At 35.8% G+C, this 72089-nt stretch overlaps 1 long non-coding RNA gene across 2 annotated transcripts; it reads left to right on the forward strand.

Annotated features, from left to right (window-relative positions):
• The first annotated feature begins 30919 nt into the window (after positions 1–30919).
• LOC131037167 (uncharacterized) lies at positions 30920–42391 on the forward strand. Of its 2 annotated transcripts, XR_009104177.2 has the most exons (5): positions 30920–31363; positions 32115–32407; positions 32492–32674; positions 41956–42013; positions 42118–42391. It is a non-coding gene; the product is annotated as an uncharacterized LOC131037167 (long non-coding RNA). The 2 variants fall into 2 exon arrangements; XR_009104176.2 differs by having other exon boundaries at positions 30922–31363; positions 41956–42391.
• The last annotated feature ends 29698 nt before the right edge of the window (positions 42392–72089 follow it).

Here is a 72089-nt window from a genome sequence, read left to right on the forward strand (position 1 = left end):
AAGCACAATCCTAGAGACTATAAAATTTAGTGTTGCGGTGGTAGAGAAAGAGGCACAAGAAAAGGCTAATCTCCAATTGAAGTTGGAGACTATTTTAAAAGCTTACAATGATGCTAAAGAAGGAATAGCCAACAGAGACAGCATAATTCCTAGACTCCAGAGTCAACTGGTAGGTCAATATCATCCCGGTGAATCTTCTACACTCATGATAGCCTCCTCTCCAGCAAGACCCCCTCCTACTAGTCCCATCATTGAATATGCCCCTTCTCCTATGCCTTCTAGTTCCCAATTACCTGAAAATGTCCAACATGAGTTGGAAAAATTGAAACAAGCTCAGACATTGTATGCAAACAAATATGAGGAGAAGGTGAAAGCCACCATCTTGAAGTTTACTGACTCAGTCAAAACCTCCAATGTATACATAAATATGAAGAGGATTCTTGAGATTTTGATCAAATTGAGAGAAGAAGAAGCCACTTTGGAACCAATCCTAAATAAGTGGGTGCCTAGAGGTAAAGAGTTAGAGCTCATGTGTTCTTCCCATGCAGATGCAGAAGAGAATGACAATCTAAGGTCCACATGTGAGTTTATAAAATAGATGAATATTCTTTTAGTGGAAGGAGCAGGTATAAAAAGAAAAGCCCAAATTTATAGGAAAGAATATTCAAATAATAAATTTGAAATGTTTCCAGGAGGTTTCATTAGTCCTGTCCAGCTAAAGGAAGAGAAGACTTGGTTAAAGGAGGTGGACCATAATTTGTCCCTAAGAACCAAACAGATTATTAGTACTGATGACACATCCTTGTTTGTCCAAACAATTGAGGAAATTGAAAAAGTGAAATCTCATTATGGTTTTATAGAAACAAAGATTGGGCATGTACAAGTCACTTGGAAGCGGCTAGAAGATATGAAATAGAAGATTGCTAGTTTTACTTGGCCTAGTGATGATGTGTATTAGGAGTGGAAAGATAAGTATATGGGACAGAAAGAAGATGCTCGGGAGCAGTTACAGGAGGTTGCAATAGAACAACAAGCAGAGCAAGCCGCAGATGCTGAAAAGGACTTATAACCGCTTCTTGAAAACGACGGGTTGTTTGTAACAAACTTTCTTTTGAAGGGTCCAAAGCTTGTATGCATCCATACTATTATAAATGGATACCAGGACTCCTAAAAAAACAATCGCAAGTAATCGTAAGAAAACGCTGCAAAAATTTATCTGAGCTTTTTTCTAGTCTTATGGAGAATACTCTGAGTTTTGTAATATTTTCTCAAAATTAATATCAATATACAGACTAGAAATAGTGTATATACATAAATGTGCATAGCAGTCATAGGGAAACTCATGTCAAATGTGCAACTCAATACAATAAATATTCTTAGTTTGTAGCCCTATAGCATCATAATGCAGTCCTTGACCAAGTATGCATACAAGAAACATCTAGTTCTATTAAGGCACAAGCATCAAAGTCAGAGGTTATGACAACTAGTGAAAAACATCAAGAACAAAAAGTTTAGTCTCAAGAATTAGGAGTTGTAATAAAAAAACTTACAAGGATGAGGCATATTCATAACTTTTGCAGTCCCACCTTGGATATCAACACTAGAAGCAACTCATATTGTTCGTGTAAAGACAAGACGATATGGGAGTTCATTATACCCAGCAACTTGTGTTGTTGTTGTTCGCATTGGCTCTGTTGGACCTTGCAATTAAGATTCAATATACATTATTCAATAAGATTAACTGTGCAACATAATGAAATATTGAAAAGTGTGTTACCTTGTTGAGCTTCGCTTGGTTTCGAGAATAGTTTAATATTCTCTACTTAACAGGGCCAGCCACGTGAAGGTGGAAGCTCATTTGGCCCCTCCCCCCCCCCCCCCCCAACATCACTCTAAATTCCCCGTTAACATCTTATAACATTCATTCATTAATTCTTTCTACCATTAATAAAATATAGCATTCATTCATTAATATCACATAACGTTCATTAACACATAACATTGATTAACATTAATTAACATGCAACATTCATCAATATTAATTAACACATATCATCCATAACCATTAATTAGCACATAATTACATTCACTAACACATAAAAAATAGTCAATATCAAATAAGTTAGATTACAATCATTTCTTTCTTTGTTTTTTCTTTGAAGCTACGAAAAGACTAAGTGGAACATCAGTGTCTTCATCATTTCCCCCCTCTACAGATGTTCCGCCAACAGCTCATGATCTCAATGTATGCCTAGTCCTATACTGAGGACGAGGACACTGAAGCGAAGGGGGGTCCTCTGCAATAACAAAGAAATGGGCTAAATTAAAAAAAAAAAAAATTATTGTTACAAGTATTTCATTAATTTAGAGAACATAATTGTTGTGCTCTTTACCTGATGGGGCCACATCATTTTGTGTAGCCTCAACCTCAACATGCTGAACACCACAGTCCTCTTCACCTAAGTGGGGAACACCACGTTCTTGAGGTTGTGTACCCAGATCATGCTCCACTTGCTCACCACCGACTACATGCTCTAAAATATTAACAAGAAAGGTTACATTAATTACTACTCTAATTACAAATTAAGATGTTTAATTGTATTAATAGCTAAATAAATAAATTTGAATAGAAAATGAATACCTCCACTACTGGGATGCACATCCGGACCTTCATGTGCAGGTGATGTTTCACAATTAGCGGGCTACATTCCAATGACATGCACATTGTTATCATTGCTTGCTTATTTAAAACAAATATAGTCACTTTATGTTGGAACTCAACATCAATTAGATTATTGGTAAAGTATTCATTTTGAAACAACTTCCATTTACCATATTTACCTATGTGACGGATGCACTCGAATGTTGTGTATGCCCACTCAATTCTCGTAGCCGATCAGCCATGACTGAATAGCCTTGCTGGTAGGCAATTCTCTTGTCATCTTCTATGGGCACTCTATTGAATTTAGAGGCCTGCATTTTTGCTTGGTATCGTGAATTTTGCTTGCATTGTTTGATAAAAAAAAAATGTTTGCAATTTATTTATATTTTGAGACAATATGGGAGTTTACATGAGATACTTACAATTCATGCAACAAGTTTCATGTAACCACCAGAGCCGAGTTTGTGTTGCCCGTGCTTTTCTTGCCTTGCCTTGGTTGCCTTTGACGTGTCACTCAATCTATAAAAAAGTTTGAAATATGTTAGATTATATAAATATAAAGAGTAATTAATTAGTACATAATTACATTCTTAATAGTATCCCGTACCTTCTTCTGGCGTCTACTAGTGTATTTCCTTTTTTCCTTTCAATTCTCTCCTTGGCATCCAAAATCAGGTCCTTCCACTCCCTCTCTGGAATCATGGGGGGACACTCATACTTTAGGTTCCTCTCCAAATGGGTCCTGTATTGGTCCCTCACATACTTTAGATATGTGCCAGCTTTTTCAAGGAGCTTGGTTTTGTCAAAGGTGTCATTTCCAAACCACTCAACCATTTGGTTTGTCAATTCATCTTTTAACCTTTTTTCTTGGTCATTCCACCTTTTAAAGCAAAAACAAACCTGTTAGATTCAGAAATGAACTGAAGCTACATTTATTACACTTCAAGAAATGGATCAAAGGAAAAGTAGTCTAGCAATGATATGAAATCAAAAGTGGATAAGGGTTAGTTCACATATGATGTACCACCTTTTACATGTGGTGGGGCCAAATATCTGCAATGCAATGTCACTAAGATGTTTATAGAAAATATCATTGCCTACAAAAAATTCATGGGATCAATATTAGTCCAAAATGAGTGATCATAAAGTAAATTACAATTAGAGTATATATAATAATAATTTTAAAGTACCTGGAACCTTTTGTATATTTAAGGGAAGCATTTCTTCGTCGCTCACCACGAATGTGGCCTACAATGTTCCCGTACTAGCAATACAAGAAGATCTAGGAAATGATGCTATGTTATCAACAGTAGTCACCTGTGGCACATCCTCATGTGCATCTCCTCCTACAAAAAATGAATCCACTATGAAATGGCATTAGAATTCAAGAAAGAATGCTTGAAGGGAAATAAACACATGACAGAAGATAGAGAAAAAGAGGGATCTACCAACAGTGGGTGGGCCAATATGACGTGCACTAGAGGATGTATGCATGCTACGTGTTGTCGACATTGCAATCGGAAATACAGGTGAGGGTGACCTCTGATCAGGTGGCGTTGATATTTGCACAATAACATTCACAACACCTAAAGAATAATACATTAAATATATCAAACATTAAATATATGAAAAGTGCAAGAATTGTAAACAAGGATGAACCTTTATTTTGAAAATTGACAGTATCAAGTATGATGTGTTTTGGGTACTCAGAGTGATAAGTCAAGCAAGTGATAATACAAGAAAATCGTCATCACCTGATCCTACAACACCCTGATCGTAGGAATGACTTTCATGAGGGCGGATAAATTGCTGTAAAAACAATACGTACATATTTTAGTTAATGACATAAAAAGAGAATAAAATATAAACCATTATTGAACTTTTGTTATAATTAAAGCTTTCATTACTACTTACTTGCAAGTTTTATGTTGTCTTATACAATAATTCCACCCTCTGTCGTATCTCACTAGTTGTAGGATGCATGGCTGCCAAAGCAACAATCTCTTTTCTAATTTTTATAAGAGGCATTTTAAAGAATTTCACAAGGTCTGTGGGATCTTCAGGGTCATCATTGCTTGACCCTAATGATTCCACATCCATAGAAAGGTGCTTAGGTATTGCAACTCCCTTTCCCTTTCCTTGAACATCCGTATGTGTCAAGAATATCATTAACAATTACAAAATTATTATAAATCACTAAAAAAAAGAACATAATAATGTAACAGTTTGCTTCTACCTAATTTGTACAATTACAATGAGGTTTACCTGCTCGGTAGAAGTGTTGCAAGGTACATCTCTATCTACAATATGTGATGGATCCATGTCGGCCTATGACAAAGAAAAAATGTAAAAAACGTTAGCGAAATTACATCATACACAACATGAACAACATGAACTTTGTAGACAAAAAGAGTATTAAATAATAAAAAGATGTTGTCATCAAAATCATTGTAAATTTTGTAATTCCTTACCTTTACTTTATGTAGACTATGTAGGATTCTCAACTAAATGGTCACATAAATAGTCACATAGCTAATAAACAATCCAATTTCCATAAATAAACATAGTTTAAAAATTGTCACATAAATAGTCACACCCCCTATCTCCATCTCCATATTAAAAGGTGCATCATGAATTAATTATGTAATGGCATTAGAATTCAAAATAGAATGAATTAATTATGTAAAAAAAATTCTATCAAGAAGTCAATATTCAATAGATAATATACTAATCGTATTCCTCATACATTTCATTCCTCATCATCATGAACATCAAGGTCATCATCGCCATCATCATCATCATCATCATCATCATCATCATCATCATCAACGTCTTCGCCATCATCATCACCATCATCACCATCACCATCATCATCATCATCATCATCATCATCATCATCTTCTTCTTCTTCTTCTTCTTCTTGTTCTTCTTCATCGTCATTGTGAAACTATCGATCGTGATCATCATCCACTTCTTCTACTTTTTTGGTATCTTCTTCTTCCATCACATTATACTTTATCGGCCTTCCTCTTGGATCGTGTCTAACAACAAATGACCAACCCAGTTTATGTGGAACCTATGAGTAAAATAATTGCTCAGATTGGCTTGGAAGAACATAGGGCTCATCCCTAACTGGTTCAAATGACCTTGTATTTAGCATTATAAAACCATTATCATGTTCAATAACAGTTCTATCAGGATCAATTTTATTCAATCGTAGCGAACAAAACTAATTTGAAGGAATTAAAGTCACACTCAAGTATATCATCCAAAATGCCATAGTATCGATTTTGAGATTGTTGAGGATGAATGTCATTTCTCGATGAAATATTTGTCACCTCAAAGACTGCAGTGATGCCAGAATCACAAGTTTTCTTCATCTCATCCAACTTTTTTATGCAAAATTTATGACCATTGCAGCACATAGCGTTGTGGTGTTTGACCTACGATATGTCAAACATGTAAAATTTATTGCATTGTGAGTTGATAAACATATGGGTGATTAATAAATTTATACGTAACTGTTTATCTCTTAAACCTTATGCTAAATCAATTTCCCTTTGCGTAACATTGGAATCTCCATTAAGATGTGCTTCTTTAACCAATGAAGCCACACCTTCCCATGTTAACGTGCGTCCAGAATGTTGACAATGTTCAATCCATACCATCATCCAATCAAGATTGTTTGCAATATACAAATGTAGTGCATCCCACTCTTGACCAACTATAAAAAAAATAAATAGACGTCTTACAATCGATTTATTTTGAAGATTAAGAATTAATTAACTACAATAACATCTTATAATTACCTCTCACTTTCCTCAATCTACCTTTCCCCGTCAAGTACTCCCCTTCAAATTTGTTAATGGTGTTGGGCTCCCAAATGCGATCCACGTGGATCTTTGCTGCAAACTTAGGAAGATATTCAGAAATGTACACCATAGTTTGGTATACCATATATCCCTCCACCATAGAACCCTCAGGATGTGCTCTTTGTCAAACCAAAGCCTTCAAAACTTTCAAGTGCCTCTCAACCATCCACATTGACCTAGTGTATACAGGTCCACACAATTCAATCTCCTCAACTTGGTGTATGAGGTAGTGTTCTTGTGCATTGAAAAAAGCTAGAGGTAGACACTTTTGCATTTCACACATTAAATGAGGAATTTTTCTCTTCCAATATTTTATATCATCTTTATGGATTTCTTTACATGACAACCACCTACAAGGTATTCAAGATGCAAAAAAATATATTACATAAGAAGTAAAACAAATCGCAAATATAATATCTATACAATGAACTAAACAAATATCACTACTTACCTTATGTATTTTCCAAGATCATATATGAATTGCTTGACATTATTGTCGAAGTCGTCTAGGAGAGATAGAGGTAGAACATACTACAACAATTATAAAATTATCTTTTCAATTTTTTGTAACATAATGAAAAGTACACGTACGCTCAGTACTTAAATACATACTAAAAACACAAGAACATGAATTACCTTAATGAAGGTATGCCAATCATGCGTTTTTATCCCTGGCCCAAATTCACTTTTCTTTGATATGAGATTGTTTATGTTCGCAGCAAATCCTATGGGAAATCAAATTTTTCGTATGACTTTTTTTATAGCATTGCTTTGCTGGTCCGTTAATAACCAAGGAAGCTCACTTATATTAATCTGGTCTCCATGGCTATTTGATTGAATGACATTTATCATTGCATGATTGGAATCCTGAATGTCACTACATATTTTGACAATTTTTTCTTTGTCACGCCTTCCATCCAATATTTTCCATAATGTCTCTGTTATATTCTTTCCAATATGCATACTATCAAACGAATGAACAATTTGTAACTGCTCGTAGTAGGGCAACCTACTAAATTGTTGAGGATAACTTTTTATTCCCTTAGGAAGGTGGTCATTTATGCCTTCACGACCTTCATGATCATCAATCACATCATCAGTAAACAAAACAAAATAGAAAAGATGTTTTATGACAAACCAATAGATGGAATGGCATTACCTTGATGATTAATTCTATTATATTCCAACTTCCATAGGTGAGGTGTCATTCTTCATGGCTTTGATGTATTCTCTTCTTTCCCATTGAAAAGATGTTTTTCAGTATTTCGATACTTATGATTTTTGTGGAGAAAGTGCCTATACTCATCAAACACCTACTTTCCTAAACTTTTTGAATGACGAGATTTCATCTTTGGACCACAAACAGGACATGCAAATTTTCCCTTTGTTTGAAGACCTACAAGATAATGTATAATTGGATTAAATATGATAATTTTTTGAATTATAATGTTCATGCACAACTTAAACACTATAACATACCAAAAAAATGTGTTAGCCCCGGGGCATCGTGTATTGTCCATAGAAGCATCGCATGGAATTGAAATTGTCTTTGTCCTATTAGTCTAGAGACGTCATACATAGTGACACCATTCCATAACTCTAGCAACTTGTCAATAAGAGGCTCGATATATACATTCATATATTTAACTTGATACTTACCTAATCGAATGAACAAAAACATTACATAATTATTATGACCATTTTACTACAATATTTATAATTAAATTTAGATGATTATATTTAAATGATAAAATACCTGGAACAATCATTGCCAACATTATGTGCTCCCTCTTTATTGACATCCATGGAGGAATGTTATTGTTGATAACAAAAACAGGCCACATTGAGTAAACAGATCTCATCTCTCCAAATGGATTGACACTGTCCGCTGCCAATGAAAGCCTGAGATTACGAGGCTCTTCTTTAAAGTGTGGCCACTTTTCCTCTATGTCCATAAATGCTGAACCATTCGTAGGCATTCAAATAATATCATCTTGACTTCTATTGCGTGCATGGTAATCCATAAATTGTGCCAAGGTAGTGCACTTGAATAATCGTTGCATACGTGGAATAATGGGAATATAGCGAAGAACCTTGCGAGGAACCCTTTTTGTTATTTGATCTGTTTGATATCTACTGATATGACATTTAGGGCATTCAGTTTGAAATTCATGTTGTTTGTGATATATAATATGATCATTGGGACAAGCATCTATTGCTTGATACTCCATTCCAATATCTTTCATAACGGCAGATAATTCTCGGTATGAGCGAGGTAGAATATTTGATGGTGGTAACAAAAACTCACCTATCAATCTACAAAAACAAAATATAATTTGTTATAATAAAGAATATTAATGGTACAACATGATTCATAGTTTATTATGACATATATGACATGCCTTAACATACATGACATTGTTATGTTGGATAAACCATTCATAACCTTCAAGTTCACCAACAACAATACAACGGAGAGAAGAGTTGCCTGCGAGCCTTCATAAAGGGCCTCAAATGCCTTCTCAAGTAGAGGGACATCATGAACAACATCAAGGTCATCTTCATAATCATGATCAGCTGCGCGAGTACTAAATGAGTCATGGATCAATGTATTTGTACCATCATCTTCAATTGTGTTTTTTGGCTCATGATCGTCATCTTCCATGGGATCATTATCTTCAGCTTCGATATTAACACCTCCATGTTCGTCCACTTCGAAAACCATATTCTCAGGGTTGTGTTGATCTATACCATGTGCTCTGGGGTGCTCGACCTATATAAAATTGATATACATAAATAAACTGTGATCATGATCTCATCATCACGTGATTTAATATGTATATAAATTGTCAAAACGATATAATGAAAAACTTACCAATGGATGATAATCATGTCCACCTTCAATGTGACCATGTAGCCTACAATGTTTCTTCTTTGTTTTGATTAGAAGTCTTCTAGTCTTTAACCCCTTACAAATTTTGCACTAACAATAACATTTTCCATCACCTTTTCTTTTCTTGTTAGACCACAATCTAGCAATTGTCTCCTTATTTTGTTGTTTGTTGATATTGTCTGACATGGTCTTTCTTCACAGGCAAGAAAATAGAAATTATTGTCTGACATGGTCTTTCCCTCAAGAGCTGGCAGATCCTGCTTCCATACTTTAATTCTATTTTCTCAAAGGACAATCCTAAAAATCCATGCATTGAAAACAACTTTTTACACCTTTGTTGGTTGTGGTGGCATCACAGAGAGTTTACATCAATAAATGAAGAACATGCCAATGCTTTTAATGTAGCAGTAGAAGTCTATCCCTTATTCAATATCTCTAGTGAAACCCCCATGATCTTTTGTTGGAGTAGAATTTGTTATATTCTAGAAAGGGTCTTGTCCTTTGTTGATGGGATATTCATCTACCTCAAGAAATAACTGTTCTTATCTCCAACAAGAAGTGGAACTAAATGAAGATCTAGCACCATAAAATTAATCCTCAAAAGGATTACTATAGTTAGTTTTGGTAGATAATGATTTGGGTAAAATACTAATGTGGCTTTACGAAACATTATGTACTAGCTTAGCATATTCTAACAACTTTGGTGCGACATGCTACATCCAATTAAGTCTCCATCGGTATCTCTATTGTGTTTATGGATTGGGATTCAATGTACTCTTTTTATACACAGATTTTACTTTCAACTGAGGAGGTTTGTATGTACTTACTTGTCTTTCGATTGTATCCCTATTTCAAGAATTTCTTCTATCAACAAATCATTTGTTGTAAGTTGTACAAGTAGAAGCTTGAACATGCCTTCCATGCTAGCCTTGCTGATACGTTCAACACCATCTTATGCAACAAATCTTTAGAACTCCATTTTTCCGAATTGAAGAGTGAGTAGTAGGGACAATCTAGGACACTTACAGAGGTTTTGCAAGAGGGATAAATGGACCTAAATATTATGGCTTAATAATGATCAATAGGTAAACAGATAAGAAACTCTCAATATCAAAATGACTTTCTCAATTGTCTTTACTAGAAATGGATAGATCTGCTAATAATGGCTTTATGACTGTATGCCAACTTTAGACTCAATCCAAGAAGAGCTATAACTAATATGCGATATCTAGATTTATGATCTCTATAATATAACAATCCAATAATTATGTTTCCACGCATCTATACCACAACACAAACATCATGCTAGTGTTTAGCCATAGCAATTGATATCCTAATTATAGAATGTGAAATATGCACATAACTATGAATAAAGATTAAGAAAAACAAAGAAAGATGCTTATTGCAAACATAAATGACTAATGGACAAGAATTGAATTCATTGTAGATAGTTTTGAATATCAAATTCACTTATTTGTGTGCATTTAGTAACTCATGTACTTGTGGCCAACCATTTATCTCTTTCATAAATTAAACACTTATTAATAACATTAAATGGCTGAGTAATTATGTTTTAGTTGAAAATGAAAATAAAATATTTTATTTCAAGACAACTCACACTATTCCCTATCATATTTTAGACTCTCGGTTTTGTTAGTAGTGGTTTGATGTCTTTGGAGCTAATCATTGCATTTCTTTAGTTATGTTTGCTAGCCTACTCCCAGCCTGTGCCAAAATGGGAGCTTTGGAACAAGGTATGGACATCCATCAAAGCATAAAAGATAGAGGAATTTTGTCAGATGTAGTTGCAACTGCACAAAATGGATTTGTTGAGAAGGCTTTATAAACTTTCAAGCAAATGCAATCGGCAGGTGTAAAGCCAAATTCCATGACCATTGCTACTATCCTCCCTGCCTGTGCCAAAATGGGAGATTTGGAACAGGGTATGGGCATTCATCGAAGCATAAAGGATAGAGAAATTTTGTCAGATGTTGTAGTTGTAACTGCCTTGGTAGACATGTATGCAAAAAGTGGAAGCATAGACAAGGCACGTGAACTATTTGATAGAATGCCTGAAAGAAATGTTTTCTCGTGGACTGTAATGATTGCTGGATATGCACAAAATGGATTTGTCGAAAAGGCTTTAGACACTTTCAAGCAAATGAAATTGGAAGGCATAAAGCCAAATTCCACAACCTTTTCCAGCATCCTCCCTGCCTGTGCAAAAATGGGAGCTTTGGAATAGGGTATGGACATCCATCAAAGCATAACAGATAGAGGAATTTTGTTAGGTGTTGTACTTGCAAATTCCCTGCTTGACATGAATGCAAAATGTGGAAACATGGACAAGGCTCGTGAATTATTTGATACGATGCCGCAAAGAGATGTGATCTCATGTGAACAATCAACACGTGCGTATATGGGAGGAAGAGATTGCTAATACAAAATTGAACGCTCAATCCTCAATCATAGTTCTATGGTTTTATGAGATTAAACTAGGACAATTAACCACCACATGTATATTTTTTGCAACATGAAATTAAAAACTAGGGCAATTTGAATCTACCTCCTGCGTGGGATTGCCTTCAACGCGGGTTTGATGTTCTTGGGTGTTGAAGTCACCATGGACGCCTACGTGGGATTGCAATTCACAAATTAATTCCCCGCCTCTTTTTTTATTTTGTAATGGCCGTCATTATCGGAATTGCAATGAACTCGAGCACTTTTTTGAAAAAAAAGAAAATTCTCATTGCTAATGCCTTCTTCGTTGAAACTGAATGGGTAATTTCCGTCGGAATTACGACGAATGCGGGCATTGTTTCAAAAAAAAATCAAATTTGGCCACAATATACCTTCTCTGTCTAAAACCTCAGTCGAAAATCTAGTCCAAATGTATTAGTGTACCCTAGGTACCAAATTCATTTTTTAACCTTTACGAACTGTCAACCAAATTACTCTTCCTAAAATCCCTAATCTTCCCATGATCATACTCTTCTAAAGCAACATGAATATACTTACAAACATCTTCCTTATGAATAACTCGACCATCCACACTAGAAAAAGCTCTAACAAGTTCTATTTCTGACGGAATGAAGGGTTTCAACTCATACACAGGCCTAGGTTTATTATTGATACTTACATTTTTTATCATTTCGCTAAGTCACTACTCTGCAAACCCTTTTCTCACACTTTTGCTTGAATTCACTCCTTCTCTCTCCTTCGCTTTTCAAATCACAGGTGCACAAATGATCATAATCGCTGAAATAAATACTCATGAATTAGGTCTTCAAAAAGATGATACATTGTTTGTCAAACCTCTAAAAATTACATCCAAACCAAAAGATAATCTCAAAACCTCTAGAAAAACATCACACACATTTTCCATGCTAAGAGGAATCTTAGTATCAAACCTAGAGGGGTTGAAAAATGTTTTCATTGAAGCTCTCCCTCAAACCCTATTGTCGGAGACAATTACTAAAAAAGGGAACTGTATCCACAACCGATGTTGAAACCAACTTCAACATTTCCTTTGATCTTCTCTTTTGTTTTCTTTACCCATATTGTCTTTCCTTTTCCATTACAGTCTACCTCATTCTTTGGACCAACTTTTTTGCCTTTATTGCTTTTACAAAATTTTGCAATATGTCCAAATGCATTACAATTATAGTATATTGGGCCATTCTATAGCATACTTACATTCACATTTCTTTTGAAATTCATATTCCTACATTCAACAACTTTGTGCCCATGTCCATTGCAAACATAACAATATCCATTGAAAGATCATACAATTATGTTCATATTCATTTTGCTCCTACATTCACTAGCCTTGTGTCCAAACTTATTGAAATAATGACAATTTACATTGAAATAATAATTCCTTATTTGATTTTTGCATTCACTCGCTTTGTATCCTACTTGATTGCATGAAAAAAAATTCCTTTGAAAGATAAATACATATAAGAAATGGGAGGTCTTTGGTCTATCACGGACTTCCAGAAATTATGACTAGGCATGAAAGTCTTCTTATCCTTAGTAGCATTCTTCATCCCTTTTCCTTTTCTTCATTTTTCTTCGAACATTCACCAAACTCTCCATTATTCTGAAATTGCAAGACAAATCCTCGTATCTCTCTTCCACCTTTCAAGCTTAAGTCATTACTATTTTGATATTTAGCATCTTTGAGCTCCTTTTTCAGATTTGTCACTTCCTCTTCAAGTTTCAAGCATTCCTTAGTATTTTCATCAAGCTTTGTTTCATATTCATCAATAGCTCTCTTTCCTCTATCTACTAAGCCCCTTAAGAAAATCATCTTCTCAATTGCCTTCTTATACTTGACTCTTCACACATCTAGATCAACCAACGTGGACCTCAATTCTCCTTCAATATCAATAACTCCTTCGACATCATTCCAATCACCTTGATCTAAAGAATCAATGTCATTTAGCTCTTATTCTGAAATTGCAAGACAAATCCTCGTATCTCTCTTCCACCTTTCAAGCTTAAGTCATTACTATTTTGATATTTAGCATCTTTGAGCTCCTTTTTCAGATTTGTCACTTCCTCTTCAAGTTTCAAGCATTCCTTAGTATTTTCATCAAGCTTTGTTTCATATTCATCAATAGCTCTCTTTCCTCTATCCACTAAGCCCCTTAAGAAAATCATCTTCTCAATTGCCTTCTTATACTTGACTCTGCACACATCTAGATCAGCCAACGTGGACCTCAATTCTCCTTCAATATCAATAACTCCTTCGACATCATTCCAATCACCTTGATCTAAAGAATCAATGTCATTTAGCTCTTCTTCAAACATAGTGTTCAAGACTTTGGATCTACCTCAAGAGGTTAATCTTACTCAAGAGGAACCTTTCTTTGATACCAAATGTTGAACACACATCAAATGCTACGAGGGAGGGGGGGTGAATCAACATTAGTTAAATTCCAAAACTCAATAACACAATTAATAATTTTAATCTACTTAACAACACATGAGAAATTCAACAGTACCAGCATAAGCATTCACATAAGAACACCAAATACTTTGTACGTGGAAAACTCGAATAGGGAAAAGCCATGGTGAGTGTTAACTCACAAAATGATCCACTATATAGAAATGATTACAAAAGGTAGAGCACGCTACTCCGGACTTGCACACCAAGGCTAACTTCTCATGAGGCAAGATATAAAATAGGACTTGTAGACCTGAAGCTAACTACAATCAGGGAAAGATATAGAATTACAGTTTCAGAAATAGAATTATATAGATAGAAGCATCTCCATATGTTGATTACAATCACTGTTAAATCTCAAACTCTTCTTTTACTGAAACATCCTAATCACCAGACCTTTCAAATCACATCACTTACATCCACTATCACTTATGCACTACAACATCATCACATTGACATCCTTACATTAAGTCGCACATGCTTACTGCCAATTTCCACACACACATATCTTGCATATTCATCATCATCAAACTCACATCTCTCATGTTTTTGTACACACACATATATATATTATTTTCAACAAATCATATATAGATATAGATATACATATACATATACATATACATATACATATACATACATACATATATATATATATATATATATATATATATATATATATATATATATAACCGAAATAAAAACATTCTCACCAAGTCGGCCAAAAGATAGATTGTAATGTGTACACACTTTTCTGACCCAAGATATACAATTGGACCAAAAATATAAAACATGAAACATAGATCTATCCTAAAAAGACATCCAACATGTAGCACCGAACCAAAATAATACTTCTCACATAACCATAGGACCAAATGTATATCACATCCAATTATGATATTATGACCTAAAGCTTGCACCAATCATATTATTGCATAAATGAAAGAGTCTGGACCAAAACAAGAAACACGTGAACTATCCAAAACATGCTTCTAATAGACTTCATCATTAGGAACACACTGAAATCAATCGAATCAATTTCCAATGCAATCTACCTATAACCAAACCACATAACCAATCATATCAACCTCTAGTCCAAAACCATATCAACCCATACTCCAACAACTTCTCAACATTGTATTCAATATAGCAGATGTCCAGACCAAAACATGTATGGACCGCACTGTTTGACATCAATGACAACAAAACAAATGTATGTAATAGTATAAGTTAAGATCCTTGGTTTGGGGGCTTGTTCCCTTGAACTCAATGATCTCTTATCTCTTTGTAGGCTTGACCATGCTTTTCTCTCTATTTCTCTTTCTTCTACTCTACCATGAGTATGTGTGTAGGCTTGTACTCTTCCCAAATTGGGTGATAAATGTAGTGTTGTAAATGGTATGATCCCTATGCAGTTTATTTCTGAGCTAGGCCCTATTTTAGTATGTGTGGCCTCCTACATCTAGCCTTATTTATCCCAACTCAATCCCATATTCAATTTTGGCTTCTCCTTTCCATTTTAGATCTCAAGTCCCAATTTGGGACCACGTTCAAAGTATCAAGGTGCCTAGGGTATCCTACTCCTGGGAGTAGGCCAATCAAACCACCTTGCTCCCCAAGTTTGGGCCCAAATTTGAATCACTTAACGGTTGGCTTGTTTTAGTGGGAATTCCTTACCCGCATTGACCTTCTCAAGTGCTCAAGGCATTGAAGCATTCATCCTTCAAGCATTCAAGATATTTCATCGCACTATATCCTTCATTGTGGCAACCTTCAAAAACCTTCATGCAAGCATATCTTTTACAATTACCTTTTAGGTTTTCATTTGTGGAGTCATGCTATTGAATAAACATTGGTGATCATATTCAAAGAACATTTGCATCATCAAGGTATAAGACATCTTCATTCTTAGATCTAGCCTCTGCTACATATATCAACATGCTTTACTTTCAAGTAAATTTCAATTTAATTTCAAGGTTAATCCCTAGATTGGGTTTTGGTTTAGGCAAACCCCTTTCTACCCAAATTTTCCTTCTTTTTTGTTTGTAGGTAGGAGATGGATCCATAGAAATAGGTATAGAGAAATTAAGAGGAGTTCTATAGTCTGTAATTCATCAGAGTTGAAACTGTTAAGAGCGAGTCATGCTAAGCACCTCACTCCTAGGAGCAGTTCAAGTTGGGCAACCGAGTCCCTCCATTTTTTCCTAAAATTCATACAGTAGGTTAGTGTCAATCTATTATGTTGGATCTTGTGAGATTTTGCCAAGATCTAGAGGCAATGGAAAGCACAAATAAGAGAGACAAAATATATGATGGTGTAAATAATTATTCATCTTGGATATTATTACACCTTACTTAAGTTTACTTAGGTACATGCATTTAATAGTAGTTTGGGCATGAGACACTTGGGTGTTTGTGCCACATTGGGATAGTGTGTGTAGGAGAAGATTTTGTTACACTCCACCTTCGGTGGGTGATCCACCTCATGTGGAATATTATATTGTTTCTCCTACCTACCACACCTATTTCCTATCTACCCTTGTTTCTTATTGAGCCACATGTCATGTTTGTGTTCTCACATATCCATATAGCCTTGCCTATATAAGCAGGCTCATCTACATTATTTGTACGGGCAATCAATCAACAACTTGTAATGATCCAGTTGATCATATTTTACATCTTGATAGAATACAGTTTATTCCTATCATCTGTTTTGTCTCTCTTATTTATGCTTTCTATTGCCTCTAGATCTTGGCAAATTCTCACATGGTATCAAAACCATTACAGTGTTATTGGTTTGCTAATTCAAAGAAATTTGATGCTATTTGGGGTTGTGTATTTTGGAGCTTTCTATTGCAAGTTATTATTGAAGCTTGATGGGTCAAATCTGAGATTACCATGGGATTGAGGAGGTCCAAGAAAGTTAGTTTTGTCTTTTGTTTAATCCAAATCGGACTTCGGAGGCCAAATCTAGAGGCATTTGAAGTTTGAAGTTGCGGCGGAAATTTTCCAAAAATTATAATTTTGCAAACAATTTTTGAATAGTGATATCTCACTCTTCCGGACACCTTTTTTCGAGCATTTTTTTTGTTTTGGGGAAGAATTTAGTGATCTATACAGTGGTGCATTATTTTTCTGATTTTCAGAAATCGTGAAATCCCGATTTTTACAACTTTGGAGGCTTCATTTGGGCTCATATGGACTCCTTTTCAGGTGTCGTTTTTTTTGAAAGTGCATAATTTTTTATCTACTTTCATAATAAACCATTAGTTTGTAGTGATTGTGAGTATAAATTTTACTTTCTATATTTGGTTTTTTTTGGCCTATTTGGTACTTGTATTTTGCTTGGATCTCAATTTAGATCACTAGCAGTATTTGTTGAAGTCTCTTATATCTCATTTTGAGAAGTTGTAATAATTGAAATTAGAAGTCCACTTTGCCATTATTTTCAAGTGCCAACATGATCTTTTTATGGTGGTTCAGTTGTTCATTTATATCTCTTGGTGAAATTCCATTCAGAGGCATCTTCATCTGTAGTATTCTGCAAGGCTTCTTTGTTGGTGGCATCATTTTCATGTTTTCACATTTGAATATTTTATCATGATGTATGCTCTTGCTTGAGAAATGTTGTACTCACACTATCATAAAGTGCCACACCTCTTTGTATCTTATCATTGTTGACTATTTGATATAATTCTCTTGCACACGTAGATTAGGAATATCTTGTGAGACATGGTGCATGGCTCCAGTTGAGACTTAGATTGTACACATTTGTGCATGGCTCCCATGAGACTTGGATTGTACTAGTATTTCTGCCATTTATGAGTATCCAGATGATGCTCAAAGCAGGTTGTCTCCATGCATGATCTTCATTTTTGTTGCAGTGAGTGATTCATCGTCATCGACTTGGTACCTGGTTTTGTTACACTTTGACATTATTGGTGCAGCATTGTCTCTCTTTCTTCCTTATGGGGAGGTATTTTGGTCATCATCATTGGACCATCCTTGCAAGAGATTCGACATTGAGGGGGGGCTTCATGGTCTCTTCTTCTCTCTTATGGGGGGGACATTTTGTTCTTCTCATTCCTCATTGAGAGCATTGTGTGCTTTCATCATCTCTCTTTTGGGGGAGGGTTTTCTCTCTTTCCCCACTTTGTGAGAGATTTCATTGCATTGGTTTGCATTCATTTGCATTTGTACATGGGTACCTAACATGGCCTAATAGCCGGGACCCATCTTGCATTGCTTAGTTGCATTGTAGACTTAAGTGCATTCCCCTAAGTTGCACTTAAGGGGGGGTGTTGGTGTAAATAATTATTCATCTTGGATATTATTACACCTTACTTAAGTTTACTTAGCTACATGCATTTAATAGTAGTTTGGGTATGAGACACTTGGGTGTTTGTGTCACATTGGGATAGTGTGTGTAGGAGAAGATCTTGTTACACTCCACCTTCGGTGGGTGATCCACCTCATATGGAATATTATATTGCTCTCCTACCTACCACACCTATTTCCTACCTACCCTTGTTTCTTATTGAGCCACATGTCATGTTTATGTGCTCACATATCCATATAGCCTTGCCTATATAAGCAGGCTCATCAACATTATTTGTACGGGAAATCAATCAACAACTTGTAATGATCCAGTTGATCATATTTTGCATCTTGATAGAAAACAGCTTATTCCTATCATCTATTTTTTCTCTCTTATTTATGCTTTGCGGTGACCTTAACATGTGTACTTTATCACCGTAATCATTACTTTTAAAATTTCATCATTACTTTTTAAAACTTGATCATTACTTTTTAAAATTTGAAATAATAGATTACGTCAACCAAATTTATCCCTTATTTCTCCACCTTAATACTTACAACTTATAATATTATTGTTAGAAATAGGCTAGCGAAGATATTTACACAAGCAAAATTTATCACTTCTACCTTATATCTACAAAATTAGAAAATAATATTTGTAAGGAATGTATACTTTTTTACTTATTTAATGCATATTCATCATGATCTTCCATACAGAACTGATTATTGTGTGTCAATTAGGAACTATCATGTGCGACTGACCATTTTGCCAAGGATAAAGTGACATATTGATTAGGAGCCATCCGAAGCATAAGTATCAACTTCATCGATAATAAACCGGCAAGTTGATCAGGAATTAATCAGACCTCTATCTGCATGGACTAAATAAGCATTAAATAATGAGACAATTCTTCTTGTAAATAATATTTTTTGCTTTATGAACAATCAGGAGCTACAGGAACATGAATCTGACACAAGACTTATTTATGAATAATTGAGAGCCATCAAGAGTCATCAGGAGCAAACTATAGTTGATCTGGGAAAAGCTATCATTTCTGGTTTTTAACTTTTCCCTTAGGTATGAATTGCCATTTTTGGTTTTCAATCCACCCTATTCTGTCTTCTTGTTAGAATCATTCAAAATCGAATTTTACCAAAGAAGTGATGTCTTCCATGATGAAATATTCAATTGTGGACTGCAACTCTTAGAGGAATTCTTCTTTTCTGCTTTAGATAGACTAATTCCAACTTCTAGAGTTGTTCTCAATCTCTGCAATTCAAACTCAATTGACATAATAGGGGTCTTTTCATATACTAATTCATATGGAGAAAATCCTATTGTAGTTTTTCAGGTTGTATTGTAAACCCATATTGCTTTATCTAATCTATCTGACCAATCTAATTTCCTTAAAAAAAAATAGTTTTTGTAACTATGTTCTCCAATTCATGATTGGTAACCTCCACTTGTCCATTTTCTTGTGGGTGGTATGGTGAAGACTTCCTGTATGCCATTTTGTACTTGTGCATAAAGGCTTCCATCATGGTGGACATGAACTGTGGTTCTTGATCAGATACTATCTCTCTAGGTGCACCAAATCTTTGAAGAATGTGTTTGTATATAAAATCAACTACTTTGTCTTCTCTTGTTGTTGGTAATGCTTTCACTTTGGCCCATTTTGTAACATAATCTGTACATACCAAAATATAGTGATATCCTTTGCAAGGAGGATCAGCTCCCACAATGTCAATTCCCCATGTTTCACATGGTTCTAGGACTATTTGTGGTTGAAGTGGCATCTCCATTGTTGTTTTCGGTCTCCCCATGTGCTAACACTCATCACAATGTTTCACATAAAATGAAACATCTTTAGTCATGGCAGGCCAAAACTAGCCTACACCTAAGGTCTTTTGAATTATTCTGATTACTGAATAATGTCCTCCTTCTGGCTCATTATGACATGCATGCATAATGTCATAAACATCAATCTCTTGTACACACCTGCGAAGAACATGATTAGGACATATTTTGAATAAAAGACCATCTATCCATTGAAATCTAGAACTTTTGTGAATTAATATTTTCTTCTACTTAGGACTAAAATGATTTGGGAACTTCCCTGTTACAAGATAATTTGCAATATCAGCAAACCAAGGTGATTGCACTGAAATAGAAAACAAGTGTTCATCTAGAAATTCATCATTCACTAGTTCATTATTCCCCTGCAAAACCATTCTTGAGAGAAAATCAGCAACAACATTAACTTTACCTGGTTTATCCACTATCGTAATATCAAATTCTTGCAAAAGTAACGACCATCTTATTATGCGACCACCTACAAGAGCTTTGTCCATCAAATACCTAATGACTGCACGGTCAATGTGGATAAACACTTTGTAACCGGTAATATAATGTCTAAACTTATTGCTTGCATATAAAACAACTAAAAATTATTTCCCAGTTTTTGTATAATTCCTCTCTATTGGACTCAAGTTTTTACTGACATAATAGATAGCATGCATTGCTCCATTCTCATCTTTTTATCCTAAGACCACTCCAATAGCCAAGTTGGACGCATTTGTATGTATATGAAATGGTTCTCCCCAAATAGGTCCCTTGATTATAGGTGAGGTAGTCAAGGTATACTTGATAGCTTCGAATGATTTCTGGCAATCAGTTGTCCATAAAAATTTTGAATCCTTTTTTAGCAATGTAAACAATGGTTCTGCAATTTTACTTAATCCTTCAATAAATCTTCTGTAATAGCCTGCTTGTCTAAGAAAACTTCAAACATTAGTTTCAGTTTTTGGAACTTCAATTTGTTGAATGAATTCCACCTTCTTTGGATCAACTTTAATGCCCTCTTTAGAATTGTGATGTCCTAGAACAATTCCTTTTGTCATCATAAGAGCATATTTTTCATGATTTGATGATAATATATGATCCTTGCATCTTTGCAATACCTTATCCAAACTTACCAGTGCTTCATAAAATGTCTTTTCATGCACTGTAAAATCATCCATCTACACCTCAACACATGAAGTAGTTAAATCTGCAAAGATAGCGAACAAAACTCTTTGAAAAGTGGATGGCGCATTACAAAGTCCAAATGGTAAGACTCTATATGCATAAATTCCCCAAGGACATGTGAATGTTGTCTTGTCTTGATCCTTAGGAGCCACTTGTATCTGATTGTATTCACTAAAACCATCTAAGAAAGAGAAATAATTACTTCCAACTAGGTTATCCAACACTTGATCAATGAATGGTAGAGGGAAATAATCCTTCTTAGTAGCTTTATTCAATTCTCTATAATCTACACAAACACGCCACTTACCAGTTTTCTTGGGTACAATAACCAATGGGGAAACCCACTAGCTATCTAAAATTGGATAGATGAACCCTACTTGCAATAATTTTTCTATTTCCAGTTTAACAAAGTCCCTTAAGGCTGGATTGATTCTCCTTTGTCCTTGTCTTACAAGTTTAACATCTTTGATATAAATATGATGTGTACAAATAGAAGGGTGTAATCCTCCCATATCTTTATACTCCCAATCAAATGCTTCAGTATATTTCTCTGAAGCAATTTTTAATTCATGTTCTAGTGTTGGAAGTAAAGATGAATTAATAAAGATAGGTTTATCAGATGAAATAGAAATTTTCTTTGTATCTATCTTTCCTTTAGATGGATTCCCAATAAGTATATTAAGAGGACAAGGATGCAATTTATCTTGATGGTGAATTTCCCCATGTCTTTCTTTCTCAACATTATCTTGAGAAGAGCATTCATCACTTTTTTGGTTAAGTGCATTAATAACATCAATCTCTTCTCCTTGTTCCACATACTCTTGATACTCCTCAACATGTTAAGATAAAGTAACCATAGTTAACTCAACCACTCCATCCCCTTCTAAATTCATCCCCTCCTCAACCCAAAATTGATTGTCAGAATGAAATGTTAGCTTTGTTGGAGGATAAAAGGTCAATTCCTTCTACTTCTAACCATTAGAAATAGTCATACTACCAGATCTGCAGTCTATCAAAGTTGATATAGTTGCTAGCCAAGGTCTTCCCAATATGATCAAGTATCTTGATTCTCTCTTTCTAGCCTTGAGTACCAAAAAGTCAACTGGATAGTCCCGAGTATCAATAGTAACCATGACATTTTCTAGGACACCTTCAGGTTTAGTAGTAGATTGATCTGCGAATTGAATTATAGTTGTTGTGGGTTGAATTCCTATCATTCCCAACATTTTTTCTATATCAGTAGTGATAACGTTTATGGTTTCTCCTAAATCAATAAACACATTAGGTATCTCAACTCCTCCTATGCTCAAAGTTATCACAGGACTGTCAAGGTCACTATATTTTTTAGGAAACAATCTTCCTGACAATACATCTGTAAGTTTGGTCCCTACTTGGAATGTGGAAGGGAACTTATGTTTTCTTCCTGGTGTTCTTACACAAAGTGACTTAACAAGTTGGTTAATTTCTAGAATATTCTTGATGGTTTGTAACAAAGGAATCTCTATGTTGATTTTTTTTAATTCACGAAGAAGAAGAGAATCTACCATACTAATATGATCAGATTAGGAGGAATCTGGAGCTATCTATGATGTCTTCAAATTCTTTGGATATGGGGCTTCATTAGTCACTTCCTTTTTATCAGAATTCCCATTTTTCTCATGAGATTCTTCACTCGTCTCCTCATCCTTGTCCAAAGCACCGAGCTTTGAAGGAATGTTACAATTTCTTAGTTGAATATCATTAACTTTAATTACATTCAAAGTAGGAGGATTAGAATCAATATTGAATGATTGCTGAGGATGATTGTTCTTGGGATTTGGAACAAGTTGAGCTAGAATTTGAGGTTGATTCACCTATTCATTAGCAGTATTTGGTCTTGTGATTAGAGGGGGAGGTTGTCCCCAAAGTCATTTTGGACCTTGATTTTGCCATGGTTGAAATTGAGATTGATTTTGTTGTCATGACTGTAGATTAGGCTGCCATTATGGTTGGTTTTGCTGCCATTGTGGTTGATTCCATTGTGAACTAACCCACTCCAGAGGTCCCCATGGTGTAGCGGGTGGTTTCATTTGATATGAAGGGTTCCATTGATTAGCATTTTGCATCTGGTTTGAATTCCAATTATTCCTTGGACCAAATTGTCCTGAATAGGCATTAAACCCTGAATTTTGAGATCTTTTTCCAACATAATTAAGCTCTTCTTCTACCATAGGAGGTTTCTTCAAACGATTTTTAATTTCTGGTAAAAGATTGCAAGAGCTATTTGCATCATTCTTTTCACAAATTTCACAAAGATCTACTTGATTTAATGGGCATTCCCTTAGAAGATGTTTTTCCCTAAATTTGGAACAGTAAATGGCTAAGGGCTCAGTGTTTTTCTTGTCTACCTGAGTATTAAGATGGAGGAGTATATCAGTTTTTAGGTTTTCTAATTCCTCCATTACTTGTGATACATCAAGCCCTAAAGCTTTATTTTTTCTAGAATCTCTAGTCCCAATTCTGGTCTTGGAGTAATTTCTACATATACCAGTAATTTATTCCAAAGGAATTTTATTGATATCTCCTTTTCCCATTAAATTCAAAGCTTCTCTAGACTCATCATCAATTCCTCATAAGAAAATTGTTCGACTGATATCATCATCGATTCCCTCAACACATCTTTTGTATACAAACATGAATCTATCAGCATTATACTCCAAAATCTCATCTTCCAGTTGCTTCATTCAAAATAATTCATCCTTCTTGTCTTATACTCGATAATAATCTTGGTATTTATCCAAGAATATAGTTTCCATCTCCTGCCATGTTGAGATAAGACCAAATCCTAAACCCATAAACCATCTTAATGTTGATTCTTTTAAGGTAGAAGGAAATAACTTCAACTTCTAGTTATTAGATGTGTAGTCATTGGTGTGACAAAGCAATTTAAATTCTAAAATAAATTGATTAGGATCTTCAAAAAAAAATCCTCTAAAAGTTAATAATATTGACGGCGAAATATTTTTCATAGGAGGCTCATGATCTCCTATATTCAAATTAATAAGATATGAAAATGTCCTATTGGGTGGGGGATCTTTAGTTGCTACACAATCACCCATTTCTTCTTCCTATTGTTGTTGTTCAAATTGTTCAACTTGTTCTTCTTCTTGAAATTAATCAAGATTGTAATGTCTTGGAAGAAATCTTCCAAATTGATCTCTAGATCTTCTCATCAATTGCTCGACTCTTTCCTTATCAACACTAAGGCTTTAACTTTGGTACCAAGATCTTTTTAATCCCCAACAACGACGCCAAAAATGGTGGGAAAGGTTGTTGATGTTACAACTTGCACCATTTAATTTATTTTAATATCAAACCAAGTGTGTCTTAAAGCTATCTGCGATAAGGGTTTGGTTAAAGTTGGGGGTTTTTGTACCGTAAAACAATGACTTAGGTTCAATCATGCTCTGTCAGGAGATTTCAAGATCTCTTTTCTACGGCTAAATTCAAAGTCTAAAGATGTTGTACAAGTCTATGTTAAAGAAGCTGGAACTAACCTAAGGAAGATTTTGGCTCTTGTATCAAGAGTTAAACAGGACATGATCAAGACTCATTTATGGCATTATCTACTTTAAAACTAAAACAAATTTTAATTTCCTATGAATTCAAATTCTAAGCTATATGCTAAAAAGTAAATCTATTTTACGTTTGCATGAAACAAAGTCTATTTTACACTTTGCAAAACACAAAATCTATTTTACGCTTGCAGAATTCAAAACCTATTCTACCAAACATTTGAAACAACTAAATTCCATGAGTCAATATGATCAAATCTATGTTCCAATCTTAATTCCAAATTCCATCAACTCCGTCAAATACTATGAAAGCAAAATACACAACCGAGTGAAATTAAGAAAAACTACAAAACTAAGATTTTTAATAGTACATCCTTTCTCTAAGGTACTTAAGCATGAAAATGAATAACTATAATTTCTTTTGCAATTGGTTTCGTCTACTCAAAAATCATCACAATTGACCAAAATAGAATGTAATGACATCAATGCACAAAATAAAAATGAAATTTATATAAAGATCACCTCCCTTCGATCGAGCGGGGCCCGCTCTTCCTCCAGTGGGATTCATAGCACAACAATTCTTGGATCAACTTCAAATCTTCATTGAAATAAAATTCCAAAAGGAAGTAGAACAATTTTGTGGATTACAAAATATGAGACTCTAAATTGTTGGCTAAGTTGCAGACTATCTGACTGACTAGCTAGCTTTCACAAGAAAGCAATGAGATATTTATACATATCCTTGTTTTGATTCAAATACAAAGTAACCCGCTTAAAATAGAGTAACAACTAAAAACTAAACTAAAGAAGACTTAACACTAAATTAATAACTTCCGATAGAAGTTAAATTTCATTGGAAATAGTCGATAGAAACAGACTTAGAGAAGATCAAGGAAATCTCTCTAGCTGGAATGATCAGGGCTGTTCACCATTCACACGATGGTTGAACTAAACTTCAAAAATCTTTGTTTGCTTGTTAGATTCAAACAAATTTGAAAATGCATGTTTGAAAAAATAGAACATAACACAAAGGAAATCATTTTGAACATTCGACAATTCATCCATATTAATAAGCAAAAAGTGAAACATTTAATCATAAGATATTACTTCTAATATACTTCCTAATTAGCAGAATATAATAGTATAAATGAGTAAATATGCATGCATTATATCTTCTGCCAAGCATTAATAGTTCACAAAATATTAAAAGTTTTAAGTAGAAAGTATAATTAAAAGTAACATCATCAATGCTCGTCAGGAAGCCACTGTGAGGAAGACTTTTAGGCCACCTTGAAATTGTAGGCTTATAAGTTTTTAACCAATTACCATTGATGTTGCTCCTACACTTATCTGAATTGTTGTCATAATAGGTCACAATTGATTGCATGTCAATATTGGCATATTGATCTATGGGCGAACACTTCAAAATTGTGACAGAGAAGTCATCATCAAGCTTGATGAGCGTCTTCTTTCCATCTACATCCTTCATTGATCTGGTTGTAGGGTCATACCTGTTAGTCAGGGCTAACACAAATTTTGGATTCTATGCAGACATTGGAAATGCTGCCACCGGATGAATTCCATTGTTGATGGTGGGCTCCATTTTTATAGGACACTAGTGGCTCTCTGACTCTTTTCAAGAATCCTTCAAGGTCTACATTTCCAATCTCCATATCCCTGATATTGTCAATATTGGATGATACTGAAGGAGGAAAGATTAGATGGATTTCTCGCTTTTTGAACTTCATTGTTCTCTTACTTGGTGAGGGCTTCGTCATTTTCAATTAGTACATTGCAACATGAAAAGTTTATAACCATAATGAGATGATTAGCCTCCCTAGGAATCTCATTTGATAGAACAAAAGCCATCGATCAATCACAAATTGGTTAAAAATTACCAATTTATGAGTGTGTGTATTAGGTGCAAATCAGACTTACATGTCCGATTTGTACTAATATAAGTGAAATCAACAACAAGTGCATATCGGGCTTGTAAGTCCGATTTACAATTAAGAGAGGCAAAAAAAAAAGCTAAGTTTATATCGGGTTTATATCCCTGATATACACCAAGGGAAGACCACAAAATATCAAGAGGTGCATATCGGAGTTACAACCCCAACATGCACTTAGGAAAAAACACCATAAGAAGGCGCATATCGAGGTTGTAACCCCGATATACTCTACATCTTATTAAAAATGAAAACATTGACTAAGTGCATATCGGACTTGTATCTCCGATTCGCACTACTCAAAGAATAAAATTACATAAGGTGTGGATTAGGGTTGTAACCCCGATTTACACCTTAAGGGACCGATTTGGTGTAAGTGGGGGATACAATCCCGATCCACACCTAAAGAAATGCACTTAGAAAAAACCACAGTTAATATGCAAGGTGGTGTCGGGTGGGGTTATAAACCCGACAGACACCGTAGTGAAGAAAGGCAATGGTGATGGTGGGCAACAGGTTTGTAACCCCGCTATGCACCATTGAGAAAGGCTATGGTGTATGGTGGGGTTACATCCCTGCCACACACCAAGGAATGTACAAAGTATAAAGTGTTGAAATGATGTGAGTCGGGTTTGAATCCGACACACATCGTAGCCATTTGCTTTGGTGTGTGTTGTGTTCAAAACCCAACATCACACCATACAAAGCCATGATAAAACAAGTGAAAGGCAACAGTGATGTGGGTCAGGTTTGAAGGCCCGACACACATCAAAGTTGTGGCTTTGGTGTGTGTCAAATCTTAAACATGACACTACACCAAAACTAGGGTTTCAATGCAATCAATAAAAAAGATAATGCAAGTTCAATATCAACAATGTTCATTGAAGTAAAACTTCAATGTATATTATTGATGTTAAAACTTTGACAAAGATCAAGCTTGTAATATAATATGAGGATAGGGCAAAATTATACATACCACGGGTTGAGAAAATCTAACTTCAAAAGAAATTGCAGTGCCTTATGAATAATAAAAATAAATAAGGGCAAAATTCGGTAATATAGGAAGAAAGAAACCCAATATGAATCAAACTCTCAAAACATTAAATGCCAATACATGATACATAATGATGTAAATCGAACTTGTAAGTCCGATTTGCATAAAAAAGTACTTAAGAGTGCATTTTTCAGGTTTATAACCCGATTTTACAGCTACAGACTCAAAATGATGTAGAGTCTGATTTAAACCTCGACTTTGCACCAAACAAGAAAAACTCACTCTTAAGTTAAAATTTGAATTTTAACTAAGAAGACGAGATTTTCAAGATCGAAGACAAAGTGTTCAATGATGAGTGAAGTGACAAAAATGCTTCAAAACTCACAACTTAAAGAAATGAGGATGAATTTTAGAAAAATTCGTAGGAGGTTAACTTGTTTTCACACAAAACGTAAACAAGGATACCAACCTTAATATATTTTATATTAATTTAGATAATTTTTGAATCATTTAGAAATAAGCAGTAATAGAAAATATTTGATTAACCTCAAATACAATTCAAAAAGATGATTTTGTGTAGGGCTTTAAATTATATCTCTAACATGTTTAAGGTTCATTAGATAGAATAAGTTGAGTCTATAGTTATTTCTATTAATGTGAGTAGTTTGGTAGTTTTTATTCTAGTTGATTTCTAGCATCAAGGTTATCTAAATATAACTTTTGTTGTCATTGAGACTCAACTCTATCACAACCTCCAACCTATTATAACAAGACCACTCAATAGAGGGAGAATACCCAAATTAGATTTCAAGTATGGGTCATCACTACAATAGAAGCTTTTCATATTATTTTTAAGTGTCGTGCGTTTCCATTTTTTTTCATGTGATATAATCGGTCCTCCCAAGTTGAATGGTGTGGAAAACTACAAATGTGTGTGATGGACAACAATAGTATTCAATGACTATTACTTTTGTGGAAATATATATCAAATCTTTGTTATTTTTTTTAAATGGTTGTCAAGTGAGTTGGAGTAGATGCTATAATAACTCTAAATCTCAGTGATCCAACAAAATGCATTGAAAGCAATGGGTGTTATTTGAATATTAGTAAAAAAAATTAAAAATATTTTTTGAGACCCTCTTTATGTTTGGATTATTTCAAACTTCTAAAAATTACATTTCAATGGATTTCATGAAGTATACAACAAGGAAATTAAAAAGTATATATATAGATTGTATAATGGTAAAATACCTTTTTTATTTAAAAATTTCAAAACAATTATTATTTAGATAAAATGTTTGAAAAATGTTTACAACTGAGTAGCAAATGAGTTATCAAAATTATTGAAGGAGCTAGGCCATTGGTCTTCAATAGAAGTATACATTGTGACAAACAAGAATCCAAGCCACAATCACCTATTGCTTTTTGAGAAATAATGTGTTAAGTGAAATAGTAAAATAGGATTTTAAATGCATTTACTTATCCATAGGTCCTAAGATGAAAACAAAGAAATGTTTAAGGTTTTTGGCATAATGGGGTTTTTGAAATCATGGATTTATCTTTGGAATAAATGAGGGTATTTTTGGATTCATAAACATTGCAATAAGGGTGCATTTTCATTCAACAACTTCTTATATTTATATGGATGTTATAAACATGTCTAAAAATCTTATTTTTATTGATAATGATTTTAGAGATTGACACGTTGCATATGATGAATGGAGTTTAATAAGTTCAAAATAGAATTTGCAGATTTAACACGAAGTGGATCATAATTGCCTTCTCCAACTAGCTATCTTCTAAAACTAGTTAATTTCTAAAAGTTTGAGTGAATTGTGTAAAAAAATTCTTATAGGGGTAGATTATTTTGCTTTTCAGGTTTAGTGAATTGGCATTGCAATTTTGATGTGTTGTTATAGCTCGTATATTTATTCAATTTTTGGTTTTTACTTTTCAACTTTCATGAGTAGTAGACTAAGCTTTTTTTATTAGTTTCTTATTGCAATAGCTTATCACATTTTGCTTGATAAGGGGATGGGAGTGTATTGGCCATGAATTAATTATTTGTGATTATACAAGTCGATGAGGCTTGCCAACACCAATAGAATTGAGCAAAGTGAAGTCAATGTTGTTGAGCACCAAGGTAGATATACCATACACACTAGTCATTGGTGATTTTATGATTTGAAGTGGTTTGCTAGCACCAATAATGTTGAGCAAAGTGAGGTCAGTGGGCATCAAGGTAGACGTACCATATAAACTATTGAATACTCATTGAGACATTAACGTTGATGTGATTGAGAAAACTATAGCACAAGTATAGAATAGTAAAAGATGATTTACATGCCAACGATATGTTCATCATCCATTTCACAATTCATTGAGATAATAAGATTCTATGTGAAGTAACATTATTGGTTAATACTAATATATATAATATGCGAATCTGTTTGATAGAGACTATTAGGTAACTTCACAATATTATCTTCTGGTCCCTTGAGATCAAGTGGATTTCTTGAGTTTTGATTAAAATAGATATCATTTTTAGATAGTTTACAATAAATAATTATCCTAATACATAGTTTAGAATAATATAAAATAAATCATTATCCTAATACAAAGTTTTTATTAAAATAGATATCATTTTTAGAATTGAAATGCATTTGGGTGGGTCATCGTGCCGGAGCCATTAGCTGGAAGGCCGCTGGCGACAAAGAATATCGCCCATAATAGACTAGCCGTTGAGAGAATGATAACGGCAAAGAAAATACAAATGGGAGCGTGAAAAAGCATTTGAATTTCAATATAAATATAAGCAATTCAGTTTCATTTCGTTACAGACATTCGTTCTTTCTCTGATTGCCCCTTTCTCTCGATGTTCTGTTCTTTCTCTCTGTTTTCTTCAAAAAAAATTAAGTGTTTGCTTTGTTTTCATTTTTCATTTTTCTGGTTTTCAGCGTGCACGCTGGTCTGTCTGTCTTTTTTTGGTATTGCATTTTTCTGGCAGTGCAGGGGAAAGGTAGAGCGCAGGGGAAAGGTAGAGCAGAGGAAGAGGCAGAGCAACCGAGGGGAAATATAGACAATAAAAAATTCATTATTGTTTGTTGCAAATCCAATCAATTCAAGTTGGCATGATAAAATTTGTAAGGAGCTTTCATTTTGGATTGAAATTATTTAGTCTCAGTAGGTTTTTTATTCTCTTAATAGCAACTTCCTGATTCTTTTCTTCCTTATCCTTTCTGACCTTTCTCACCATTTTCACCCTCCATTTGAATGGATTCGGTCCCAATCGTATCAGGTGGAGGAAATAGTGAAACAACCGCCATAACCAGAGTAATACAGATCACCTTTAATGGGTCTTTTTCACATTTCCCATTTTGTGCGTTTAGAGATCATGGGACGCCATGAGACCACATTTCTTTGAGGAATTCTGTGAAACACTTCACACGCAGTGTCTATGAATTCACGTTCCTTTAGAGGAATTCTGTCAAACAGTTCACGCTCTAAGCCTAGGGTTTCACATTCTTATGCATATATCTGCTGGATCATTTCCAACTATACCGTCTGACACAATAATGTTCACGTAAAATAATTAAATAAGTTTTACACACCCTTAGTATTATTATCGTCTACCATTGAAGCTGTAAGCCCTGCTTATTTAACCTTAATATTATAATCTTCAGAGATTTTGTTGTTGCTTGCATTACGATGACAGTGATGGGTTTGACATGTTTGATTTTCGAGATAATTTAATTCTATAATGTAATTAATACATTTTCACCTAATACCCATTAGTTATTTCTCCCCATGAATGTTTTTTTTTATTTTCACTCATGTTTATTTTTAATCCTTTTGGCTTGAGTGAAGGACTAATGAAGTGAGATTCCAATGCAGGCATTAGATGCAGAACCCAGCAAGTGTTCATATAACTGATGCAGAGAGGAAGAAATGGGAAGTTCCTTATGACCTGCTTTGCCTTATGACCTGCTTTGTTTATAGCAAGTCGCTGCTCTAGAAGGAAACCATATTTTCAAAACAGCTAACCCAATGTTTGAATTCTCTGTGTTCTCAGGCAATGAATTGATCTTCTCCTACACAGCGAACCCATTTGAATTTGCTATCGAGCGCAGATTCCATGGAGAGGTTATGTTCAACTCTTCATATGGTAGCTTGGTTTTCAGTATCCGGTAATCAGCACAAGCCTTCCTACATCAGCTTCACTGTTACTTTTGTATGAATTGATTAATAATAGGAAGAGTGATTTTGGCTAGGTGAGCAGATACAAAATCGTTGAGGACTTGGATGTGCTATCTGTACCATGACTGTAATCCTGTGGTTGTGCATGGAGATGTGCACCAATGGACAGCCACATGGAAGCTCCAATGTCTGATTTTTCTTAGCCAGACTCATGCAGAGGGAAGCCACCATGTGCTCTAGCGCGTACATTGCATCAGGTATTTACTTGTCGCTGTCATTTAAGTTGTACATTTGAATTAAGAAAATTCAATGTGTATATTTTGATATAGGAGATAAAGCTTTTAGCCATTCTATATTTTTTGTCTTCCTATGTTGAGATCGAATATTTCTTTATAAGTGATGATTTTTTTAAGATGAATAAAATAATTATAGATTCTCCCATGTTCCATACTTTGTTGTCCACAAAAATATTTTGTTGGTTAAAAGCATGAATCGCAAATTACTATTCCAAAAATCATTACGTACAATTATTTTGTGATTAAAAACAATCATTCGATATTATGAATTTTGAAAACCTAAATGTTTATTTCAGATATATTTTAATTAAATGTTAATTATGGAGTTCTATTTATGAACAGCTATGTAATGGATATTTTTATACCAGCAGTAAGCTGACACACAAGCTAATTAGGGGTTTGCTCGACTTTAACGTTCGTCTCCACTAGATGTAGTTCAGCAGTTCACTGACCTGATAGGACATACAACTGTTGTCTATAGATTCCCTGCTCTGCAGTTTTTTGGTGTAGCATCGTATTGTTTATTGGCTTTCAAATATTTTACAGAACCTGCAAATCATCTACACTAGTAAGACCAAAGTATCAACAACTTAGCTTTATTGGTTATGTATTTTACCGTGTACAGAAGTTTGTTTACCATTGGGATTTAGTAATTCTACTTCACCGTATGATGTTATTTTGGATTCCTTGTTTTGGGAGCTCTAGTAGGTTGGCTGGATTAATTCATTTTTTTAATATTTCAAATGGGATACATGGATATGATTTTCTTCGTTTCAAGTTAGCAGGTTTCATAGAATAAAGAATAAAACCCAGACTTCTAGTACTGATATGTTTGGAATGTTTTGAAACTTTATTAGCTGAGTGCTATTGTTTTATTAGGAAAAAACAATCGGGATTATTGAAGTTGAAGTTGAAGTGTTTGATTAAGTTGACGTGAATGATTAAAAATGGGACTCGGTATGCCTAATGTTTTAGATTGTTTTCACTACCATTTTGTGTTACTGCCTTTGTTTTGTGTGTTTCTTCTTTATACCGTTCTTTTAGACTTGACTAGAATCTGCAATAGTGCCAGAGTGAACCAAAACATACTAACAATTAGATATTATTTTTAATAAAATGATATGAAACTAAATTTTAGTTTATCTCTTAAGTTGTTTCAAATTCAAGGATTAAATCCAGCGGGCATATAACTAGGATTAAGAACTTATTCTCACCACCAGATTAGCAACTTTCCTACACTGCCATGGATGATGTCATGCCATGAAACTCCATATAATGCAATTCTAACCTAGAGATGCTATTCACATGTTGTAAAATAGCAACCCCACATGTTTAAACACAAAGCTATTTCAAGTATTATTGGACCATCTTATTCAGTTACAAATGATTAGAGTGTAGTACCTATTATGAAGGGGAAGAGCCAAATCATGTGCAAAAAACAAAGATAAACTCCCGTCCTGATGCACATCCAAATTTTACATTTCATACAATATTTGAAACTGCTAAACACAAGAAAAGTTGTATGGACAGTTTTTTGCCAGTTGCCTTGGTTTTTTCCATGTTTTTAAAAGGGGAAATTTACAGAATATCAATTGGTGGTGCACCTATATTGGCAACATTCATACAATCTCATTTAGGTTGTTGTTGTCACCAAGATTGCACCCGTGATGCTTAATTTGAAAGCTCAGTAATCTTCTGAAACATGGGATGATTTCCGAGCTTGTGGGTATCATATGACGGAAATCAACCTTCAGAGTGAGCTGGTTCTCTTTGATGAATCTCCTACAAACTAACCTTTGATGGGAAAAAGTATAGAAGGATAACTGAAATGAAACCTATCCTAAGAGGAGGTGATGCACCAAATGCAAAGACTTACTTGCAGCCCTTGAATCACAATTTATTTCAGAAAAGGATGTTTGTTCACAACTCAGCACAAGATGCTCAATACATAAATGTTTCATGAAAATGATCTAAGATTTTAATGCTTGTTTGAAGGAAAAATGTCTATTTCCACAACTCCCACACATTAAAACTTATAATCACAATCCATAACCTGCATTAAACACATCATTCATGCATTCATTCTAATAAGAATGAGACAAAATTGAAGGATTTATAGGCAAATCACAACAATTATGTCAAAATCATTCATTGTAAGTCAAGACAAGAAAGATAGGAGAAGGAAAACTATTTCTTTTGTTCAATAAAAAGGAATTGCTGCTATTACAAATCTGGAAAACTGAGTTACAAATGCCCATACTTTATATTCCTTTAGTATTTATGCTTCTTGTACAACATGATATAACATCATTAATGGCCTTCAATACAACAACTAGGCCTTTTAGGGTGCATAATATCTGTCATATTGTTGCTTTGGCAACATCATTAACCCATACATCAATGTTCATGGAAAAGCTCTTTGTTGTAGGCCTTCACATTATTTTGTCTGTCAACATGTTCACTTCGATGCATGGATGGTCTTCTATGTACTGTTACAGTGATCGTCATGGCTGCTTCTTTCATATCATTGTGTTTACTGATCATGCTTAGACCTGTATTCTTATTAAGGCCTTTGGAGAACCTACCAGGTATTGAGTTTCTTTGGTGAAGATTTGACATTATCACACTATGATTATATCCCTGAAAGGGCCTAGCTCCTGTTTGATAATTTTAACTGTGATTCTCATGCTCTCCATGGTTGTGACTGCGTTGTTCGCGGGCTTATGACTACCATGCTTATTCTTGTGTTTCTACACCCATTTCTCCTTTGCTTAAACCTTGCTTGTCTCAGACTTAGGGCTAAGTCTGTTATTATGCAGAGATCACTGTGCACCCTTCGTACCTTTACCACTATATTTTCCCTTTCAACTGATTTGGTTGCCATGGCATATATTTATGAGATTCGTCATTGATTTGATATTAGGGCAGTCATTATATTTTGACAGTCTTTCCATCTTTGGTTTAAGGTACTACTCCTGTAGGTTGTCAAAGGCTCTCTCTTGGCTATTGTGGACAATGATATCCATCTTTGATGTCTTTATGCATGCATCCTTAGACTGCTATTTAGCCTTTTGGTGACTGTCCTTTGTATGCAACAGGGTATTTTCTTGCATGATACTCTATACATCATGCTACCCATATAAGCCTTCATAGGGTATATGTCTAACTTTGAAACGATGAAATCTTCCTTTATTTTGCTTTGTCAATTCCTTGCCAAAGATTTGCTGGATGTCTCACCATTAAGGACTGTATTTCCTTATATTGTATGCACTCTTCATTAACTTCTAACTTGTCGAAGCAACCTTATTTTTAGCATACGAAATAATAGAAATCTTCTTGTACGCATGAAAAAATGAACCTCCCATTTATGAATGGCAAAGAGAGGTTTTTAGAAAGGTGGAGCTGACCTTTTATAAGGTTTTTGCGTGCATGATCTCTACATGGGTTTGCATGGACTTGATGTGGATTCAAGAAGATATATCCCACGTGCCCTGCATGAACCTGACTCCATCACATCCAACCTCTAAGAATAAACTGTTAATGACAGCTCAAACTACTAATGCATTTGAGTGAAGTCTTCATAACTGAGTATACATCAGGTTCAAACATGGGTTTCTCTCTTTAAGCTATTGTTGGAGATCTGATCATTATGGTGACCATTATGGGTATTATCAGCAAGAGAAATTCCAGAAATCCAGCTTTCATGTATAATAATTCAAGCTCATGTTAAGGAAAAACCCTAACTTAACTCATGCAACGTCTAAAGCTTTATTTCTTTTAAAAGCTTTGTTTCCCTCCAAAGCTTAAGACTGAATTTTTTCAACTTCATGCTACATGGACAACTTTTATCTTGAAATTCCAATTTCATCTAATATGAAATTAATTTCTTTGATCTTTATTTCAATGTGGAGAGTGCTTTTTGTGAACCTTCTCAAATATGATATAAATAAATCCAAAACATTATCTACTCCTTTATTTAAATGTGACCATTAGCTTGACTTCAATGATCTGTAGGTAAATTTTTGCCATCTTTAAAAAGTTTAAAACCTCTTAAAACATTATGAGCTCCAAACTTGTGTAGGCTATTTTTCTCCTAGATACTTGAAAAATAGGTAACAGTTGCATTTTGCAAAATGAATCTACTTGTTCAAATTTTAGCATGAAAATACCAAAACCTAAGCTCGTAAACACTTCTAACTATTTTGTCTCTAATTCCATTGGCTCTAGTCACCTTTAGATGATAAAAGAATAGGCTTGAAATCTTGCAAAACTGTTACCAAATTCATAGGCAGCAAGAAGCTCAGTTACAATGGTAGCAAGTTTTTGGTTAGGTATTCATGTGTGCACAAAGACAACTTGTTTAGTCAATTTACACCCAATAGGCCTACTGCTAAGAAATTTGTAATTCGTCAGCAAATAAGCTAACCAGATTTGAAAATTGACCAGATTGGCAAAAATTTAGAATGATCCGACTAATTTCACTAGCATCTTTTATGTTGATTGATATCATTTAGATCATATCAACCTTGGCTCATGCTACCTTGGATCGTGTTCATGTTTTGTATTTGTTATGAAACACACAGGTTTTAACAAACTATGGTGGTTAGAAAAAATGAGTTTACAGTTGATCTTAAAAGTGATCTTTTAAAAAATAGTGTTTTGTTTGCATGTCAATATCATGTCTATAGATTGGTTTTATAGAAGCAATATTTTTGCTATAGATTAGTGTTAATTTGCAGTGCAATGTCCTTTTGCCAAATAGATCTTAGATTTTGAATTTGTATTGTCGACCTTAACCTAGTAGATATCATCCATTCATAGATGCCTGAATCACTTCACTTACAAATCTGGCGATGCCAAGTGAGTCTTCTAATACAATAGAACAACTTAGTTTCTTCATTTTTTTTAGCCACTAAAATGCGAGATGCTATATACATATTTGTTTCTTGATTCTTCTTAACTAGAACCGGTTACTTTTCACTATCATTATAGAGCTCATAGGTAACCTATGAGCATGACATATTGATGTAGAGGTATTGTTCAAACAACTTGAAAATGCTCCAAGTTACTCACTTGCTGACCAAACAACAAACCCTCCTTTTAAGGATTCACTCCAACCAAGCCTCGCACCTTTAAGAGTATCAATTCAACATCCCATATCACCTATTTCCATCCCCATAACTCCACAATGGGACAGTGTGCAAGGTTATCAATATTTGGTTTCAAACCCCACAGGCAAAAGCGCTCAAAATGGCTCAAATTGCTCACAACCCCTCCAAATGGTTTTATAGGCCAAAAAAGTCTGAAGACAAGTTTGATAGGTTCCTACAAACTCAAATAATGCCAAACAACCCTCTGATTTGGTTGTTCAAGTCACAAAGTGCAAATTGGCTTCTTAGACCTATTAGCCTTCAAAACTCACTTTTTGGCTTCCCACCCAAAAACTCCAAAGGACAGACCAATATTCTTTTATTTTATTGAACACCAACCTGGGGCAACACTTTCTACCAAAGGACAAGTTCTGGAACCTCTTGCAAGTACCATTTCTAATAAACCCTCATCTAGGCTAATAAGGGCTAATTTAAGCACTTAACAAAGGAACTACCCTCCAAACCTATAACTCCACCAAATTAAATATTGGAGCACCTTGGGGTATCCAAATCATCACCAAATACCAAGTTATAGCTTCTAGCTTGCATTAAAACTAAAGTTATGGGAACTGTTCATGAATTTTATTCAATTCCCACAACCAGTCACATAGAGATGCCTGGTCAAATTTAACAAAATCTCACCCAAACTGCATCCTTTTGGTCTGAAACCTTTTGGATATTAAAATACATTCCCAAATCCTCCATTTCACCAAGTTTTAGAATTTTCCCATGGTGAATTTGGAAGAAATGGGAAATTGAAGTTGAAACCCTAGGAAAGGGCACTTTCACGGGCTGTTTGGATCTGTTACAACTTTTCTCCCTCAATACTCCACCTGCAAACCTCTAGTTGGATTCAAAAGAAAGGCTCCCCATGAAAGAATTTTTCAGTTTGGAGGTCGTGAAATTCCATACCAACCGAAAGAACAACAATTTTTTTGGAAAAATGCAGTTTTTTTATTGATTTCAACTATCAAGTTTACAAATTCCACCCACAACAACCTCCACATGAGTTTGTTGAGGCATTTTAACAACCTCCACATGAGTTTGTTGAGGCATTTTAGAGTTTTCCCAATGTGTTCAAATTGATTTTAGATGGTTATGAACATTGGGCAACCAATTACAACAACTTTTTGAAAAATTGCTTTACAAATTGACAACTTTGTCAATTTTTGACAATTTTCGCATTTTGCCATTCAAACTAATTATATTATCAACCTCAGGACCTAAACACATTGAAATGGATTTAAATAGACCAAAACAACCTTGACTCCCTAATTCTACTCATCCTAAGTCCCTTTGACCACAGTTGACCATAGGGTTTATAATGCACCCTAGGCCACTAGGCCTTACAAAATGGACAATTAGGACCTTATTACAAAACAAAACATAAACAAAGAATTCTTTGATTCTTCCCAACACCTTAGTATCAAAAACATGAAGTGTTAAATCAAGAAATAATGAAATTGAGGCTTGTGCCCTTACACCACATATACCCTGACAACACTAACTAAAGTTATGAGCGGACCTTTTATTCAAGCCAAACTTAATTGACTTACTAAAAGGGTCATGCTATAGCTTCCATTGCAATGGTAAAGCCAAGTAAAGAGCAGATTCTTGAAAGTACTTCTATCATGAACAAACTTCAGACTTAAAGTCTTACATTGAGACATTCTCCAAAATGTCAATATCATGTCTATAGAGTGGTTTTATAGAAGCAATATTTTTTCTATAGATTAGTGTTAATTTGTAGTGTAAAATGTCCTTTTGCCAAATAGATCTTACATTTTGAATTTGTATTGTAGACCTTAACTTAGTAGATATCATTCATTCATAGATGCTTGAATCACTTCACTTACAAATCTGACGATGCCAAGTGAGTCTTCTAATACAATAGAACAACTTAGTTTCTTCATTTTTCTTAGTCACTAAACTGCGAGATGCTATATACATATTAGTTTCTTGATTCTTCTTAACTAGAATCGGTTACTTTTCATTGTCATTATAGGGCTGATAGGTAACCTATGAGCATGACATATATCATGACAACACTAACTAAAGTTACGAGCAGACCTTTTATTCAAGCCAAACTTAATTAATTGACTAAAAGGGTCCTGCTATAGCTTCCATTGCAATGGTAAAGCCAAGTAAAGGGCTGATTCTTCAAAGTGCTTCTATCATGAGCAAACTTCAGACTTAAAGCCTTTAAGTGATGTTTTACATTTAGACATTCTCCAAAAGTGGTCCCTTTAGATTTGAGTCCATTTGAGAACTAATCTTCAAGATAGCCAGAATCTATTCCATTACCTCCACCGCCTCTTTCACCATCCCCAGCATCATCTATTATCGTCTGCAAATTTGAAGAAAAAATTTCACCTTGCAAAATTTTTATATCTGTTTTCAAATTCAAACAGTGTTATATCTTTGTGATGTTTTTTTGGTTTGTTTGTTCTAGTTGTAAAATGTATGAATCATTCAGCATCCTAAATTTCATTTTTTGAATTGGAGATTTCTTGAATTATCATTTTTACTTGCTACATTATGTTGACTAATTTATGCTTGAATGTTGCTACTAATAGACTATGCTTTGTTGATGCTCTTTTGCCTTGGAGCAGACCTTTGATATGATCTTTGTCCTCTTTGATCTCTAGCAGACTTTTCTCTTTTTACTAATGACCTTTTTTCCCATGAACCTTTGACTCTTCTTCCTGCACACTAGCCAATAAGGATTGCTCCTAACTGTATTTTCTGCTTCTTGTCTACCTTATCTAGGTCTGCTCCTTAGGAAAATACTCTTATTTGACTGTGCATCATTCTTTGTTCATTTCCCTGAGCTGTCAGGACTGTATTTGGTTGCTATTTGGTCTCACAAAAGCATTCCAATGTTTGTCAACACATTGTGTACAATTAGTATTTGTTACTACTCTTTGACTGTGTCAATGGCTATCACACTTGCTTAGGGACTGGTAATGCTCTTTACTATTTGTCACTATCCTTGGATAGGGTTTATGACAATGATATGAAGAACTATGGAATGTCTTCTTAAACTGTAATGAGCTTGTATGAAGGCTGCAACAAACACTAAACTATTCCCTTTCTTTGTACTAACACTATTTGATGCTTTTTATCAATCATTGCCATGAGGCTGCTATATGACTGGGTTTTCATTTTTTGATTGGCCCTTGACACTTAGATATGTATCTTTCCTTCCTTTGTGCTGCTACCTTTTAAACTTTGATGCTCTGAGTCTATCATTCATTACTGGTATTAGGCTTGTTGAGGGCTAATGCCATCTTACTATTGTTTACTATTCCAATCCTCTGTTCATTGCCTTAACAGCTGATGAACTCATTGTCATTTATACTTCTCTTCATTATTCTTTGATTGTTGGGACTACACTAAAGGCTTTGATACTGAACCAATAATTTATGGTGATAGTGTCCTCAGATCTATAAGTCTTTGAAAGCTCTTGATTGTCATATATGTAATCGTCATCAAAAGGACTGCCAAATTGATTCTTTTGCAATGAAAACTTTGTCTTGTACCCTAAGGCTGCTATCCATGATCTCAATAGACTGGCCTAAACATTTTCTTAATACATTGTTCGTTGAGACAAGGGTTTTGTGTTTGATTGTGACAGATTTTGACTGACGCTTGATGCACTGTTCATTATGATTCAGGTCTGCGATATCTGTCTTTTTGGCACTGCTACAGTCCTTGTATTGTTACCATTGATGCCTTTTTGTGCCTTGGGAATGCAAATCTCCTTTGTATTTTTCATCCACTATTCTTTATGTGCTAAGATCAATTTGTCACTGAATGCTATAAAATTCATCTCTGCCTTTGTACTGTGAACACAAATCACTGCTATGCAGTCACTGTATTTGCAGGGGTGTCTTGTCAACTTTTGAAACCCTACTATATCTATCTTCCTTGCATGACTGTATACTTGCTTTCACTATCAGGAACTAAAAAAGTCATTTCATGCTTTTGAGGCTGTGATATCTTATGACTGTAATATTGTTATCTCTAATGCATGTGTTCACTGCCTTCTGACAAGGCTTTCTTTGTTTTGTGCTTTGATGATCCATGCAGGTTCACATAGACATATGCTCATATCCCTAAAACCTCCAAGATACAAATATTTGAAAAGGTTTTGATGCTAACTCTAAAAGTTCATTTTTTCCTTTCAAAACCTATTTTTAACCTGGGGACAAAAAATAGGTAACAATGTTTTTTTTGGTTTGTTTGTGGTAGTTGTAAAATGTATGAATCGATCGGCATCCTAAATTTTCATTTTCTGGATTGGAGATTACTTCCATTATCATTTTTATTTGCAGTATGATAAGAAGGATCCTGAGCAGCTTTTTAAATTAGTTGTTTTTCATCATGGTGTATTGAAAACAACAAGAGACGAAATTAGGCTTGCATTATTTCTTTAGTTATGTTTTGGTCAAGCATTTTGACTTGATAGCATTGTAAAATATACAAATATAATGTTTAATAAAAAAAAGTATTGGATTGGACTAAAGGGAATAGTCAATAGGCCAAAGCCATTCTTTAAGGTTTGTGTCACATTTTTTTTGCATTTTTTTTATTAGTTTAATTTTTATTTAAGCATTTATTACTTTTGATTTCAGCATTGAAGTTAAATTTCACAATTTCAAAAATAAATTTATCATTTACCCCCTCAAATGTTTTATGAATCATTTAAAATGGCAATCAGATAATCTGATTGGAAACTAAACATTAATTACCCTTACAAAGTATCATTAAAAGAGCATCATGAATTAATATAAAAATTTCACCATAATTATAATAAAATATATTTCATATCCCATAAGTAACAAATCATAAAATATGACAACGTAATATAACCAACATAAATAAAAATAAAACATGTTGTGTTGTGTTGTCTTGTCTTGTCTTGTCTTGTGTGGTTTGTGTTGTTTTGTGTGGTTTGGCCTTGTTAGTAGAGAATGTTTGAATAAATATTCTCGAAGCTCTGAGAAGCTAATGTGTAAATGTTTTCATTTTAAATAATACCCTCAAAGTAAAAAGAAAATCATGATTGCAAAGGTAAAGTAAATAATATTTTTTAAACTTGAAACATATATGATACGTTTTTTCAAACTAAGTAAATCTTTAACCCCAAGCAAAACATAATTCTAAGCATTATTATTGTTTAGGGTTAGGATTTAGGGTTTAGGGTTAGGGTTATGATTATAATTAATTTTTAGGGTTAGGATTGTGGTTAATGGTGTTAGAATTATTGTTTAGGGTTTAATGTTTTAAGGTTTAGGGATTGAAATTTTAGGGTTTAGGGTTAAGAGATTTAGGGTCTTAGGTGGGTTCGAATTTAAGATTTAGATTATAGTTTAGGGTTTGAATTTAGGGTTTAGGGTTTTGGTTTAAGGTTTGGATTTAGGGTTCAAGTTCAGGGGGTGTGAGTTTAGGGTTTGGATTTAGGGTTAGGGTTCAGGGTTTGGGTTTATTAAGGTTTAGGTTTTAGAGTGGGTTTGGGTTTAGGGTTCATTTTAGGGTTAGGGTTAGGGTTTGGGGTTTACAATTTAGGGTTTGGTTGTATGGTTTAAGGTTCAAGTTTTTGGGTTTAGGGTTTAGGGTTAGGAATATAGTTGGTTTGGGGTTTAGTGTTGGACGAGTTTAGGGTTTAGGGTTCGGTTTTATTAAGGTTTAGGTTTTAGGGTGGGTTTGGGTTTAGGGTTCAGGGTTCATTTTTAGGGTTAGGGTTAGCGTTTGGATTTCGAGTGTTTTAGGGTTAGGGTTTGGGGCTTCAGACAGGGTTTAAGGTTTGGATTTATGTTTTACGGTTCAAATTTTTGGGTTTAGGGTTTATGGTTAGGATTATAGTTGGTCTGGGGTTTAGTGTTGGGTGAGTTTAGGGTTCAGAGTTCAAGTTTTGGGTTTAGGGTTTAGGGTTTGAGATTAGGCCGTTTGGGGTTCGAATTTAGGGTTAGGATTAAGGGTTCAGGTTTATTAGGGCTTAGTATTTAGGATTCGTGTTTAGGGTTCAGGTTTCATTTTTAGGGATAGGGTTCAGATTTAGGGTGTTTAAGGGTTAGGGTTTAGGGTTTGGGGATTTATGGTTTTGATTTTAGGGTTTGGGGATTACGATTTAGGGTTTTGATTTATGTTTTACAGTTCAAATTTTAGGGTTTAGAGTTTAGGGGTTAGGATTATAGTTGGTTTGGGGTTAGGGATTGGATTTAGGGTGTTTAATGGTTAGGGTTTGGTGCTTCAGGTAGGGTTTAGGGTTTGGTGCTTCAAGTAGGGTTTAGGGTTTGGATTTATGGTTTATGGTTCAAATTTTTGGGTTTAGGGTTTATGGTTAGGATTATAGTTGGTTTGGGGTTTAGTGTTGGGCGAGTTTAGGGTTCAAGGTTCAAGTTTTGGGTTTAGGGTTTGAGTTTAGGGCATTTAGGGTTCGAGTTTATTAGGGTTTAGGAATTAGGATTCGTGTTTAGGGTTCAGGGTTCATTTTTAGGGTTAGGGTTAGGGTTTGGATTTTGGGTGTTTAAGGGTTAGGGTTTAGGGTTTGGGGATTTATGGTTTTGATTTTAGGGTTTGAGGATTTAGGTAGGTTTAGGGTTTATGATTTAGGGTTTACTGTTCAATTTTTCGGGTTTAGGGTTAGGATTATAGCTGTTTTGGGATTTAGTGTTGGATGCATTTAGGGTTTCAACCTTTCAAACCCTAAACACGTATCCTAAACCGTAAATCCAAACCCCAAACCCTAAACCACCCTAAATCCAAACCCCACAACCTAAACCACCCTAAATTTGTAACCATAAAATCAAACCCTAAACCCTAAATTCAAACTTTAAACCCACGAACCCCAAACCTAAACTCGAACACTAACCTAACCCATAAACCCTAAATCTGAACCCGAAACCCTAAACCCTAAGCTTGAACCCTAAGCTGAACAACCCTAAACCCTAAATATCGTTGCCCTAACCCTACTCATGATACCCTAACCCTAAACCCAAATAGTAATAATTCTTAGAATTAGATTATTCTACTTCGTTTAAAACAAGCTCCAAAAAAATACCAAACAATTTAAAGAAAGAAACCCAATATTTTACCATCTTGAAAACATATGTATATTTCTAGTTTAAAAAATATTATTTACTTTTACTTTGGAATCGCGATTTTCTTATTAGAGAATTTCAACATGCAATTAATTACCTTAAATTTATAAAATATTATTTATTTAAAATGAAAATATTTACACAAGCTTCTCTTAGCTTCGAGAATATTTATCCAAACACTCTCTACTAACAAGGCCAACCACATGAAGGTAGAAGCTTGTTTGGCCTCCCTTAATTGCCCTAAGACAACCACAAAACAACACAACACAACACAAACTACACAAACCAAACTAGACAGCACAACACATGTTTTATTTTATTTATAACAAATTATTTACATAGTTTTAAATAAGCAACTTAAATGTGATGGTTAAGTTGTCGTATTTTATGATTTGTTGTTAGTTATGAAAAATGGAATAGTGTTAATGTATTATGAGTCAAAATACATATTTTAGTTATGTATGTTGCATTAGTAAAGTGAATTCACGATGCTCTTTTAATGATATTTTAAGGGTAATTCATGATTAGTTTCCAATCATTTACAATAATGTTAATTATTTGATTGTCATTTTTAAAATTTTAGTGGCATAGTTATGTAGCGTGAATTGCATTCATAAAGTGAGCAAATTTGGCTTTTGTAAGGAATATTTGTGATTATCCTTTGTAAACTATGTTTTACAGGGAGGGTGTAAATGATAAATTTATTTTCGAAATTGTGAAATTTAACATCAATGAGAATGGAAAGAAAATGAGACACAAACCTTAAAGAATGGCTTTGGCCTATTGACCATTCTTTAAGTTCTCAAAAAAAATGACCTCTAGTAATAATTTTTCTATTAAACATTATATTTGTACATGTTACAATGCCATCAAGTCAAAATGCTTGACCAAAACATAACTAAAGAAATAATGCAAGCCTACTTCCATCTCTTGTTGTTTTGAATACACCATGATGAAAAACAACTAATTTAAAAAGCTACTCAAGATCCTTCTCATCAGTTTCTTGGCTGCAACATGTCTGCCACCCTATCATATGAAATTTTGGATGCTGAAAGATTCATACATTTTACAACTACCACAAACAAACCAAAAAAACATTGTTACCTATTTTTTTCCCCCAAGATGAAAATAGGTTTGAAAGGGAAAAAAATTGAACTTTTTGAGTTTGCATCAAAATCTTTTCAATATTTGTATCTAGGAGTCTTTTAGGCATGAGCATATGTGTATGTGAATGAAGTTGCATGGATCTTGTGTTAGTCTTTTTATTTTTTTTAAATGGCTTTCAAACTTATTTCAAAAGCTCAGATAAGTGGAGGTTAGATTTAAAACAAAAGGAATCATTTGGAGGATCATCAAAGCATAAAACAAAGAAAGTCTTGTTAGAAGGCAGTGAATGCATGCATTAGAGATAACAACAAGAAGAAGATGCAATGTCGTGAGCTATTGTTAAAGTCATAAGATATCACAACCTCAAAAGCATGGAATAACTTTTTAGTCAAGGTAGCTTAGTTCCAGATAGTAGAAGCAATAAGTATATGGTCATGCAAGGAAGATCAGGGCTAAAATAGATATGGCAAGCTTTCAAAAGTTGAGAAGACACCCCTGCAAATACAGTGACTGCATAGCATTGATTTGTGTTCACAGTACAGAAGGGTAGAGATGAATTTTGCAGCATTCAATGACAAAGTGTTCTTAGCACGTAAGGAACAATGGATGAAAAATACAAAGGAGATTTGCATTCCCAAGGCAAAAAAAGGCATCAATGGTAATAATACAAGGAATGTAATTGTGCGAAAAAGACAAATATTGCAAACCTGAATCATAAAGAACAATGCATCAAATGACAGTCAAAATCAGTCATAGCCAAACACAAAATCCTTGTCTCAGCGAAGAATGCATTAAGAACATGTTTAGTGTTTGTTGCAACCCTCACACAAGCTTATTACAATGTAAGAAGACACTCCATAGTTCTTCATATCATTATCATAAACCCTATCCAAGGATAGTGACAAATAGTAAAGAGTATTACCAGTCCCTAAGCAAGTATGATAGCTATTGACATAGTCAAAGAGCAATGACAAATACTAATTGTACACAATGTGTTGACAAACATTGGAAGTCTGGAGTTTGTCCATCATAGAAGCACTTTCGAGAATCTGCTCTTTATTTGGTTTTACTATTGCACTGGAAGCTGGAGCAGGACCCTTTTAGTCAGTTAATTAAGTTTGGCTTGAGTAAAAGGTCTACTGATAACTTATTTTACTTAGTGATGTCAGGGTATATGCCATGCTCATAGGTTTACCTATCAGCCATATAATGACAATGAAAAGAAGAATCGAGAAACTTATATGTATGTAGCATCTCGCACTTGGCATCACTAGATTTGTAAGTGAAGTGATTTGGGCATCTATGAACGAACGATATCTGCTAGGTTAAGGTCGACAATACAAATTCAAAATCTAAGATCTATTTGGCAAAAGGACATTTTGCACAACAAATTAACACTAATCTATAACAAAAAAATTGATTCTTTATTCAAGCTCTCTCCAATCTACAACAAAATTATTTCTTCTATAAAACCAATCTATAGACATGATATTGACATGCAAACAAAACACTATTATTTAAAAAATCACTTTTGAGATCAACTGTAAACTTATTTTTTCTAATCACCATAGTTTGTTAAAACCTGTGTGTTTCGTAACAAATACAAATCATTGAAATCCCTTGGAATCAAAAGAGTGGTAGAGGCAACTATGTAATCCGCCCTATCATTGAAATCCCTTGGAACCATGAAAATATTGAAAGCATCAAATCCTTCAATATTATCCCATACAAGGTTATGATAGTGCTTAAGCTTATCATATCTTGTTTGATAAATATTTCTCACCTGACACACTACTAGCTCGACATCACCTTATGCATGAATGTTTTTAATTCCCCTCTTATGTGCAACTTCCATGGCCAACAATAACAACTCATACTCAATCATGTTATTATTATAGTGAACTGAAACTTGAAGGAATAAGGGAAAACTTCTCCTTGAGGAGAATTGAGAACTGCACCTACACCGTAACCAACTGAGGTGCAACTACCATCAAATTCCAAGGTCTATACATCATTGGAAGTAACAACAACAACTCATACTCAACAATACTACCATCAAGTTCCATTACTAATTTTTGATCTTCACATGCATCAACAAACCTATCAGAATTTGATTTGCATAAAGAACTAGACCCTGCACTGTCATCATTACAGGATAATTTGAATGCCTCGGATTTTGAAACTTCTACCCAGTCCTTAACAAATTCAGAGACTTCATCTAGGTGTAGATAGTAGTTTCCCGTACTTGAAGACTCGAACAAAATTTGAGCACGAGGATCATCCAATTTCTCCACTGTGTGTACTTGGTTTCTCTTTCAGGAATGAGCTTTTGCATGAGTCCCTTAACTGGAATTTTAGCTTGAGTCATGTCCATATGTAGCTCACTACCTACATCTTTACAAAAGTTGTGTCCTAACAACATACCATATGAAGCAGGAACATCAACAACTAGAATGGACAATTTGATTTTTTTCAAGTAAGGACACGAATGCATTATTGACAAACAAGGAGTATTGACACTGGTCTTTGATAAATTTGAAACAACTAGAAATCATGAGATTTGGGATTATTGACACTGTTCTTTGATACATTTGAAACAACAGGAGGTTGAGTAGGAGTACTTACTTCATTATCACTCAGAGTACTTTTTGGCAAAATAGGAAGAGGTGTTCCCCTCTTTGCAATTTTAACTGACAAACGAGGAGTATCCTTCTTCTTTGCCTCATCATTTTTGGAATAATCAGTTTGATTATGAGAATGAGTGAGAACTACATTTATACTGGCATCAACCACCTTTGGAGATTCTTCAAAATGCATGTAACTAATTGTAGAGTCACAAACAACTTCTTCACCGTGCTCTTGGAAAAGAGTTGTAACATCTTCCTCAAAAGATTGAAATTCACCTTGCTCTGCTTCAAAGAATTCCACTGTTGAGTTAGAAGGCAAAGCTTCAAGAGCCAACCTCTCTGGAGGAGGAGGTAATTTAGCTTGGTTCTTTGTAGCATAATTATTGGTATTATTCAGATAATTTCTTTGTGGAATATCTTTATATGGAGTTGGGTAAGATGTTTGTGAAATTTGTTTCTTCAAGGCAAGCACTTCATTTGCAAGCCTCTATAACATAGGATTAGTGGTATTAGAAGAAGGAGAACTAGAAGTTTCTAGAATTGACAAACTTACTTTAGCCTCGTTAGGATCTTTCTTGATCTTTCCAACAAGAATCAAGTGATCTTCAATTTCCACCACTTGAGCTTGCGCAATTGCCAAATTAGCAGGAGGTGTTCTTCTTAACAAGAAGCTAACTTTCAATAGTTGAGCATTCACAAAGAAAAAAATGATATTTGAGCAGTTGGCTGAGAATTGTTAAGAATTCTTTTTTTTAGTATGTTGAATGTAGACACGAAATATCTCATAGGTTCATGTGGTTCCTTCTTCATTGAAGTTAATTGAGCCAAAATAGCATAAGAATCTTTTGCTGGTTTGAAGCATGCTTCACACTAAGTTTTGAGAGTATCCCAAGAAGTAATAGTCTGAGGTGCCAAATGGTAGAACCAATTAGCTGCAACACCTTGCAATGTCTCAACATGCAATGTGAAATGTTACAATATGTTCATCAAGATGTTGTTTTCTGTCTCTGAAAAACTTAGGAACAGTATTTCACGAACCTTGTAGAAGGGGATGGAGAGGTGGAGTCAAGTTAAGAGGGCCAAAATTTAGACCTCGGGGTCCTTGAGCCATTGAAACTGGTTGTAAAGGTTGATATAGAGGTATCACAAACCTTTGAACTTGTGGTATTACCAAAAATCTTGAAACATTAGACACTTCAGTAAGAATGGGTGATCTCTCACTTGTAAGAGGATAACTTCTTGTACGTTGCAAAGGAGAAACTATTTTGGAAGTTAAACAATCAAAATTGTTCTTTTGTAAAAACTCGAAAACAAGATCAACAAAACCTTGATTCCATCTTCCATGAGTGTAACTTTGATCAGACAAATTAACAACCTTTGAAACTTAACACAAGAAGAAATACTGAAATATATAGATACCAAAAACAAGAGCACTAGACTGTCGTAATAAAAAAGAAGTACTTGATTGTGTGTGCTCCATAGTAGAGTTGCCAAAAAACTGTTGGATGAAAATTTTGCAAACTGGGAGAGTTTACAAAATTGTGGTTTCAACCACAACGAATAAGATTAAATCTCTCCTAATTTCTAAGGGAAGGCTCCTCCTTTCAATTCACTACTCCACTTTTCTAAAACAAGACACAAATTTCAACTTCTAATCTAACTTGGGTGATGCATCATCCTATCCTCTTTTTTAGGATAGATGTTATTCTCTCCTCTCTTTTTTTAGGAAAGAATTTACAATGTATAGTACCAATAATTCCTACAATTTCATTGTTACAAATTAACTTAGAATGCAAGAACGATCAAAATATGGATAAACTAAGAAGCGAAGTTTCTATAAGGGCCCAAAGTTCTTCGTTGCTTCGTTGGGACGGGAAAGAGTGCTTAAGCTCAAAGTCTTAAAATACACTGCTATCCTATCAACATTTTATAAATTCTTATGTAGCCCAATGTGTTAACTATGAAAATCAAAGCAAAACAAAAAGTCTTTAATTTGATTCCTTATTATAAATTGCGATAATATTTCTCTAAATCAATAATATAAAGCTCAAAGTCTTCAAGTTAAGGTTTCATTTTCTTAGATGGCACAATAAAGCACAAAGTCTTTGAGGTGCTATCATACTATATTTCAGCTAACTTTTATCTTGAAAACACAAAAAATGAAGCACACAGTCTTCAAGATGATATCACATTCACTAATTTCTAATTCTATTAACAAAAGCTTAAATATGACATAAGAACAATCTCACCATAAACCACAAATGAATCCACCACAAAGTTTGGATGCCAAAGCTTTCTTCTTATTTGATGAAATTTGTAAAATAGCAATAGGAACACAAAGTTTCACTTTTTCTCTTCACTTGGGCAGAGTTTTGTTGCATATAGATTAAAGATTCTAGATATAAATTACAATAAGCAACCTCATATATATAGGTGAGGTGCATTGAGAAAATCTAGGAAACACTATGACTAATTCAAAACCGAGTCCTATTTGATTTTGGACTCATGCATTGCCTAGGTGCAAAAATGTAAATACAAAATGACACTTGAAGTGTTGAATTATTATTCAAAAATGCATCTACAAAATCTAAACTATGAAAAATACTAAGTCTTGCCAGACATTCCATTTTGATCTTATTTCATAAACTCTTCAAACTTTTGTAGAACTACTTTCATCTATTCTTGATCAGGTCATTTAGTGTGACTTGTGATGACCTTGACCTGGGTTATGGAGTCTCTGAGGTTTATGAAATATTTCTTGTGCCTTTTCAAAAGAGAGGCTAGATCATCTAGATTTACTTGGATATCTATCAACTTATCAATTGAGGACAATGAGAAAACGTGTTTATCGACCTCTTCACCAATTAGCAAACTAAATGCTTTGATAATGGCATCTTCATGAAGATACTTCTAATTCTCATCGGGGAAAGTGCAAGGGAACGTTGATATCTTATAAATTATGTTCTTCCATTTTTCATTACATTATTTATGTGCTTTCCTCATATCCTTGATGAGTACCTCTAGCATGTTCATTTGATGTTCCAGTATTTCTCTCTATTCAATATAGATATCCTTTGAAGGGAGCACTCCATTATCAACTAGAACATCCAATTGGAAATCTTGTAACTTCAACCAAGAGTCGAAGTCCTTTTCATATGTGTCCAATTCTTGTGAGAAAAGATCTAAAGTTTTGTCAACTTTAGACCTAACATCTTCTAAATTATTTACCAAAGTAACAACAAAACCTATCAAATGAGTCCCTTGACTCAAAAGCCTATCCATCCACTCACCAACTGAGCTTCCATGAGAATTGATTTGTTCAGCTTGTCTAATGATTTTTTCATTCACTGAAGAGGCAACAGGCTCAACTACCTCTAATGATTTGGTTATTTTGATCAGAAATTTTGTGAGTCGATCTACCTGTTTCTTCAATTTGTCTTTCTTATCCTTCTCTTCATTAAACATTGCCACGAGATGCTGAAAAGATGTTTGAGCATTTTTTTATACTGTAGCTTGATGTGTTTTTTTACCTAAATCAATCCTTTTGATAACATAATCAAAGGGTTGTGTTGTCTTCAAAATCTGATTCACTTCAACATCCTTATAATAAAATAATTAAACTCTGTGCAAGAGTAATGTTAAGGGGAAGGAAATTCTTAGGACAAAATATGACAAGGTTTGATTTAACTTTCTACACTTCGGACTTATTCATAGTCCAGGCGGGTATACCTTTGTGAACTGAATTCACACTTTCAAAAGATAAATCCACAGCAAACCAATCCAGAAAATCAGTGGATCTACTCACCTTGAAACTAACTGAAACAAAGGAATGAAAATTATACTCATATTCAGTATTTTGATCAACAAAACATGCAATAGACAACCTTGATCGATACCAGTGCCTTATCCAAGGTCACAGAGTCACCAAAATTCAAACAATACTCCCCAAATAGAATATCTCCACACATCCCATTGGCTCGGCCTCTTTTAATCCCTATATATATGCCTAGCATACATGAGAATTTATACATATCAAATCAAACTATGCTCATCAAGATTCAAGATGTCTCACAGGTAATTTACTGGTAGAAGTAATCCCTGCATATTTAATTTCCCTCCTAAAGAGAAAAGGTAGCAAACACATCTACTGAAAGTTGCCTTGCAACCCCTATTCAAACAAAATAACCCTGGATTATTCAATATGAAACAGTAAATAAATGTAAACACATTCGAAGACAACACAAAGCTTTACTCAAAACCGATGGTCTGTATATTGATATTATCTTCAGAAAAGTATTACAAGAAGCTTTTGAATATTCCCCATTAAACTCAGAAAAGCTCAGATAAATTTCTGCAGCGTTTTCTTACAATTCTTTTGCGATCCTTTTCTACATAGTCCCGGTATCCATTTATAACAATATGGATGCACATAGCTTCGGACTTTCCTAGGAGAATTAGTTACAACCATTTCTTTTCCAAAAGAAGTTACAAAGCCTTTTACAAAACAGTTACAAGTCCTTTTCGACTCCTGCAGCTTCTTCAAATTGTTGTCCAGTTGTAACCTCTTCCAACTGTTCCGGAGCGCCCTCTAATTGCTCTACTTCCTGGATGGCATATTTCGTTATCCATTCATTGTACACATCATAAGTTGGCCATGTGAAATCAATCACTTTTGTCTTATCCTTGGTCAACCTTTTCCAGGAATTCCTCATCTTGTTAACCTCTAAATTGAGGAAACCATAATGAGATTTAACTCTTTCTATCTCCTGAATTGTTACAACAAAAAAAGAAGCATCATCTAAATCAACAATTCCTTTTACTCTCGCTGACAATTTGGCCTCTAATTCTTTAAGCCATACTTGTTTGTCCTTTAGTTGATTTGGGCTAGCAAAAACTCCCAGAATCAATTCAAAAACTTGATCAGTATATTCCTTTTTATACAGGTTGATCTTCCTGTCAGCATTGTGTACCTCTCTTGCCAATTTTACTTGATCTTTGGCAGTGTCACAAATGGATTTAATGATAAGATCAGCCCCAGCTTCATCATAAGATACACAAATAGCTTCCAAGTCCTATGCTCTGGGCTTCCAGTTGTCAAGAATAGGTGCCAAAATGGCCTTATCCCTATTGAGCTCATTCCTCATATCCAAAATCTTGCCTATGTTATTATATAACAATGAGGCACTCATTGTATCTACAAAACTGGAAATTGTAGCCCTTACTCTCTCCTCATATTTCTTTCCATACAAGGCCTGAGCTTGTTTTAAATTTTTTAGTTCTTAAGGAGTAATCTCAACCATTTGAGAGCTGGAGGGTGCTGGAGATGGTGGGAACTCAATGATAGGGCTAGTAGGTGGAGGTCTTGCAGGAGAAGAGGAGATCATCAGTGTTGAAGACTCACCTTGATGGTGTTGTCCAGTCAACTGGCTCTACAGCTTAGCAATGATGCTATCCTTACCTCTTACCTCCTCCTTAGCACTGTTGTAGGCCTTCAAAATTGTCTCCAACTTGACTTGGAGGATTTCTTTTTCCTTGGCTTCCTTTTTTGCTACTGCAACACTAAATTTTGCAATCTCTAGCACAATGCTAGCAGCTTCCAACACCCCTGTATTCTGCACTCTCTTCACCATCATTCCACCAAGGCAACTTGACCCTGGGGCATCTTTTTTTTTCTTATTCTCATTTCTCTTGAGCGACCACATGACAAGTGCAACATTATCCTTACTGAAAGTAATTCCTTCCATGGGTTTGGTCTCCTTTCTCACTGCGTCTAGTACCAAGGCATCTGCTATATCCCACTCAGGTAGAATAAGCACTCCAGCTTGTGCCACCATATCTCTCCCCTGCTCAAGGGTGATGGTCTTGAATTCTTCCATCATCTCTTGTTTTATTTCCTCCTCTACTAGGGCTGGATTTTTATTAGGCTGCTCACCTTTTCTCTTTTCACATCTAGCATTGTACTTATCTATGTTTTGTTTCCGTATAAATTGCATAAATGCTCCTGATGTGACAAAATTGTTGTCAGCCAAGAAATCATTACTTGCCTGCCTAATCTCAGGATCCCACTCCTGGCCTTTGAGTTCAGTAGTAGTGATCTTCATTTCAACAGCAAGGGGTTCTTCTGGCATACCCTCCTCTACTTCATCATATGTATAGGCAATTTCTCCTACACTACCTAATTGTAGAAGTTGCTCAGCTACTGCCTACTCATCTCCTATGTGGATAGGGGATTGGGATGGAGAATACAAAGGTGTATCAGATTGTACTTCTTTCCCTACTCTCTGCTTCTTTGGGCTCTCTTGGATGTCAATGACATCTTGTATTTTCCTCTTTCCTTTGGAGGTAGAGGGCTCCCCTGTTGTAGGCATTAGCACACTGTAACTAGATTTCTTGTGCAGGGTGTAATTACCAGGAGGGATTGCTTTTGTGGAGGCAGACCTACTTAGGACCACTCTTGCCTTTTCAGAGTTGCCTTTAATCACAGCTTCCCTCTTCTCCTTCAGGGTCTGCATCACATCCTCAAAGCAAACAATTAAAAAATTTATTTTCTCCTCCAAAGGGAAAAAGCTAGACAATGGGTCATAGCGGGCATAAAACTAATGCACAAAATCTAAGGCTTTCTTATAAGCCACCCATTTCTCCTTTCTCAGCTCTTTCTCATCTAGATCAAACTCATTTCTGATGAGATCTTCAAGAAACTGAAATTGATGGGGCCTACCTCTGCACGTTGCTCTCTTTCTAAACATGTCGTTGAAGAAGTCTTCTGGGTCAACACACTTGGATATTGCAGTAGACAAATGATAAGGCTTGAGAAAATCCTCAAAGCAATTCCAACCTCCTTTTGTTATTACAAATTGGTGGGCTATGGTAACTGTAGGGAAAATAGTCCCTTTACCCCTGCCTATCAGTTCTGCCTCTTGTACACCACCAATTTGTCTAAGGATCTCTGCAATTCCCACTTTGAGAGGGACCTGATAGGGTAACAAGAATGGGGTGCCTCTAAAACCAAAAACTCTGAAGACTGTTGACACTGGGTACAGATAAATGTCACCCCAATTGTGAACAATTTTTATGTTCTCTGCAAATTCTTTTGGTCTTATGAATTCCAAAAGAACCTTGGGGATTCTTGGGTTCTTGGAGCAGAGGAGAGTCCTAATCTTGGATGCAAAGTATTTATCAAACTTCAAGAAACTGGCATCCTCTCTATCCCATGACAACACAGTACTCCATAGTTGTACTGGCATCTTTTCTCCTTCTTTCTCTTTGACAAGGTCCAATCCACCACCTTTGAAAAGAAATAGATTCATCAGGAGTGAGTACCATCTGAAAGGCCTATCCACCTTTCCATTCTTTATTCCTATCAACCCTCCATGGATAGCATCAACAATGAAGGAAGCATAGTCAAATGTTACTGCAAGAGAAGGATTCAAAATCTGAGCAATCATTAGCAAGTAGTGATTGGGCATATTTGCTTCAGCATCTTCTCCCAAAACTTGGCAAAGTGCCCAATACATTCCCTTAGCCCTAAGGGTGAACATACTCAATGAAAAGGGCTCTTCTATGTTGAGTCCTACAAATGTTAACCCGCCTATCTTCACAAAAAATTCCTTGAGAAGCCCATTCCTAAGATGACTCCTTTGTGCACTATAAATTTGAGCTAATGATTTGAAATTTATGGGTTCCCGTAAATTTGTAAACTCATTGAGCCCAAAAGCATTTCTGAATTCTTCAGTATTAATCTCAATAAGGGCTTTTCCATTTATGTCCTGAATGCTTCTTGTGACTGGATCATAGTTAAGTGCAATTTGGGTCAACAAATCCATATCCATAAATACCCCTAGGACTACCAACTTCCCAGCATCTAATTCCCAAATACTGTTTTGCAGGGCTGGAGAATTTCTCATTCCAAATCCAACCTTAAATAACCCCAACCCAGACAATCCGACTTGTGGGTCTCTCAACTAGTTACCCTTGTCATACAGTCCTTCGCCTACTTTCAAACGGGGAGCTCTAGGCACCAATTCTTTTGCTTTCGATGCTTGGTTAGTTGACAACGTGAGCTGTTCAAGAAAATCATCATAGATAGCTCTTTCCGGATAATTGACTTTCCTAGAAAATTCTCTCTTAGGTGCCATTTTGAAAACGTAAGAAATGAATACTGCCTTCAAATAATTCTGTGACAAATCAATATCTTATCTAAAACACACCACACAGAAATTGCTACACAAGAGTATGAAAAAACTTGTTCTTAAGTCGAAGGAATTTGCTCTGCAACTGAATTGACTTGCTCTGTATCTCAAGAAAATAGCTCTATATCTGCTCCTCTGCAATAATTCTTTAAAAAGATACCTTCATCCAATTGATGGGAAATCATATATTGTACCCAAGGTCTTAACTGCAACATTGATTCCGCATGCTTCGGTCGTCCTTTCAAAATTGAATTCATGGGAGAATTCATATTTTTCGCTCCAACGGGCCACAACATTCCTACAATTCTTTCCTTTCGCTCTTTCGTAACTTCACGAAGCATAACCATCGAGCAGTTTAGTCCTGTGAAATAGCGCCAACCGTCTGATCAAAAGAAACCTGATCGGTCATTACACTGACTAACAGCCTTGGCTCCACGCTGGGTCCGGCTTCTTTATTGGCTACGTGCTACCATGTGGCACTCAACTACTGGCTTTGAAAAACCTTTCACATTCAACTCAACGTCGGCCGCGTGTCTTTCCTTTATACCGTTGGTTTCACCTTGGTGGGCCCATAACTTCTTCTAAAACTACGTGTCTATAGACACGTCACCATCTATCATGACACCTGGATGAACCCTTTTTACTTTCGCTATTTCGCGAAGCATATCCTTCAAGCATCTTGCAGCCGCAAAACAGTGTCGGTCGTTGGATCAAAACAAAGTCGATCCTCTTTTAACCTTACGTTTTATCTGCCTTTGGGGACTAAAAACCTTTTCGCCATTTCGCAGGGTATAAAGCACGAGCATCTTATCCTTGCGAAATCACGCGGGCCATCAGATCATTTTCTACTTGTTCGGTGCTTAACCATCTGAACAGACTCTGGCAGACGTGGGCCCTCCGACTCAACTTCAAACACCTGGCATCTAATTACTTTCAGAGCTGACATGTCAGTCTTTCATTTGCCGAGAGAAAACACTGGGTTCCAATTAATTCTTACCACCTGTATCGGCCACGTCACCTCTTACCCCACGGCGTGACTCACCTCTAGGACCCACCTTTTAGCTCTTAGACCCAGCTTGCTGACTATTGTATCCTATGCCACGTGCCACCATCTTTCTCGCCCTCTCGACCAGCTGGACTGTCTACATGGAATGCCGGATCATTTCGCAACTTCGCGAAAGATAACTGTCGCACATTTTCATCCTGCGAAATAACGCGAACCGTCAGATCAAAAGGGACTTGATCACCTTTTAGTCACTTAGAAAATTCTCGCATGTAGGGTCCCACCAAACGCTTTCGCCATTTCACGAAAGGTATTTCGCTTGCAGGTTCAGGCTGCGAAATAACGCTAGCCATTGGATCTTGGACAATATGAGACCTCTTTAGACCGGACTAAAATTGCCATTTTAGAACGCAAAGCCTTTTCGCAACTTCGTGGGTTTTAAACCACGCGCAACTTTGCCTAGCAAAATAGGGAAAGCCACAGATCCATCTGTGAGATGTGCATTACTTACTAGGCCCAACAACTTTAGGAGGAAAACACATAAGGCATAAATTTTTGCGATTAATTCACATGACTGCCTAGGCAAAAAAACAAGGGGGGACACTTCCTATGGTCCCAGGACCCATTACTTAAGTGGATAAACTAACAAAAGAATAGAAACCAGAGGGTTTTTATCATACATTAGGTGATTTAAAATTAAAAAACCCTAAACCCTTAAGACCTAACACAGAGCTGAAGTAATTGAAAATGCGCCATACTCAAGATTTCAAAATCATAGTCAATTATAGGAAAGGAAAAGTTCATGTTAATCAGTGATAACAGCGCCTCTGACTAGGGATGGTTGATCGCAGGGTCAACACAAGAAAACTCAGAAACTCTAGGAAACAGACCAAAACACAGACCTAAACAGAACAAAATAGGAAGGAAACAAAATATGTACAAACAAAGGACCTACTGTGCATGGACATCAAGAGATGTAATGTTTTAGGAATTGTCCATGCACTGGAAACTCTTGTACTTCATCGTTCATATTCTTCACAAAATATGAATCCTTACCATTTATGTCACAGACCACAAAAGGACCAATCCATAATGATTCGAATTTTTTGTGCTTTCCTTTGTCTTGTCCTTTTGCATTCCACTGAAGAACAATGCCATCGATTTGAAACTTCCTTAATGATGTCCTTTTATCAAAAAGATACTTGGATTGCAATTGGATCTTCTGATTTCTTTTGTGAGCTAAAGCTTTGAGCTCTTCCACCTCCACAATTTGGATCATTCTGTCTACCATAGGTTCAGATAGCTCCATATCCTCATCTTGCAAGAACTTGTAAACTGGAAGAAGATTATTTACTGGCAATCTGGCCTGAGCACCATAAACTAGTTCAAAAGGGGACATTCCAATGGCCTTCTTGACTGTTATTCTATCTGCCCACAAAGCTAACTTCAATTTTTGATCCCAAGATCTCTTATTTTCTTTAAGGATTTTCTTGATGATAGTCAAAAGGCTTTTATTGCTGGATTCTGCTTGCCCATTCCCCTCAAGGTGGTAAGGTGAAGAGTAGGACATGAGTATTTTGTGACTGGTACAAAAGCCTACAAACTCTTCTGATCTGAAACACATGGCATTATCCATCACCAACTTTGTAGGTGTTCCAAATCTAGTTACAACATTATCCATCAGGAAGTCAATGACAACCTTACTAGTAGCTCTTCTTGTAGGGATAGTTTCTATCCATTTTGTGAAGTAATTAGTGGCCACTATGATCCATCTGTGACCTCTCCCTGACCTCTCAACAATCTCTCCAATAAAATCAATGCCCCATTGGACAAAAGGAGCTTCTACAGAGACTGGGTTTAGGGGTAAGGCTCCTTCATACTTCAGCTTGGATGAGAATTTTTGACATGGGTCACATTTCCAAACATATGCATGAGTATCTTTAAATACAGTGGGCCAATAGTAACCAGCCCGGATTATCTTACCAACAGTAGTCTTAGCAGAGTAGTGGCCTCCACATACTCCATCATGCATTTCAGTCAGCACTCGTTTGGCCTGGAATTCATCTAGACACATTAGTAACTCTCCATCTCTTTTCCTCCAGAACAGATCACCCTGAATGAGCACATATTTTTGGGACTTGAGTTTCAAAGTTCTCTTCTAATTATGTGTCATTCCTTCTGAGAATGTGGCATCTCTTAAAAATCTAATTATCTCTGAGTACCAAGGCTGCCTTTCAATGCTAGTGACCGAGGTATCTCTGACTTCAACATTATGTATTTCAACATTCATAAGATTGGACTCAGTCATGAGTTTAGCCAAACCTAAACCTCTTACCAATTTGGCAATCTTTATCTCCAAGTCAAATTCTTGGATTCTAGTAATCCATCTGCATCTTTTCTCTGTAACTTCAGACTGGGACAGAATATCCTTAACTGTGGCATGTGGGACATAGGCAATGATATTTGCATTCACTAAGTACGGCCTAAAAGCCTTAACAACTTTAACTAGAGCATAAGTTTGTTTCTCCATGGTTTCATATTTTAGTTCTGCCGCCTGCAAAGACTTACTGTAGAAGGCTATGGGATGTTCATATCCCTCATTGTCCTTTTGTAGCAATACTGTAGCTACCGTATGATATGAAGCGAAAGAAAATAGGGAAAAGGGCTTACTGTAATCAAGAGATTTTAGCACTGGTGCTTCCTGAATGGCTTTCTTAATCTCAGCAAAAGCCTTGGAAGCTTCTTGATCCCAACAAAATTTAGTATCCCTTTTGAGAAACTTGACAATAGGCTTCACTATCTCTGCAAAGTTTGCAATGAACCTCCTAACAAAATTCACTTTGCCTAGAAAAGATTGAATGCCTTTCACATTCTTAGGTTCAGACACTTTATTTATTGCCTCAATTCTTTCAGGGTCTATCCTTACCCCTTCCTTGGAAACAATGTGTCCCAGTAATTTTCCTTCTGTAACTCCAAAATGGCATTTCTTGGGATTTAGTGACACACCAAATTCCAGAGCTTTATTGAACACCTTTTCCAAATGTCCACAATGATCATCAGCCCTTTTAGAGTAACAGGTTAAATCATCTTGATAAACCACCATGATGATATTGATGAATTCTTTAAAGGCTACATCCATAGCTCTCTGAAATGTGGCTCTAGCATTTTTCAACCTGAATGGTATTCTCACATAAACATATCTTCCCCATGGAGTAGTGAAGGCAGTTTTGAACTATTCATATTCCTTCACTAACACTTGATTGTACCCTGAAAAGCCATCCATCATAGATAATAGGTCACATCCTGTCACTCTCTGTAGCATGGCTTCCATATTCGGGGAAGAGTAGTTATCTTTCAAAGAGGCAACATTTAAATTTCTGAAATCTACACACAATCTAATGTCCCCATTCTTCTTTCTTACTGGGACTAGATTGGAGACCCAAGAAGAATGCCTTATTGGTTTGATAATCCCCCCTTCTCTCAATTTAGTCAACTCTTGTTGCATTTTAGTTTCTAACAAGGGATTGATGGGCCTATGTTTCTGTCTGAAAGGCTTAGCATCTAGAAGTAAAGGAACTTCATGCTGAAAAAGATCTTGTCTATATGCCTTTAAGTCTTCATAAGACCAAGCAAAAACATGTTTATACTTATTCAATAAATTAATAAGGTTAGTCCTGACATGAGGGGGTAGCTTCTTTCCAATATATACTAACTTGGGGGACGATTCAGTCCCCAGGTTTACCTCTAACTCTTCCAGCTTGGTGGTAGACTGTTGATGTAAGTGACTGTCATTATAACTGAACATGCTTTCCAACTCTACCAGCCCTTTAGGTATCTCATTGGTTTCCAACTGGACTAAATCATTTCCAAACATTGTTTCTCTATTATCAATCACCTCCACCAACGCATTCCAATCAATCTTCTGTCCATCATAATCATCAACACATTGGATGAACCTAAGAATGTCTTCATCATCAGCAAAAACTTGCCAATTGTATACATTGTAAGGGATGGCAGGCCTAGACTTTATCTCCATAGTAGAAATACCATTTAATGTTGCATCATCATTCTTCAAGGCAACATTGGCTAGGAAATCTGCCATAATGTTATTTGATCGCTCTATCCAATTGATAGAAAATGCACTAAAATGCTCAATAACATCCCAAACTGCATGTTTATATCTTTTTAATCTATCATTCTTGGATGCATATTTGGATCTTACCTGAGACACAACCAATTCTGAGTCCCCTGACATTGTCAACAGCTGAATTCCATGCTTCTTTGCAATTTCGAGCCCCAGCAATATAGCTTCGTATTCTGCAATATTATTTGTGCATTGGAAGGTCAATAAGAATGAGTACTTAAAATTCATACCTAATGGGGATACAAAAAGAACACCTACCCTATATCCTTCTTTGGAGCAAGCTCCATCAAAATACATCTGCCATAGTCCATATTGTTGTGCTTCTAATTCGACCACAATAGGGTCAGTATTCTTTAGTTGAGTTAAATTGGTTGCAGTCTAAAGTTCTCAAGATCTACATCAATCATATAATTGAGCATATTAGGGTCTACATTTTCAATTACCCTAGGAGCACGTGGCTCTCTATATAGTTTGACCTGATTTCCATTGATTGGAATGGTGGCATAGGATAGGTCCAGTTGAACATTTCCTCCTACTGCTGCTGCCCACTGCCTGGAAAGTAACATACCATAATGGGGCTTAGTATCAGTAACAATAACATCCATTTTATAAGTTGCCTCAGGGAATGCTGCTATTTTTACTTCTACATCTTCCATTGTACCTATCATAGGTACTTCTCTCTTATCCATGGCATAGCATTTCCCATACATAGTGGTTACTGATAGTCCTAATTCTTTCATAACACCATAGGGCATTACATTAGCAACAACTCTTGAATCTATCATGCAGTTTTTAATCAACCAGTTATTGAGTAACAAGGTAACATAGAAGGGATCTACCTGTGAAGGCTCTTGAGTGATAGTGGTTCCAACATAAACCTCAGGGCTTTGGAACTCTTGATCCTTTCCAATTCCAGCTGAACCGGTGGGTAAGACTGTGTCACTATCAAATATACTAGAGAATAGAGACAAAGCTGCATCCCTATGTTCTTTAATCTTTAGTAATTCTACTAATGGGACAGTGACCTTCATTTGAGTAAGAGCTTGGGCCATGTCAAATGCAGAACTACTGCTTATTTCAGTGCTAGCTCTAACTCTTTCTGTCTTGAGCTGACTTGCCTTTTTCATCATTGCTGCTCCTTGTATATCACCAATATCTATACTCTTTGATACACCTTTGACTTGTTCCTTCTTTTCTTGATCAATCTTAGGAACAGTAGTAGCATTACCTACCACCCCCTTTTGGGTGATCTCTTTTATGAACATGGAACTAGGTTCACCCTGATCAGTGTCCTTCTTGGTGCTTCTCAAGTTATAATTGTGTTTTGCTTTGGCAATGGCGGCTTTAGTGAGATTTTTGACTTCTTCCTCACTAGGCCTTCTAAGATGAACCTCCTCATCCTCAATTGTTACCACATTTAATGTAGGATGCCAATCTAAGGTTAGTTTCCCTTGAACAAACCTTTCATCATCTAAAACATCACTGTATTCACTTTGCATAGATCCCTCATCACTTTCTATAATGATTTCAAACATATTGATGTCAGGCTCAGCTTCTTGTCTCATAGATTCTTCAAGAGCCTGAGCCACTACACATTGATGAGGAGAATGTGGTCCATCACAAGCAATACACCAGGGAGTGTTTTCTATATTATGGACAGTTTTCCCTTTCAAGGGATCTGGAGTGTCCTGATTTTGGGCAATTTTGGGCTTCTCTTTTTGGGGTTTGCCATCCTTCCAATTGGTATTATATGGCATGTCATGCAATCTAGGGGGTCTATCTTGCCAATTATAATGAGGCTTGTCATTTTTGTTTACCTTGGCAGTCAGATCCTTCATTGCAATAACCAATTTCTCTATCTTATCATCCTCCTTAGCAACTTTATTAGGTTATTGTTTTGTTTCCTGCCATAATCTACCATCTGTTCTTCTCCCTAACTTCCCGGATGCTTTTCTATTACTTTCTATATTTATGGCAACTCTAAAAGCATCTCTCAAGTTATGTGGATTCTTATCTCTCAGGATATAGGCCATCTTAGAATCAAATGCATTATAATAAGTATTTAAACACATGTTATCATCTAATCTCATCACTTGATACAATCTGTGCATGGCTTTTTGGAATCTGGCATTGAAATCAATGACCATTTCATTATCAGACTTTCTGATATTATTGAATTCATTGAGCATGAAGCTCACATTAGTCTTGTCACCGTACTGCTCTTGAAAACAATTTTTAAAATCCTCCCATGACCCTATGCTATTGACTGGAAGACCTATGTACCAATCTCTTGCATCGTCAACCAGGGATTGGACAAACAGTTTCATGATAACATCTTCATCCACTATCTCATAATCATTTATTAGGTCCCCAAAAGACTTCAGATGTTCCTCAGCACTAAGGGCATTGTTCCCAGCAAATTTATGGAGTCTGTCTCTTAACTCAATAGGAACATGATTGGGATATCCAAGGATCCCATCAAAGAACAATTGTCTATACTGTTCTAAATTGATTGGTCTCCTTTGAAAAGGGGTAATAACATTATTATTTCCCATGTTCATTCTAATATTTTGAATTGGAGACTGAGATATTTGGGTGTGATGACTATTCACAGGGATTTGACTCACTGATGCTACATTAGCAGGCACTGTAGGTTGAATCTTAACAGGGGGAAGAGAAATTTGTTGAGGATTAGGCTTATTAAGATCTTTTGATGGAAACGTGATAGGGGGAGCCTTTAAGTAACTAATTTTTCTTTTTACTTCCTAATTTGCTGCTTCCAATTCAGCTTTCTCTAATTCCATTTGGAGATCCTCCTTTTCTTTCCTCATTCTTTCCATTTCTTTCTCATGTGCTAATAACCTATGAGAAATCTCCTTTGCATTTTTAGATTCAATTCCATCATCTACCCATTTCTGTTTTCCTTTATCCAACTTTGTCCTAGGAAACTGTGAATCATTGAGCATTTCTTTGCTTGGCTGGACTACTGACCTATAAGCTAGCTTAACCTTGGGGATTAGGATTTCTCTAATCATAGGGCCTTCTTCATCACTCTTTTCTTTCTCCTTAGCCAGCACCTCAAGATCAGCTATCTGTCTAAGAATCCTATCTCTTTCCATTAATTTAGCTTTGACTTCCTTCTCCTTATTTGCTTCATTTTGGGCTCTTAGGGAGATTAAATGGTGAACTCTTCTATTCAAGTCCTCAATCTCTTGAGACACTTTATCCTCATCAGGGAAATTTTCTTCAGAGTCTGATGCATTAACTTGGTCTATGTCAATCAAACTAATGTTTCCATCTATTGTTCTAGGCATAGAGTGTCTAATTGCATTTGAATTGGTCCTATCTCTTGCAAAAACACTAACATGAGATCAATCTTGATTTAAAACAGGTGCATTATCAATATTTCCAAACAATCCTGAATGGAAACCTAATATATGATGTTCTAAATCTCTGGAAGATGAATTAGACTTTGCATAAATAGGTCGATCAGACATCTTACCAGTATTATTGTTCTTTTGTACCCAAGCAGCATTTGATGGCTCATGCAGCACATATCTCTTCTGGCCCCTTTGTGACTGCTCCGGCAAACCTTCGTACAAAGTTTCACGAGGATGTTTCTTCATGAATGACCTAGTATTTTTTCCTCCTTGCATTATGCTCATTTTCTTTTGAAATGATTTACGATTCACAAGGACTAGTTCCAATAGAACAGAGTCACCACCCACAAGAATATGGGAATTATGAAAAAAAGATCTTTCAAAATAATATGCAAGGATTCCACAAACACAATGTTTTTCTTTACAAACTTAAGCACAAATCTACGTCAGGATCCTTAATGTGACTCTCCCTAGCAGAGTTGCCACTTTTGTTGTCTTCAAAATCTGATTCACTTCAACATCCTTATAATAAAATGATTAAACTCTGTGCAAGAGGAATATTAAGGGGAAGGAAATTCTTAGGACAACATATGACAAGGTTTGATTTAACCTTCTACACTTCGCACTTATTCATAGTCCAGGCGGGTATACCTTTGTGAACTGAATTCACACTTTCAAAAGATAAATCCACAGCAAACCAGTCCAGAAAATCAGTGGATCTACTCACCTTGAAACTAACTGAAACAAAGGAATGAAAATTATACTCATATTCAGTATTTTGATCAACAAAACATGCAATAGACAACCTTGATCGATACCAGTGCCTTATCCAAGGTCACAGAATCACCAAAATTCAAAACTCCCCAAACAGAATATCTCCACACATCCCATTAGCTCGGCCTCTTTTAATCCCTCTATATATGCCTAGCATACATGAGAATTTATACATGTCAAATCACACTATGTTCTTCAAGATTCAAGATGTCTCATAGGTAATTTACTGGTAGAAGTGATCCCTGCATATTTAATTTCCCTCCTAAAGAGAAAAGCTAGCAAACAAATCTACTGAAAGTTGCCCTGCTACCCCTATTCAAACAAAATAACCCTGGATTAGTCAGTATGAAACAGTAAATAAATGTAAACACATTCGAAGACGACACAAAGATTTACTCAAAACCGATGGTCTGTATATTGATATTATCTTCAGAAAAGTATTACAAGAAGCTTTTGAATATTCCCCATTAAACTCAGAAAACCTCAAATAAATTTCTGCAGCGTTTTCTTACAATTCTTTTGCGATCCTTTTTTACATAGTCCTGGTATCCATTTATAACAATATGGATGCACATAGCTTCGAACTTTCCCAGGAGAATTAGTTACAACCATTTCTTTTCCAAAAGAAGTTACAAAGCCTTTTACAAAATAGTTACAAGTCCTTTTCGACTCCTGCAGCTTCTTCAACTTGTTGTCCGGTTGTAACCTCTTCCAACTGTTCCAGAGCGCCCTCTAATTGCTCTGCTTCTTGGATGGCATATTTCGTTATCCATTCATTGTACACATCATCAGTTGGCCACGTGAAATCAATCACTTTTGTCTTAGCCTTGGTCAACCTTTTCCAGGAATTCCTCATCTTGTTAACCTCTGAAGTAAGGAAATCATAATGAGATTTAACTCTTTCTATCTCCTGAATTGTTACAACAAAAAAAGAAGCATCATCTAAATCAACAATTCCTTTTACTCTCGCTGAAAATTTGGCCTCTAATTCTTTAAGCCATATTTGTTTGTCCTTTAGTTGATTTGGGCTAGCAAAAACTCCTGGAATCAATTCAAAAACCTGATCAGTATATTCTTTTTTATACAGGTTGATCTTCCTGTCAGCATTGTCTACCTCTCCTACCAATTTTACTAGATCTTTGGCGGTGTCACAAGTGGATTTAATGATAAGATTAGCCCCAGCTTCATCATAAGATACACAAATAGCTTCCAAGTCCTACGCTTTGGGCTTCCACTTGTCAAGAATAGGTGCCAAAATGGCCTTATCCCTATTGAGCTCATTCCTCATATCCAAAATCTTGCCCATGTTATTATATAACAATGAGGCACTCATTGTATATGCAAAACTGGAAATTGTAGCCCTTACTCTCTCCTCATATATCTTTCCATACAAGGCCTGAGCCTGTTTTAAATTTTCTAGTTCTTGAGGAGTAATCTCAACCATTTGAGAGCTGGAGGGTGCTGGAGATGGTGGGAACTCAATGATAGGGCTAGTAGGTGGAGGTCTTGCAGGAGAAGAGGAGATCATCAGTGTTGAAGACTCACCTTGATGGTGTTGTCAAGTCAGCTGGCTCTGCAGCTTAGCAATGATGCTATCCTTACCTCTTACCTCCTCCTTAGCACTGTTGTAGGCCTTCAAAATTGTCTCCAACTTGACTTGGAGGATCTCTTTTTACTTGGCTTCCTTTTTCGCTACTGCAACACTAAATTTTGCAGTCTCTAGCACAGTGCTAGCAGCTTCCACCACCCCTGTATTTTGCACTATCTTCACCATCATTCCACCAAGGTAACTTGACCCTAGGGCATCTTTGTTTTTCTTACTCTCATTTCTCTTGAGAGACCACATGACAAGCGCAGCATTATCCTTACTGAAAGTAATTCCTTCCATGGGTTTGGTCTCCTTTCTCACTGCGTCTAGTACCAAGGCATCTGCTATATCCCACTCAAGTAGAATAAGCACTCCAGCTTGTGCCAGCATATCTCTCCCCTGCTCAAGGGTGATGGTCTTGAATTCTTCCATCATCTCTTATTTTATTTCCTCCTCTACCAGGGCTGGATCTTTATTAGGTTGCTCATCTTTTCTCTTTTCACATCTAGCGTTGTACTTATCTATGTTTTGTTTCCATATAAATTGCATAAATGCTCCTGATGTGACAAAATTGTTGTCAACCAAGAAATCATTACTTGCCTGCCTAATCTCGGGATCCCACTCCTAGCCTTTGAGTTCAGTGGTAGTGATGTTCATTTCAGTAGCAAGGGGTTCTTCTGGCATACCCTCCTCTACTTCATCATATGTATAGGCAATTTCTCCAAGACTGCCTAATTGTAGAAGTTGCTCAACTGATGCCTGCTCATCTCCTATGTGGATAGGGGATTGGGATGGAGAATACAAAGGTGTATCAGATTGTACTTCTTTCCCTACTCTCTGCTTCTTTGGGCTCCCTTGGATGTCAATGACATCTTGTATTTTCCTCTTTCCTTTGGAGGTAGAGGGCTCCCCTGTTGTAGGCATTAGCACACTGTAACTAGATTTCTTGTGCAGGGTGTAATTACCAGGAGGGATTGCTTTGGTGGAGGCAGACCTACTTAGGACCACTCTTGCCTTATTAGGGTTGCCTTTAATCATAGCTTCCCTCTTCTCCTTCAGGGTCTGCATCACATCCTCAAAGCAAACAATTAAAAACTTTATTTTCTCCTCCAGAGGGAAAAAGCTAGACAATGGGTCATAGCGGGCATCAAACTGATGCACAAAATCTAAGGCTTTCTTATAAGCCACCCATTTCTCCTTTCTCAGCTCTTGCTCATCTAGATCAAACTCATTTCTGATGAGATCTTCAGGAAACTGAAATTGATGGGGCCTACCTCTGCACGCTACTCTCTTTCTAAACATGTCGTTCAAGAAGTCTTCTAGGTCAGCACACCTGGATACTGCAATAGACAAATGATAAGGCTTGAGAAAATCCTTGAAGCAATTCCAACCTCCTTTTGTTATTACAAATTGGTGGGCTATGGTAACTATAGGGAAAATAGTCCCTTTACCCCTGCTTGTCAGTTATGCCTCTTATACCCCACCAATTTGTCTAAGGATCTCTGTGATTCCCACTTTGAGAGGGACTTGATAGGGTAACAAGAATGGGGTGCCTCTAAAACCAAAAACTCTGAAGACTGTTGACACTGGGTACAAATAAATGTCACCCCAATTGTGAACAATTTTTATGTTCTCTGCAAATTATTTTGGTCTTATGAATTCCAAAAGAACCTTGGGGATTCTTGGGTTCTCGGAGCAGAGGAGAGTCCTGATCTTGGATGCAAAGTATTCATCAAATTTCAAGAAACTGGCATCCTCTCTATCCCATGACAACACAGTACTCCATAGTTGTACTGACATCTTTTCTCCTTCTTTCTCTTTGACAAGGTCCAATCCACTGGTAAAATAATCACCACCTTTGAAAAGAAATAGATGCATCAGGAGTGAGTACCATCCGAAAGGCCTATCCACCTTTCCATTCTTTATTCCTGTCAACCCTCCATGGATAGCATCAACAATGAAGGAAGCATAGTCAAATGTTACTGCAAGAGAAGGATTCAAAATCTGAGCAATCATTAGCAAGTAGTGATTGGGCATATTCGCTTCAGCATCTTCTCCCAAAACTTGGCAAAGTGCCCAATACATTCCCTTAGCCCTAAGGGTGAACATACTCAATGAAAAGGGCTCTTCTGTGTTGGGTCCTACAACTGTTAACCCGCCTATCTTCACAAAAAATTCCTTGAGAGGCCCATTCCTAAGATGACTCCTCTATGCACTATAAATTTGAGCTAATGATTTGAAATTTATGGGTTCCAGAAAAGTTGTAAACTCATTGAGCCCAAAAGCATTTCTGAATTCTTCAGTATTAATCTCAATAAAGGCTTTTCCATTTATGTCCCGAATGCTTCTTGCGACTGGATCATAGTTAAGTGCAATTTGGGTCAACAAATCCATATCCATAAATACCCCTAGGACTACCAACTTCCCAGCATCTAATTCCCAAATACTGTTTTGTGGGACCGGAGAATTTCTCATTCCAAATCCAACCTTAAATAACCCCAACCCAAACAATCTGACTTGTGGGTCTGTCAACCAGTTACCCTTGTCATACAGTCCTTCTCCTACTTTCAAACGGGGAGCTCTATGCACCAATTCTTTTTCTTTCGATGCCTGGTTAGTTGACAACGTGAGCTATTCAAGAAAATCATCATAGATAGCTCTTTTCAGATAATTGACTTTCCCAAAAAATTCTCTCGTAGGTGCCATTTTGAAAACGTAAGAAATGAATACTGCCCCCAAATAATTCTGTGACAAATCAATATCTTATCTAAAACACACCACACAGAAATTGCTACACAAGAGTACAAAAAAACCTGTTCTTAAGTCGAAGGAATTTGCTCTGCAACTGAATTGACTTGCTCTGTATCTGAAGAAAATAGCTCTGTATCTGCTCCTCTGCAATAATTCTTTAAAAAGATACCTTCATCCGGTTGATGGGAAATCATATATTGTACCCAAGGTCTTAACTGCAACATTGATTCCGCATGCTTCGGTCATCCTTTCAAAATTGAATTCATGGGAGAATTCGTATTTTTCGCTCCAACGGGCCACAACATTCTTTCAATTCTTTCCTTTTGCTCTTTCGCAACTTCACGAAGCATAACCATCGAGCAGTTTAGTCCTGCGAAATAGCGCCAACCATCCGATCAAAAGAAACCTGATCAGCCGTTACACTAACTAACAGCCTTGGCTCCGCGCTGGGTCCCGCTTCTTTATTGGCTACGTGCTACCACGTGGCACTCAACTACTGGCTTTGAAAAACCTTTTGCATTCAACTCAACGTCGGTCGCGTGTCTTTCCTTTATACCACCAGTTCCACCTTGGCGGGCCCACAGCTTCTTCTAAAACTACATGTCTATAGACACATAACCATCTATCATGACACCTGGACGAACCCTTTTTACTTTCGCTATTTCGCAAAGCATATCCTTCAAGCATCTTGCAACCGTGAAACAACGCCGATTGTTGGATCAAAACAAAGTCAATCCTCTTTTAACCTTATGTTTTATCTACCTTTGGGGATGAAAAACCTTTTCGGCATTTCGTAGGGTATAAAGCACGAGCATCTTATCCTTGCGAAATCACGCGAGCCCTCAGATCATTTTCTACTTGTTCGATGCTTAACCATCTAAATAGACTTTGGCAGACGTGGGCCCTCTGCCTCAACTTCAAACACCTAGCATCTAATTACTTTCAAAGCTGACATGTCAGTCTTTCATTTGCTGAGAGAAAACACTGGGTTCCAATTAATTCTTACCACCTGTATTGGCCACATCACCTCTTACCTTGCGGCGTGACTCACCTCTGGGACCCACCTTTTAGCTCTTAGACCCGGCTTGCTGACTATTGTATCGTATGCCACATGCCACCATCTTTCTCGCCCTCTCGACCAGCTGGATTGTCTACATGGAATGCCAGGTCATTTCGCAACTTCGCGAAAGATAACTGTCGAGCATTTTCATCCTACAAAATAACGTGAACCGTCAAATCAAAAGGGACTTGATCACCTTTTAGTCACTTGGAAAATTCTCGCATGCAGGGTCCCACCAAACGCTTTCGCCATTTCGCGAAAGGTATTTCGCTTGCAGGTTCAGGCTGCGAAATAACACTAGCCGTTGGATCTTGGACAAGATGAGACCTCTTTAGACCGGACCAAAATCACCATTTTAGAATGCAAAGCCTTTTCGCAACTTTGCGGATTTTAAACCACGCGCAACTTCATGTAGCGAAATAGGGAAAGCCATAGATCCATCCGCGTGATGCGCACTACTTACTGGGCCCGACAACTTTAGGAGGAAAACACATAAG

The sequence above is a fragment of the Cryptomeria japonica genome, chromosome 9 (genome assembly GCF_030272615.1).
Source record: "Cryptomeria japonica chromosome 9, Sugi_1.0, whole genome shotgun sequence".
Taxonomy (NCBI): Eukaryota; Viridiplantae; Streptophyta; class Pinopsida; order Cupressales; family Cupressaceae; genus Cryptomeria; species Cryptomeria japonica.